General features: G+C 39.0%; 1 protein-coding gene and 1 pseudogene across 1 annotated transcript; both read right to left on the bottom strand.

Annotated features, from left to right (window-relative positions):
• Positions 1-11,454: 11,454 nt before the first annotated feature.
• Positions 11,455-47,509, bottom strand: LOC104610073 (AT hook motif DNA-binding family protein). Its single transcript, XM_010276540.3, has 6 exons — positions 46,992-47,509; positions 42,149-42,201; positions 37,859-37,990; positions 12,472-12,633; positions 12,071-12,362; positions 11,455-11,966 (listed from the first exon to the last, which is right to left on the bottom strand). Exons 1-6 carry the CDS (start codon positions 47,431-47,433, stop codon positions 11,902-11,904), a joined length of 1,146 nt encoding a protein of 381 aa, XP_010274842.1. The 5' UTR covers positions 47,434-47,509; the 3' UTR covers positions 11,455-11,901.
• Positions 47,510-69,881: 22,372 nt separating this feature from the next.
• On the bottom strand, positions 69,882-71,543 carry LOC104610100 (serine/threonine-protein kinase BLUS1 pseudogene; annotated as a pseudogene).
• Between the last annotated feature and the right edge of the window lie 546 nt (positions 71,544-72,089).

The raw sequence follows: 72,089 nt of genomic DNA on the forward strand, positions 1-72,089 counted from the left end.
TTGAGATTTGGTTGTAGCTAGAGTATGCATCCATGAAACTCAACAATTCGAACCCTGAGGTCGCATCTACCAGGTGGTCAATTCTACAAAGTGAAAAGCTATCCTTTGGGCAGACTCTATTGAGGTCTGTGTAGTCAACGCACATGCACCACTTGCCATTAGCCTTCTTGACGAGCACTAGGTTTGCAATCCAGCTTGGATATTGGACCTCTTTAATGAAGTCTGCTACGAGGAGCTTCCGTACCTCCTCATCTACTATCTTCCATCTTTCTTGGTCGAGGTTTCTTTTCCTCTACCGGACTAGTCTGACTAGGGGGTCAACATTTAACTTATGAGTTATAATAGAAGGGTCTATGCCAGACATTTTTACTGTTGACCAAGCAAAAACATTTAAATTTTCAATTAAAAAACTTACTAGAGTGGAGTGCAATGGTTTGGTAAGGTGAGTCCCGATCTGCACTGTCTTCTTGGGCTCGGTGTTTGAGACCGGCACTAGGACAGTGTCTTCCATGGAGTGAGCTCGCTCATCAATATTTTCTGGGGGTGGCTCCAGGTCGATGTCGATAGCTTGTTTTCCCTTGCCTTTTATTTCAGTGCGTCCACATGGCATTTATGAGACATGAGTTGATCGCCTCACATGGCTCCTACTCCACTAGATGTTGGAAAATGAAGTAAGGTGAAATCCATCATATGGATGGCTAAACCATACAAGATGGTTGGGCGAAATTTCAAAAATTTTCTTTCAACCTTCTAGGAATTGTATTCCCTGTTTTAGAAAAATTGCATTTTTCAAGGATCGTTCTTTAATCAAAACCGGACCAGATTTAAAACCAAAAGGAGGGAAAAGTATACCTAATACGGATTACACAAATGTAGCTCCCAAAGTGGGAGTTCACATCCAAACTGAATCCCAAAACCAGCTTCCACTGAAGATGACGCAACTTTGAATGAAGCTGGTTCAGCAACGCAGCTTTCAGCAAAACTGCAATCCAACTGTATGGATCGAACAAGGGAGGTGACCAAGATTTTTCTCTACAATTTTCTTGCAAAATATAGAGAAGGAACTGATCAAAATCAGTCCAAGAAGGGGAGATCAAATTAGGGTTTCTGGCGGCAAGAGTAGAGAGAGAACTAAAAGTAGAGAGTGATCTGGAGTAGTCTGCCTCCTCTCTTTTTATAAGCCTCAAGGAGCACTACTCCTAATCGAATTAGGAGGTTCCTAATCCAAATCTTTATTTGGATTTGAACTCTATTAATGGATAAGACTTATCCTCTTATGAGGATGGGTGCTCCAGACCCATATCCAAACCCATATTCACCCAAGTCACATGACAGCTTAAGCAATCATGTGACAGCTTGATTAATCTCATTAATCATGGGATTTAGGCCCGTTAAGCAAGTGGATCACATCCAAAGGTAGTTGCTGGCTCATTTAATTTTAATTTGTATGGTGTAGGACCCCAACAATGATCTAACATAAATTCACACTAGTTCGGCCCAACCTCTGTGAAAAGGCCTGGCCGAATTTACTATCAAATGTAGTGAACCCCTGAGCCCATCAGTATGGGCTCTTAATGGGCCCAACATTTACAATTAAAAGATCCCTAAGTCCAGTCATCCTATGAAGGCCCAAGGATAATGGATTTAAGTAAGATATAGCCCATCAGGTAAACAGCCCTTAATGGTCTCTTACGCTTAACCTCACAGCCCACAATGATCAAACATTGCCCGACAGGGAAGGACCTCTCTCCTGACTGCAAGGTACAGTGTTGCACTCTCTACTGGGATGGGTGCCAGGAATTAAAACTTTTTCTCAACACTTTTCTTAAAACATAATATATAAATATCATAAAAATATACTTTGCAAAACAAATCTCAAATGCGGTTGAAATCAACGGCCGGCTATTTTGGTTTCCATCAGAGAGAGTGCAGTCCCGATCATTCACTTTGTCTGACAAAGGGGCTGATACTATCACTATGATCACCCACTAAAGTGAATTCTCAGACTGCCCCAACATACCCAGGTTTTAACCCCCAAAGGATCTCACTGATTGGCATATAAAAGACTGCCCGATCCGACACTCAGTGCAATACCATAATCAAGTCTAGGGGTTATGTGTAACTTTCTAGTTTTGCCCATCAGTCTCCAAGGTCTAGGGCATAACTGGAAATTGGTCTGAGTTCAATGCTTCAAACAAGCACACACTACATGTGCTTCGGGTCTAACCCTAGCAACTAAGACAGGCTACCCCAACCTTTATGGCAGCACATTAGTGTCAGCCTTAGCAAGATAAACTCTCCAAGTCTATCCAACGGCTGAGAACATTCTAAACTAACATGAGTCTCATAAGTGTCCAGTTTAAGGGGGTAATTACACAAAAACACACCACTCGTAACATGAAACAATTATGTACTTTTATTCATTTACAATAAATGTATATGTACATCAATCTTATTGGAGCTAAGGGCAAACACTCTCTAATAGAAACTTCATCACCAAATGGTAGGTCGACACAACCACTCGGAGGGCATGCAAGATAGGTCGGCCCAAAATGGCATTATACAGTGAGAGGGTCGCGATCACTAGGACATCGTGATCGAATTGCACCGAGTTTGCTGCTGAGCCTGCCACCACTAGAACCCTCACCCAGCCTAGGGGTCGAACTACCTCTCCACTGAGCAAACCAAGGGGATGTCGGCCGACTGTAAGCCTTTCTTGCTAATCTCCATCCGTTCAAATGCGTCCAGGAAGATAATGTAGGCTGAGATGCCTAAGTCGACCAGAATTCGTTTTACTTCAAAGTCATTTATTGTTAGTTTAACCACAAGGGCATCATCATGCAAGTATTGGATCACGCAAGCATCATCCTCTATAAAATAAATTACTTCTTCTCTTCAGTGGATTATCACCATCGTGCTCGAGATTCCAAACTGAACTTTTGTCTGCCGAGGTGGTGCATCCTGCTACTATCAACTCACTTGTGATCATATTGATGACACCACGGACGATCCGCTTTGCTGGTGCTTGGTCTGTGGGAGGCCGATCTCTATCTTGATGCCTGCTTGGTTGTGCCACATCTCTGGGTTGTTCGGCAAGTCGGCCTCTGTCTTCTCTCTTAATGAATTATTTCAGGTAACCTCGGTGGATCAACTCCTCGATCTCGTCCTTGAGGTTACGAGAGTTCTCAGTCGTGGCCTATATCACAGTGGAAGTGGCAATATTTATTTAGGTTTCTGTTGGCGGGGTTGCCTCTCATCCTAGGTGGCCACCTCACATATTCGATCATCTTTATTTGCATCAGAATTTCCCATGTTTTGGCATTGAGGGTTGTATTTCCTATTCTATACAAGCGGAGTTCGAGAACGTTGTCCTAAAGACTAACTGCCTTTCCGTGGAGACCTACTTCTCCATGGTGACCCACTACGTTGGTTTTGGGGCAACTTACTTTTCCGCCATTGCTTACTACTTCCTTATTCTTCTTCAGTCCTTTTTCGCTTTTCGTTTAACTCTAACCGGGATCCGAGCGCCTCTTCGGCTTTCGTAAACTTGGCTGCTTGGTTAAGGAACTCCTCCATAGAGGCTGGAGGATTCAACTCAACTTCCCAGCGCAAGTCTGGATGCCGAACACTGTTGACCACTATAGTGAGCTGGATAGGTGGGTCAAGGTTAGGAACTTGTAGCCACTCCAATATGTACCTTTTGATGTAACCCCAAAGTTTGTCGTCTGGCTTCTGAACGACATTTAGTAAACAAGTCGCCGATTTCGGGCACCTCCTACTTGTTGCGAAGTGCGTGGTGAATAGGTCAACGAATTGGTTCTAGCTTCCTATGGAGCCTACAGCCAATCCCGAGTACCACATCTAAGTTGTGCCTCAGAAAGTCATCGGGAAGGCCATGCACAGGCTTGCGTCATTTGCCCTGTGTAATTGCATTAGAGCTTGGAAACTGTCTAGGTGATCGACGGGGTCTGTTGTTCCATCATATGATTCTAGACTCAAGGCCTTGAAGTTTTTAGGTCGTGAGGTCGTAAGGATCTCAACAGCCAGCGGCGAGGTGTAGGATACAGGTTGTGCTGGCGAGGTACCAGTCTGGTTAACCTCCTCGTGTCTCTTCTCCACCTCACTTGCGGTCGAGGCGAGTTGACTCTTCCATGAAGTGCAACATGTGTGTCTGCAACGCCTCCTTCAGGACCCTTCGGTCCCAATGGGTGTTGTAGCTCGACTCAGCTCTTCTACTGGGATCCGGTTCAAGTTTTGTTCAGGAATCTGATTCTGGTTCTAGTCAGGAACCTGGTTCATGTTCGGTCTGACATTCTGATTCTGTTGTTGTTGTTGTTGTTGTTGTTGTTGTTGTTGTTGTTGTGTTCGCTACTACTGTGGCGGTTGTCGCTGCTATTGTGGTTGTTGTTGTTGTTGTTGTTGTGGTTGCGGCTGTTGTATCCCTACTCGGGTAGCAAATCGTTCCTCCCATGTTCTCATCTGTAAGTTCATTTCTTGGACATACTGCAGCAACTCATGGAATTGGTGCGCACATCAATCCCAGCAAGAGCCACCATGGGCTCAACTAGAGGGAGAGGCATGTTCACCTGATGTAGTGGAAAAGTCAGGTTTGGCACAGTTGGAACACCTAGTAGGGTCAGGGGCACTTTGAGCTGTCTGATGGTCATTGAGGGGACCTCTAGGAGTAGTACAACCTAGTCCTGCCCCCTAGTGACCTAGTTATTGTTGTTGTTGTTGGCAAGTTGGTTGCTTGAAGAAGCCATTGATATTGTCGTGATAGTGATGAAGAGAGGTGAGAGCTTAGCTTTTGTTGTGGTTCCCATAGACGGCGCCAATTGATGATGCGCGATTTGACAGCTCCCTGCTGGCAGGTAACTTGAATGCCGAACTGGAGAATTCCTTCCTGGTGAGTGACTCAAATGCTGAGTTGAGTAATGTAGAGCTAAGAGTTAGCTCGGATGTCGAGCTAGTTAATTGGCGAATTGTGTAGTTCTCTAGGGAGACCTACAAGGAAACAATACTAGAGTGCTTGGGTTGCTTTTACCCGAGGTGGGCACTCCGATGCTTAAGTCAACGATTTGGAAGTTTTAGAGGGAATTAGAATGCTAGAAGGCCAAAGCATGCGAGAGCTGAATCGCACCTACCTTCTCTCAGGAAAGTGATGCCTTTATATAGGTGTAAGGGGTTGGGTGCCTCTTGTAATGGGTCCGAGATTCCTGGAGAGCTGCTCCCACTATGTTTGGAGAGAATATCTTTGTTAGTTACGTGATCTACGCGAAGGGTTAAGGTCCATTTGATCAACTCTGATGTGGATGATGCGGGTAAGCGAGCTTAACGGTTGAGCACTATTATTCTTAGAGAATTTGGTCTTGATAACGGGCTTAAAGAGTAAGTCGGCAAGCACGTCTCATAGGTTGCTACCTGTACCCAAGTCAGCTCGACCGGTCCTCGAAGGAGGTTGCTCCTTACACTAAGGTCCCTTAGGTCGGCTAGGCTGAGGTACTATAGATCAACCCTGGACGAGGTGCTTCTAGTTGCTCTGCCAAGGTGATTTGCCTACTCAGTATTGAAGTATCATCTATTTGTTTAGAGATGCCACGTGTCGTGATGTCATTCGGAGGACCAAATTACCCTTCATAAGTTCCCAAGGTGAACCGCATCATCGCCAAACATAGAACTAAGACCGGCAAGAAAAAATGGGATTTTGTGGATGTTTTGCTCTCCCGTCAAGGTTTCGATAGATTATCACACGCCGATATGGTCACCGTTCTTTGAATAAGTTAACATGCACTCTCCCAATTTAGTTCATTATTTTTTTATTATATTCTTTCCCTGAATGAAAGAAAAAAAAATGTAACAATTACTATGTAAAATTGTTTGCTTAAAATGAAGAAATTAAATAATATTTTTCCATTCCTTTGGTACAGGAGATAATCTTCTTTTTTTTATCTACAACAATAAACTTTAGTAATGAATAAAATTTGTGAAACTTTAATTACAAAGGGGGAGGTAAACTATCTTAACTCCCCAACAACAAAAGAACAAAGAAAGAAGCTAAAAATTAGCCCAAAACAGAGATTCCTTAAGCGCCCCTTGCTTGGCTAACTCATCAGCCATTGAGTTAGCACTAGTACAGGAGATAATCTTCAAAGGAACAGACACGGTAGCGATTTTGGTAGAGTGGATACTGGCAAGGATGTGCTCCATCCTGACATTCAAGGGGCGTTCTTTCTTTAGATTTTGAGAGGGGGGAAAGTTGGTCAATGAGATTTTGTTTCCCATTGACTAAGAATCCCATGTTCTTTTTTCAGATTTATGTGGGGACCAAGGAAAGCTTGTTTTCTTAGGTACCACTTACCCGGGTAAGTGATACCCATCTCCTAGGTGGGTAAATAACTTTCCCACCTAGAGGGAAAGTTGTCAACACTTGAATGGGACAAAAACGCCCCTTTTAATTATGAATTTTTATAGTTAAAATGGTCATTGTCTTATTTACATGAGAAATAAAAGAACATGGGTAAATGCACTTATCCGGGTAAATGTTTCCCAAGAAAAGGGGGAATCCTCCATTTTCCTTTGTTATTCACTCAAAATGAAACCCCTCACTCATCCTGTTTATAAGTGGCTACAGAACCTTCGAGTTACTTGAGGTCTTCACCTGTGGAAAAATAAAAAGAAAAAGGGAATTTTCTGGGTTTGAAAGTGGAGAATAATAAGAAAGAAGCGTAAAAGAGCAAAAGAGAGTACTCACAAAAGAGATGGAAGATGCTCTCCTTCATTCTAATTCGGAGGTACCATTGGAGACGATGACGCTGGACCCAATAATTGCAATTACAGAATTGCAGAAATGGAGGGGGTGGTTAGAGATCCAATACAAACCAGAGAAAATTATATGATAGGTGAAGGGTATTTTTGTCTTTTTATATGATACTTAACACCGACTAACAGTTTTGGACCAACTTGACATTTTTTTAAAGTTTGAATACTAACTTGACATTATCCCAAATTTAAGGGTACTAAAGTGGAATTTATAATTTTGGTCTGGTACTAACTTGACAGGCTTGGATATCTAAATTTACCCATTTCCCATCCAATATTGGTCGGGTCATTGTATGGGAGTTTACCATTCCTCAAAACAAGGGGAAAATCCTTAATTCTCCCTTGGGGTTTTTAGCAGATACTTTAAACATCCCCTATTGAGTAATTAATACCAAGAACGCTCGAGGTTTTCAATGTATGAGTCTAAATACCAAAAATCTGTACCCTAAGGTTATGTTTGGTTTGAAGGAAAATGCAGGAAAAGGAAAGGAAACATTTACAAACTTTGTATAGGTTCCCTTTCCTTCAAACCAAAGCATAGCCTAATTGTGGGTGAATCACCTTGACGTGGCCAAATTAATGGCTTTATGACTTATCAAAACCATTCATGTTGAAACTCATCCCTTAAATACAGTGTTTTCAAAATCAGGCCAGATTACACAATCGGACTGGAAAAACTAGGAATCAGTCACCTGATGAGTTCCATTTCACCCAAAACTGCTTTTTGGCTAAAAACCATTGATCTGGTCAGCAAACTGCTGGCCAAAAATCATTCGACCCGGGAACCAGACCCAGAACAGTTCCATGTCCGATCCCATTTTAAAAAGGTTGCCTAAATATATACTTCCAAGCTAAATGATAGGCGATATACTTGCAAGACACACTCTCACTTTCTTTTTGATTGATTTAGAAGGTAAACCTTTTAGTCAACATTTACATATACTAAAAGTAAGCCAAAATGGGCAATTTGGTCCGCCCCCAGCTCTTCTAGCTATTCCAACTTGTAAAATGTCATTTGACTCATTTCTATGTATGAATAAACCATTTTAGGGTTTTTTTCTCTTCATTTTATCACTTATTAGAGTTATTCCCGAGTTCTTCAAATGTCACTAAAAATAAATATATTTTCTGACATTTTGAATTAAAATATCAAACTTATGACTGAAAATTAGGTGCATCTAACCCGAGCCCAACCCAAACCAAGATTTTTCATCGGTTGGGCTCAAGTTTTCAGGCTCTAGGATGGCCTAGGCCAAAAAAAAAGTAAAAAGGAGTCCTCACCTAAACTCTTAAACTCTAAATTTACAAAGACATATTGGACTGGTCCAGGTGGGCTTTTCTCAGTCCAGGCCGACCACAGCCTGAGTTACATCGACCCCTAAGCGAGACCAAATCAGTGATGCGTGATGCGTGCTGCATTACTTGCTGACATTTCTCTAAAGATAAAGCTTTGTTGTAATTCTTTAGGCCTAGTTTCATTTTTCTACCACAGCTTTATTCGGTTCGTTAGCATGTAAAGTAGTATACTTCCAGAAACGAAAAGAAAAGAAAAAGAAAGGAATATCTTTTCCAAGGGATACTAATCACATCCAATTGGAACAATTAATTGCAATTCCCAAAAGTAGTCAATTTAAGAAGATTAATTTCTGGGTTTAAGTTCCAAGAAATCTTCTATACCAAAAGCTCTTATATATATATATATATATATATATATATATATATAGATATTGTTTATTAGTTATTTTTTGTTATTAATTAATTGAGGTATAAAGCGATTCAACAAAGCATATGCAAATTCCATGCCAAAATTCCCTTATCTAAATCTGGGTTTCAAATAACTAATTGAACCAGAATAGCAATCTAATTAGCTATTCAATGGAAAGAGCAAGCATATGAGAATAACCAAAAGGATATGCATAAGGCTCCATGCTTCTTTTCTTCTGGGTTTCCAATAATTAATTGAACCAGAATGACAATCTAATTAGTAATTAGCTATTCAATGGAAAGAACCAGCATATGAGAATAACCACAGGGATATGCATAAGGCTCCATGTTTTTCTTGTAATAAGATAGTACTCTGCAGTTTTCTAAAAAAACCAGGCTAAAGCTTTTATGTACAGCATAAGCAAGTAAAGAGAAAGAAAAATGGCTGCGAAAGGATGCATGACAAGAAATGCAATGGCAATCCTGTTTCTGGTTCTCTTCTTTAGCTCAAGTCTAGGTAAGCAGCTTAATCTTGTTCTATTATATTAATATTACAGGGCTGCTGCTAGTGCTAAAACCTGCTCACCCATGCAGTTGAGGAAGCAAAAGGAGAACAAATCTGTGTTGGGAGCTGTTGGGTCATCTGGAACTGTGGCTCTGCCTGCCATAGGTTTGGGCTTCCTAAAGGTGGAAACTGCTTTCATTTTGGGCATTCCTTCAAATGTTGCTGTGACAAATGAGCCAACATTAATCATCTCAAGGAACCGTTTGTATCTTTCCATGAAGGAAAAAAGAATAAAGAGATAGAGAAGTTTCTACTTTCTAATGAAAATAATTTGTGTAAAATTGTGATATTTATAAGGAACAACTTTGTTAGTTGGCGTTGGGGTTGTTTTGTAAAGTAAAAATCAGGCGGTTAGCCCAATCCGGTCCAAGTCTTATCAGTGTTTGAGGGTGGTCCAAGTCTTATCAGTGTTTGAAGGTGGACCAGATCGATGGTTGAACACTTGAACCACTTGTAGCATGGATTTTCTAAGAAAAATCGGTTCAGTTCGCAGTGAAATATTATCTTTTATGTCAATTCATGGGACACGTTCCGAGTGCTATGCTGCTATTTCCTTCAGGCAATTTTCTTTTCTTTTTTTTTCTTTTTTTTTTCTTTTGAAAAAGACCACTGATTGTCAATCACTTTATTATAAATTGTCTTTATTGACTGTGTGCTTGATCAAACTTGTCCAATAGGGCTGAAACTTGGGTAATCCTTGGGCTTCAATTATTGGCATCTAGGCTGGGCCTAGGCCTCAAAAGAAAGACCACTGATTGTCTTTATCGATTTGGTTGTCGTACCTCATGACAGTGTTTTACCTATTTTTGTTTCAAATTTTAGCTTAGTTTGTTTGATTTCAATTCAAATGAAGTAAATTAAGACATGAAGCAGAATAAAGTAAAATCCAAAACAAAATTAAACAAGAATTTGCATTTTTTACTTTTGATCTAGTGCAAATAAATTTGTACTGCAACCAAGCACAGCCAAATGTTCATACAACATTTCAAGAATGGTGAAACAACCATTTCAAGAACACCTTTGTTGTTGGGTTTCTAGTTGAAGAACACAAAAAAAAAAATGTAAAACACTGTCATGAGGTTTTTGTTAAGGGTGGAACTTGAGTGGGCTCAGGTTGATCATTTATTAAAATTTGAAGGGGTCCTGGCAATGTAAATAGCTTTTGTGAATCGAAACTACATGTTTGTTGTTACTCGTATCGCCCAAAATAAACCCATGAACGTAATAACACCTAAAAGGGGCAGACTTGGGGCTAAGGACACAAGGACAGTGATTACAGCTATGGATAGATCAACACCAACCATTAGATAGTTCAATGAAGGATATTTTCTACCACAAGGCATCATGACCAATTTGTATATTGCAAAGGATGGATCTGTTTGGCAACCACAAAAACAGGGTTGTTATAAATTTAATACAGATGGAGGGTGTCTGTCTAAATCAATTGGAAGGAACTTCAGGTTTTGTTGTCAAGGATTCAAATTCAGGCTTGATTGCAACCGTTGGATTATCACAGGATGGTAGCTTTTAAAAGCAAAACTGATTGCTTTGATTTGAAGATTGCAGTGGCACCACTATAAAATAACCCTTGGACATTAATGTATAACCTTGTAGACGGACAAGGGCATTATTGGTACTTAGATTATATTTTGGATGATGTTAGGAATCTTTATAATAATTCTGGGGGAGTTCTGCAACTTGAAATTCTTTTTTCATTTGTTTTAGAAATCGCCGCATCAGCAAAAACACTTTTTTAAACTGTGTTTTTGTTTTGAAAATTAATAACAAGTCGGTTTTATTTTTATTTCAAAAAGCATTAGATGTTTTGAGAATTGAGATCCATCAAAATAATATTTTTAAAACAAAAACAAACTTTGCAGTAAAGAACTTGCATCATTCATGGAACATGATATTAAATATCCGTATGAAAACTTGTCCTATAAACCAGGAATTCAAGAACACTTTTCTTCTGGTTTCAGTTTTGGAAACAAAAAATAAAATACATACATACATGACCAAGAACATGTTTTCTCTGTCATTGTTTTCAAAACAGCTGATTTTGTTTTGCTTTTGAAACTTGCAACAAGAAAAACAATTCACATTGGAGAACACGCCTCTTTTAGTATGAAGACTTTGTAATAAGATTGTTAATAATGTTCATAAAGTAAAGACTCGTGGATTCTGGAATGGTGGGTTTCTGAACTGGGCTTTGGTATGCATTTTTTTTCTTCTGTTTAATATAGTGATTTTGATTTATCAAAAAAAATAAAGGCCAAGTTCGTCCCATTGTGTTATCTTTACTTGGATACTTTTTGTGTTGTCTGTGGAGAGAGAGAGAGAGGATCCAATCCAACAAATTGTCAAACTAGAAAACAAGCACGCACTGAGGACTCACCCATTCAATATACAGGAAACTTGGAATGCTGCGACCACATTTATCTTTATAAACTGTAATAAACTTGTAGATTGGATGCTGGACTAAATAAGAATACCATGAGCATGAGGTCTAATAAAAGAAGGCGACAATGCACATCCACCTAATAAGAACCCGGGACACAGAATGCACAAGCTACATCAGATTTCATTTCAGAATGGGAATTCTGAAGGCAACACTACCCATACGTGAAGCAATAAAACGATCATATTGAGAAGAAAGAGAAGACTGCCGGTATCCTGTACACGAGTGTTGTCGCCCTCTTAGAATGACACAAAAGGTTGTACATCCACTGCTCTCACAAGGGCCCAACCTGAACTGCTACCTTCTCCGATGAAACTACCATCCAATCATTACCTCCATGACAACAAATGAATTTTTATTCTCCAATTTGTTCATCATCTCCATCTTCTGGAGATTGGCATGCTCCACCATCTGTTCTTCCTGCAAACAAAACCCAAGAGAAGGTATCCAAGATATGGATCAGTGTAGATTTGATCCCAGCTTGTTGACCAAGAGAGCCTCTGTATCCAAGGGAGGGCGCACACCTGTCAATTCAATATCAGCACTGCTTCTAGCATCTGGGCCACTCCAATCAGTTGACCGTGATGACATTACATGCATTCCTCGAGGTTGTATCATGAAATGACCCATACCCATATTTTGATGCTCATCATTTACCCTAGTGATTCTGCCAGATGGGTCTGGTCCTGAGCGAAAGCCTATGCTAGAAATTGCTGTCCCAACTAGTGGTGATGACAACTTGCTAGCAGAAACATCAACATTTATACCAGCACTAGCATCCTTCTTGGTGTCAAGCACAAAGGATCCCAAGATTACCTGCGGAGATTGGTGACATCAGTTTTACATTCCTTTTCTTCTTCACCCTCTTTTAGCAAGTGGAGGAACATTCCAACAGCAAATAAAAACACATTTTGAACCATGATACCTGCACTGGTCCCGCAGCCTTTAGGGGACCCCCTACTCCACCTCCAACAATGCGACCATCTGTACCAGACAGACATACACTGAGTCCACCAGTTCTTGAGGACGCTCCCCCAATTTCACTGTGCAGAAAAGACCCAGAAAGAGAAAGGATCTCAAAACGTCCCTGAAATACAACAGATTAAATTTTGATGTATAATGGAAGAAAAGTAGAGGCAGAATTCTATGTATCTTCCCTTGCAGAATCATGGGTAAGGACTAGTAGTAACCTTCCAGTAGGTTACTAACAAATTGATTAGAATATATTTCCAGCACTGTGCACTCTGAGATTTTATGATTTTGATTTTGCACATTTTCTTGATGACAAAATCAGAGTACTAAAATGTCTTCACCAAATTTGAATGTGGAAAGAAATAATGTCGGTATAGATGTAAATTTGGGTAAAACAGAAGTAAACACTGCCATGTCCCATATGAATTATTTATCCTAGCATAAGAGAAAAAGAAACTAATCAATGGTTGAATGGTTATTTAATGACAAGCATACAAGTCTGATGATTAGATAATGATAAAAATTAGCAGGTGCTCTTTTTGGATTAGATCTTGTAATGGTATTGCAGGAAATCTAACTAACAATAGTATGGAAATGGAATTATCAAAAGTCCAGTAAATCAATACTACCTGGCATCTACCACCTAGGATAATAGTTGCATAATTTTGTCATGAAACCACTACCACAAAAAAAATGAAGGCAAAGAGAAGTAGAACAAGCAAATTAGAATTCTCAAAAGATATATAGGCACAATAAATGCATATAAATAGGACTTGGAATTCAAACATATGCATTTTGCTCATATTCTGGAAACCTGATTGCTGAGATAGAAAAGACATTTATCTCTGTACTTAAGTAAGGTGGTTTTCAGGCAAGTGTTGAAAATAAAGTGTGGTTCGGTTGACAACGTTGGGCCCCATTTTGGTGGTTGAAAATTGGTGTTTTGAAACATGCAATCCATTTCAAGCATTCAAGGTGTTTTCTAGTCTGTAGTGCGGCTGTGTTCTAAACCATGCGACCCAAAAGAATATGATCTATGGTCTGTGGGGTGGTTGAAAAAATCATGAACATGATAATTATGTATCAAGCCAAGGTTTAAAGCATTGATACACCTGATACACACGAATATGTGTATTGGGTGTTTCAATACTATAAAACATTATTTTTTTACTCTGATACTTATATGGGGGGCGGGAGGGCGGTGTCGGTTTTAAGGGTATGTCCATCACCATAAAGCAGCCTAAAAATTAGAACTACAGAAATTAAAACTCTTTATACCCCAAACTAACCATTTCTGATACCTTGAATCACAACCATCCATAATAAGAGACGTCTTAAAGAGGATGTTACCCATAGAACTAGGTCAGGGTGGTTGAAGTGGAGAAGTATATCTGGTGTAATCTGTAATGTGTGACCAGCATATACCAATAAAACTAAAAGAAAACTCTTATGACAGTTATTAGACCAGCATTGCTATAGAGCTAGGCAATCAAGAAACAAAATGTTCAGAAAACTAAGTATATATGAGATGATGATGTCAAAATGGATAAATGGCAAGAATAGAAAGGAGGAAATCAGAAATAAGTGCATTACAGTGGACTTGGGAGTAGACTGAAATGGTTTGACTGCACCGGCAAGGAGTGAATTGGTATAAGTAGAAGCCTCGACAAAAACAACAGGAAGACCAAAAGTAATGTGATCTAAAGTGGTAAAAAAACCAGAGTGAATGGCAGGACAGGATTTGTGAAAAAAAAAAATTCTTATGGAATTTAACCATCTAAGAACACTATACATCTTTTCTGCCATCTTATCTGTTTGGACTTCAAGTACCTTATATATTTTTTTGAAAAGGAATACTTATATTATGTTAAAACCTGGGGCAAGATAGGTACATTATACTACAATAATCAAAAGATACCACTTATCAAAAAAATAATCATCACAAGACACCTAGAGTTCACATCTTCTGTGACCACTGTTGTAGCACTCCCTTGCAACACTTCATAAAATATGGACATACCAGCATTTGCAATTAATTCAAGACATCACGCCAATTGATTTTTCATTTCAAACGCTGGTATGTCTGTATTATTTCATTGGGGGTTGCATGCGACCACAGTCACTGTGCAAAAAGGAAACATCAAACTAGCTTCCCATCAAGCCAATGAAGAAAATTTTTGTCTCTCATCTTCCCAAGGACTTCTTTAACCATACAACTATTTTCAAACAGCCAATTATTTCTCTCATACCAAATGACCCAATATACCACAAAAAGAAGTTCCATAATATACAACTCATTGAATATCAAGCCTAACCAGGCACTATAGATTTTGTGGACTGGCTCAAATTCATCCAAACAATCATGCAAAGTACTGCCATATACACAAAACCAATAGATGTACTAGTAGGAGATAAGGTACTGATACTTAATAATTCTTTTACAAAAAAACAAATGTTCGACATCATTCATCTCCTACAATAAGATGACAAACCATAAGGATCTGTGAGAAAATTCTGTCCACAAGAAAGCAACTCTGGATGGGAAGTTCACATTGATCTGCAACACATAAATGTCTATTTATTGGTGATACAGAAAAGGACTAGTACAAGCCCATAGCTCTCCAAGTAGAAAGGACAAAGGGGCCACCATCCCAAGATTGACTATATCAATATGGTACAAAGAAATACTACAATGAACACTTAACCCAAGATGGGACATTTGCATTTGAAATAAACATCCATGGTAGCTGGACATTTGCAAGAGAGGAGGAAGAAAGTCAAAGAAGGGATAAGGAAAAGAGATCATCGTGTCTCTCTCCAGTCCCTCCAATAGTGTTTTTATTAGAACCACTAATAAAAGTAAGGAGATTACAGCTGCTTAATAAACAATAGAGTTAACAAGCCCATTAACATAAAACAAAATAAAAGAAAGGCAATAAGATCTAACTGCTAGCATCATGCCCAACTTGCTTACATACTGCTGTAATTAAGTTTGATTGTAAATGCAAAACATAAAAACGAATAGTTGAGAAAAGCCTGTGATATGCATACACAGGAGGGGAGGTAACAGCCCCTGTCTGCAAAAATGGATATCCCCCCCCCCCCCCAGTCAGAGAAGGACTAAATGTCAGACAAGATGAAGAAATTGAAATAGCAACCTAGGCAGCAATACCTTGAAAACCATGGAAATAATTAACTCCCAAGTTCTAACATCTTCAGAGTCTCCATTTCTGCTTCTCCTTCAGCTATGACAATGTGTAAGTGGAAGATGACTCAAAGGTTGTAATTGGCTGGATTCAAAATGGTGGTAAAGCCCATGCCTGCTTTGTTTTACTGAGGAAAATCAGATCTCTAGCCCATAGGATGATCACTTTGTTCAGATGGGTTAGAAGATCTACAGGTGAATTGGCAGAATCATTACTGGGCTGACTTGTATTGGGGTATACCCTACCTATGTAGTTTTAAATTGCAAATACTTAGGGTGGCTTGGCCAGCTTTCCTCAGCTTATACTCCCTATTTCAGATGATTATTCCTGTATTCAAATGGTATGTAAAACAAAATGAAATGACCCTAAAAGAAACCCTAGGTCAATTTTTCCTTCTATCTAATTCTTAATCCCACCTAAAATTAATTTGGCATGCCAGAGAAACGTTGCAGCTTTCCACGTGTGGATGATCTTTTCATTTCATTCAAATGACACAAGGAAGAGGAGCTTTATTTAAGACAACTCAAGGTGCAGGTATTTTGAAATTCTACGGTCTGTAACTAATAGGACTGATTGAGATTCTCATTTCTCAATTGCTATTTCCCAGTTCCCACAAAATAGATCCACACACAAGAAAATGGTGTTGCAGAATAGAAATTTTGCACATATTTTGAGATTGCTCCTTTTGGCTTGTTTCTTCCACCCCAACACTAGGCAGTGCCAACTTGGGCTAGGTAAGATTGGGTTGAAGCCAACCCTTGCCCAATCCAGAAGTCTTAAACCTTCAACCCTAACCCTAGTCCAACCACAATCTTCAACCCAAAGTGATTGACCCTAACCCAACCCAATCCTTTTTCTCCAACCTAGACCAACCTGATTTGTAAGAAGAAGAAAAGGAATAAAAAGAAAACCACTTCTAGTTGTTGTGGAATATTTGAGATCTCTCACTCATTGAGAGACAATAAAGCACCATTATATAGTGGTCTTGGTTTGAAATCTTACAGCCATGTTACTAGTAAGCCATTTAAATCTTTTCACTGCTTCCCTGTAGGTCCAAATCACTGTATCCGGTTCCTTCAACCACCCAACTATCAGCATAGAGTCCCCTTCAATCTGCAATCTGTCAAAGTTCAAGTCTTTAGCAATCTGTACCCCCTGAAACACTGATTGGAACTCAGCATTAATAGACTCCCCTACTCCTGCTCGACCTGAATATAAGGCAATAACATAGCCATCTGAATTTCTGAAGACTCCTCCATTCCACAAGGCCCTAGATTACCTAGTCTACTTCCATCAAAGTTGAGTTTTAATTCCTTCTTCCAGAGGTACCCAAACTGAAAGAGCCCTTTCCTTGTTGGCTGAGCTCTGTTGAGGATTTTGTGCAGATTTTTTGTTTATCATTTGTTTAGATAGTAAGTGGGGACCACAGCACTCTTGTCAGGACCCTTTGGAGTGATGTTTTTAAGTTTTTAATGCAATTTTATGTGTTAGGAGGCTTATAAGGGCATATTAGTCATTGTACTTTTTTTACTTAAAGTATTAATACCAATGGGAGAGGGCAGCCAGATCTGATTTGCTCTTTCTTTCTCAAATTCTTCTCTTCTCTTTCACTTCTTCCACAAGAAACTCTTCTTTTCTTTGCAGATTTTTGATTCAGCAGATTTCTACTTGGTACCAGAGAAAGACTAGGGTTTCTTGGAGTTCGTCCATGCAGTCCTAGATCAGCCAATTGCATGAGGAGAAAATGGGCTGATCGATCTACTTCAGACTGCCCAGTTCTTGGATTTTTTTGGTGGGTTTCAGTCATCAAGAGGGTGATATGTGTTTTGGCATCAAAATCAGGAAGAACTGGAGCGCGAGGAAGAGTCCTAGCCAAGTTGGACTCTTCATTTTTGACCTGATACTAGGCGATCAGACATTTCTGGACTTCTCTAGGTTTTCTATAGGGGGTGGTTCAGTTTCTGGCAGAATAGTTGTCAAGGCAACACCTAGGCGATAAGGCACCCTTGGAGGCTCGCCTTGCCCAGTCGCCAAGCAGTTTTGTATACTATCTTATAAAATACTTTTATATTGTTATTTTTTTGAGATTATAATTACAAAATAGATATTATTAAACAAAAATGTTCATTTTTTGTGTTTATAAACTAATTTCTTTTTATTATTTTCTTATTTGTTAGGGTTTAATCAACACAAACATTGCTAACTGCTGCATTGAACCCTCAAAGACTTCAAAATCTGAACCAACACAAATAGGGGTTCAGCCCCTATATTTTTTGAATTTTCTTTTCTTTCTTTTTCTTCTCATAAATATGTTGATTTTCTAGACTTACACATGAAGTTTATAATTTTCTTATGAAAACTATGGATAGTTATTAAGGAAAGATGGTTATAGAACCTAGGGAACTACCCTAGGATATGTGGTCTTTGCTTAAAAAAATCCATCGCCTATCGCCTTGGCGCCTTGAAAACTATGTCTGGCAATTTTAGAGTCCTCTAGAGAGATCGATTCACTTTTTCTCTTTGGTGAGAGAAGGTGGGAGGAGAGAAATTTCTCTCCGAGTAGGTTTTTCTTCCTTCAAAAACTCCTCCTACCCTTGTGTGTGAGATCAATCTATTTTTAGAACCTTTCTACCTGATTACTTCTTGTTTATGACGTGATTGAAGTCTGAATGGAAGGCTGGAGTACTGAGCACTTGATCAGAAGTCCACAAGTGACCTGGGTTTATTTGGTGGAAGTACCAATGACTCTTTTGGGTTTGGGAATATTACCACAATAAAATTGGATGGTACAAATTAATTAGAATGGGCACAATCAGCTAAGATTGCTATTGGTGCTCGTGGGAAATTGGGGTACATCACTAGGGAGGAGAAGAAACTTGATACACCCGATGGGTACAGGAGAATTACATGGTGATGTCTTGGCTATGTAAAATCCCAAGTTACCTCACATCAATAAAATTTTTTTGTGGGCTAATACTGCAAAGGAGATTTGGAATGGAGTAATTGAGACCTATTCCCAAAAACATAATGTATCTAGAGCCTACCGGTTAAGAAATCATGTGATTAATACAAAACCAGGAGATAGACTACTTGCTATGTATTTCTCCATGCTGAAAACACTTTGGCATGAAATAAATCACTTAAAGATTGTGGTTTGGGAGAGTACGAAGGATGAAGCAACCTATCAAAAGTTATTGTAGGAAAGGGTGGTACGTGTCATTTGAGCAGACATCTGCTCACACATGAGCGAGAGGAAGATGAAGGGAGAGAAACAACTCAAACACAGATTGGAAGGGGGACTAGTTTTGGTACTTTTAGATATTCACAAGAAAAAATGAGACAAGAACTTGCTAAGTATATTGTACATGCAGAAGAACCATTTATGTTAGCTGAAGATCCAAAGCTAGAAAAATGGTTGCGTAATTCTGTAAACCCACAATATAAAAAAGTTTTTAGCAATACTATAAGAACTGATGCTTTAAAAATTTTTCATTCATATAAACAAAATTTAATTTCTTTGTTAGCAAATCTTAATTCTAAAGTAGCAATTACTTCGGATGTTTGGACATCCAAATTTAATATTAGTTATATTTGTGTTACCGGCCATTTCATTGATGAAAATTGGCTTTTGAATAAAAGAATTTTTAGTTTTACTAGGCTTGAATGGCCACATAGTGGTCCAGCTATTGCTGCAAGTATTTTAAATACTTTGCATGCTTATGGTAAGTATAATTGTTTTCTATTAGTTTTCTATTAGTTTTGATAATGCTAGCAATAATGATTCTGCAATAAATATTTTCAAATCTCAATTAAAATCATTCTTAAATGGTAAATTATTTCATATTAGATGTGCATGTCACATCTTAAATTTATGTATTCAAGATGCCTTGAATATTATTTCAAAAATTAGAAATTGTATTACATATATAAAAAGTTCAGGGGCAAAAAAACAAGAATTTAAATATTTATGCCAAAATTATGGTTTAAAATATAAACATTTTATAGTAGATGTAAAGTATAGGTGGAATTCTACCTATGCTATGTTAGAAAGTTGTATATCTCATAAACAAATTCTTTCTGATTTTTATAATTTAAAAATGCCTAATGATATGATATTTAAGGAAGACTGGGAAATGGCAGTCTGTATAAGAGATTTTTTAAAACATTTTTATGATGCAACAAATGAATTATCTAGAATTTATTATCCAACTAGTTGTAATTTACCGTATCAATTAATAGTAATTAGTGATTGTTTTGCCAAATATAGAAATAATCCACATTTTCAATGTATTGTTGAAATTATGGAAAATAAATTTAAAAGATATTGGGAGAACATTTCTCCCCTTTATTGTTTAGCTACAATATTAGACCCTAGGATTAGGAAGATGGTTTAGATATTTTACTTGAAACATATTACGAAAATATGAATATTGATATAGGAAATAAAAAAGAAGAAATTATTAATTTATTATTTGAAATGTACAGTTTGTATAAATCTAAAGTTGTTGTTCATCTTCTTCTTCTTCTTCTCCTTCTGACTTTGAGCCCAATAGTAGAAGAGAAAAGCTTTTTTATTTAATAAGTAGAAGGCAGAAATCTGCTAGTTCTACAAGTTCATTTACTGAACTTAATTTTTATTTGCAAGCAAATTTTTCTAATTTAGGTGAAGTATCAAATAATTTTTATATTTTAGCCTGGTGGAGTGAACACTCAAAAAATTATCCGGTTCTCGCCGCCATGGCACGTGATCTACTAACCCCTCCGGTGTCTACAGTTCCATCGGAGTCTTGTTTTAGTGCAGGTACCAAGGAGTTGGATGACAAAAGAAGCTACATGAACTATGAGAGCATAGAGATGTGCATCTGCTTCAAGGATTGGCTAGATGCAGAAGATAGAATACAAAACAAGGGAGGGCATGATACAACACCGGACATCTCACCCGAAGCAGATGATGAAAGTCAAGAATGATGATTCATGAATTTGACTACTTGTAGAATTTTTCATTTTTTCAAATTATTGTAAAATTTTTAAATTTTATTTAATTTATTTGATATATTTTTTTTAATTTTTTAACAATGTAATTTTGTATTTTCAATTTGTAACCATATTGTATTTTTTATAATTTATTAATTTATTCCATTTTTATATTTCATTCATCCAAGTATGCAATTATCCAATCATTGTATTTGTAATTCACTAATTTGTATCATTCAAATTTAAATGAAATAAAATTCCTATTTTTCTTCCAATTTGTTATTCCATCATTCTTATTTCAATTTGGTTAAGTATTTTTTTTTCATTTATGTATTAAATAACTTAGATTTCTCATTTCTTAATTTTTTAAATAGTTCCTAATTCCCAAAGTTCATAGGAAAGTTAAATATTCTAGTTTTACAATTTTACTTAGAAAAGTGCAGCCCGATTTGGCCTAGGCCCAAGGCCCGCCCTGTGGCCCAGCCCGACATGGTCCAAGCCCACAGCACGGCCTGCAGCCCAACCAGGCCCAGGCCCATGTGCCAGCACGGCACGGCACGGGCCCACTTGGGGCTGGGTTGTGGGCCGTGCCAGGTTGACCCCCAAAATTTCCACCGGGGAGGACGGCACGGCCCATGGCAGCTGGCAGGCCGACATGGCACGGCCTGCCTTTAGGGCGGGCCTCCCACGGGCCATGCTGTGCTGGCCCGGCATGGCCCACTTTACACTTCTAGACTCAGCCAATTCTAGTTCTTCAAGCGGGCAAGAAAGTGCAGGAAACCTAAGAGACAGTCACACTACTTTGCTCATACAAGTAGGCCAATCATTGGATTGGACTCAGATCGAATTCATCTAAATCTGAGTTCAATTCGACATGTTGGATGCATCCGACTCTGATCCAAAATCCAATCAGATTATGTGCAGGGAATCCAAGTTCGAAGCCGATCGGATTTTCGGATTTCGGATTTTAATCCGACTCAGACTGAAGCTACCTATTTCAATAGTTGAATGGTCAAAATTGCTGAATGTAATATCATTAAAACAAAATCTATAATCAGTAATTTTTGCTCAAAAGTTTTGAAACAATTCTATAATCTATAAATTTTATTTCAAAAATTTTGAAATAATCTATAATTTATTCAGAACAAAATGAAAACCTATGGTCAAGAAAAAAACAATACATGAGAACTCTATGGTCAAGAAAACCTAGGTGAGGAAAGAACGACAACGGTGAAAAAAGAACAAAGACGACGACTTGGTTGTTGCAAAGAGTGAATTGAGAGAGGAGAGAACAACAGCAACTTGGCAAATGGCAAGGCAAGTTAGGTGACAACAAGAGAGGAGAAGTGAGAAGAAAATGTCGATTGTTGAATTGTCCAGTGAGAGTTTAGGATTTTAAGGCTGGCCAACTGGGGGTTTGAGGAACAGATTTCCTTATTTACCCCTAAGAAATTTTATCTATTCCATTAATGTATAAAAGTATAAAATATATTTATATTTATAAATATATCATACTCCGATTTTTATCGGATCGGATGGAGGTGAATCCGAGTTCAATCCGACTTTTAATCGGATTCTACTTTTGCCATCCAAATCCAATCCCATATGACATTTACCTCATCCGAATCCAAGATTATTGGATCGAGTATCGGATCGGGTTGCGAGTTTATGGGTATCGTTGACAGGCCTACATACAAGTAGCTCATATGCAATTGCAAATTATGCATCCACCTCAGGTAAGGAGGGGCCTCCCTGGATTATAGATTCAGGAGCATCTGAGCACATGACCAATATGTCTACCCTTTTTGGTTCTTACCAGTTGTGTTCTAGTAGATATGGAATCTCTACAGCAGATGGTTCTCACATTCCCATTGTTGAGAAAGGAACAATTAGGGTGACTAATGGCATTACTTTGTCCTTTGTCTTACATGTTCCCAGACTTCATACTAATCTTCTTTCTATGAGTAGTTTGGCAAAAATTTTGAGTTGTTCAATGACTTTCCTTCATGGTAATTGTGTTTTACAGGATCCGGAGTTAAAGAGAACAATTGAGAGTGGTCATGAAGTGAATAGAGTCTACCTTCTAAATCAGATTCCAAGACATCAGAGCCACCATATTAGTAGCAGTAGTAGTGGGTAAGAGTTAGTGAGTCAAATTAGGTTGTGGAATAATTGGTTGGCTCAACTTTTTTCAGTTCATTGAGATGCTTGTTTCCAAAGTTGTTTGAGTCTGTTCAGTTATCTAGTCTTTAGTGTGAAAGTTGTCAATTGGGAAAGTAGTAGACATTCTTTTAAACCAAGTAATAAAAGTTATTTTGCTTTTGATATTGTTAACTCTGATGCATGGGGACCTTATCATATTTCTTCCATGGGTGGATACCGTTATTTTCTTTTGTTTGTGGATGACTACACTCAGTATTCATGGATATATTTGATAAGATCACGTGACGAGGTACCTATTTTGGTGCGATAGTTCTACCAGATGGTTTTTTTTTTCAATAACTAGAAACTTTTATTAAAGATGTGAAGATTTTAAATACAAGATTTTCATATCAAACGATGCTAGAGAATATTTTGAGAAAGATTTGGCCACATATATTTTGGAGCATGGGGTAATTCATCATAGTCATGCTTATACGCGGCAATAGAATGGGGTAACAAAGAGGAAAAATACACATTTGGAGATGGCAAAAAGCCTTATGGTATGTGCTTCAGTTCCTGTTCGTTTTAGGGGATGCAGTTGCCTCTGATCCCATTGATAATGCATTTGTACCTAACACTAATGTTACAGCTGATCTTGGTCTTCCCATTGCACTCCGCAAGGGAAAGAGTAAGTGTACAGCCCATTGCATTTCACACCATCTTTCCTACAATGCCCTATCACCTTCTTATTATGCCTTCCTTTCTTCCCTAGATTTTGTGTCTATACCCAAAAATGTCAATTAGGCTCTATCGAAACTTGAGTGGAGAACGACTGTGGTAGAAGAAATGGAGGCTTTGATTAAGAATCAGACATGGGAGATAGTTGATCTTCCTGCAAAAAAGGATACAGCTGGATGTAGGTGGGCATTCATTGTGAAGTATAGGGCAGCCGCTCTTCTAACTTGATGTTAAAAATGAATTTTTTAATGATGATTTGCAGGAGGTATATATGGACCTTCCAATCGGTTTCTATTAGAATGTTGGTGAGGGAAAAGCTTGCAGGCTAAAAAAAGTAATTATATGGTTTGCAACAGTCACCTAGGGCATGGTTTGACAGGTTTAGGGGGGCATTGATCCATTTTGGATACACACAAACCCAGTCAGATCACACTCTCTTTGTGATGAGGAAAGAAGCACTTGGGGGAGAGGGAGATACTTGAATGTGCAAATATTTCGCAATGTGCAGCATCTAATTGGCCCATAAACTACCTTGGCCTGCCTTTGGGAGATAATCCTTAGAAAGGAGGGTTTCAGACTCTGGTTGTGGAGAGATTTGAAAAGAGACTTGCCTCTTGGAAGAAAAATTACATTTCCTTTGGAGGGAGAATCACCCTAATAAGATCTGTCTTAGTAACTTGTTTGTTTATTATTTGTTGGTTTTCAAAATTCTAGCAGGGGTGGCTAGTAAGTTGGAAAAACTAATGAGACTTCCTTTGGGAGACAAGGGAGGAGAAAAGGGGTCAAAGGGTTGGGTGGGAAGTTGTTTGCAGGAGCAAGAGGCATGGAGGTCTTGGCATTGGGAATATAAGAGAAATTTGGCACTACTAGAGAAATGGTTGTGGAGATTCTCACTATCAAAAGAAAAGTTGTGGACTAGGATAGTGGGCAATATTCACAGGCTTGCTAAGAATGAATGGGACTCTGGGATTCTGGCTAGGACTACAAGGGCATCACCCTAGAAAGCAATCCAATCTATTCTTCCTCTATTCTCTCCATGGATCAGGTATTACTTACACTCAAACAATGTTTGGGTTGGGGATAGTCCTTTAAAAGACCAATTTTTAGCTCTCTTTGCTATCTCTACCTTTAAGAATAAACCAGTATCCTCTTTCCTTGTACCCTCTAATTCGGCTTCTGGTTTTTGTTGGAACTTGGATTCAAAATTGGAGAGTACTTTGTCTCTATTATCCATCCTTGAGGGGGTTTTTTGGAACCAACAAAGGTAGATAGTAGAATTTGGACCCTCTCTCCTTCGGGTTCCTTTATTGTTTCTTCTTTCTTTAAAGCCCTAGCACAACCAGTGGTTACTTTTGGTTTGTCTTTCCCTGTCAAAGAGGTGTGGTGTGAACCTATTCCTCCGAAGGTTGGGAGTTTCAACTAGGAAGCCTTTCTGAAAAGAATTAACACATGTGATTTGCTTTAAAGAAAAAAACCCAATAGATGTTTGTCTCCTCACCGATGTGTCCTCTGTAAAGCTGATGGTGAGTCTAGTGTTCACTTACTAATCTCCTATCAATTTGCAAAATATATTTGGGAATGGTTTGCTTCTTTGTTTGGGTGCAGGTGGAATTCTCCAATGAATGTGCAAAGCTTTGTTTACTTCCCTCCGATCGGCCAACAAAAAGGGTGGGGATTATGTGGAGATGCGTTAGGGCAACCATATACTAGACTATTTGGGAGGAAAGAAATTTAAGGATTTTCTCAGAAAAGGAAAGAAGCATGGAAGCAATTCTACAGGTGACTCACGTAAGGGTAATTCAAAGACTGAAAATTCTGGATATGTTTGCAGATTTCTCAGTGGATGATTTGCTAAGAAAGTGGAAGGAAATTGCAAATTCAGCTTCAATTAGGAAGCAATATGGGCAATCCAAAGCCCTCCAGAATATGGGGAGTACTAAGGGATGAAAAAGGGTTTATAATAGCCTTGTACTCTGGCCCAATTGGAGTGGGAGACTCCCTGAACGCAGATATACTAGCAGCTATGGAAGGAGTACAAAGGGCTAAAGATCTGAATGTTAATAAACTAATCATAGAAGGAGACTCTGAAACTATAGTGAATTAGTAAAATGAAGATACCTCTAGGCTTTGGAACTACAACAATGAGAAGAGGAAATTTAAATGGTTTACTAAGGACATGGAAGTTCAATGCAAATGGGTAAAGAAAAGTGCAAATTCATTTGCAGATGGCTTAGCGAGGCAAGGGGTAAATAGGAGTTCTGTGTTTTGGGCTTAGTTGTAACTCTTTTTTTTCTTGGGTGTATGTTTGATTGTCTTGGGGAGTTAAGAAATTTTAGCTCCTCTCCTTTGTAATATTATTCTCTTTTAATGAATCTTAATGTGTTATTGAAAAAAACTTACAGAGATCCTTAGTTTAGGAAGAATTTTGGTTGAATGGAGTTCGTGAGTGATCATTAGATTTTTCTGAGCTTGTGTTGGAGAAGGGCTCCACTGACTGGAGAGAGGAACAATGGAGTTCGTGCAGGCAGGTCAGTGGAGAAGATCCTTGAAGATAGAAGCAAAAAATCTCATGTTCGAAGAGATGAGAATCAAGGGGAAGGTAAGCCTGAAGGTAAGGGAAGCGAAAAAGGGTATAGTATTGCTGGAAGGATTAGAAGTGATCGAGTGGCTAAGAGAGTTCATAGCTGGAGCCTGTTCAAAAGGTAAGCAGATAAACTGGCAGGATTTTAGTACATTAGAAGGGAGAAGATATGTTGTTGAATGTAAGAGGAATAGAAAAGGTTTCTTCATACCTTTGGCTGAACTTTTTGATAAGGGACGAAGGCAACTGGTGTGTCTACCAGCAGGAAAACAGAACCAAGGTTGGGGGGAAGTTGACTGGTTGCTCAAAGAGTTCTTAGTCCAAAGAGTAGCAAATGATAAAAAAGCCTCCATAAGGGAGGAGAAGGCATATCTCAGCAACAGCAGGGTAGAACAAGGGCCAGTGGTCATGGCAAAAACAAAAGGCCAATGCAGAATGGTGGGAGGTCTAGAGAGAGAGGAGTGGGATAGTAAGTTTGTGATACAAGCTAAGGAAAAGGTTAATGATTGGAAGAGGATAGCTGATTTACTGGCAACCAGGTTGAAGCTGAAGAGTGTCTTCATAGTAACCCCCTTTGATAGCTGTAAAGCCATCCTAGATCCATTAGAGAATGATTTGAAAATATTAGCTATCAATGTTCAGGCTGACTTCGGATCATTCACAGTCTTTAAATGGAATCCAACATCCAACTCCAAGGATTTTTTTGTCGAAGATGGTGTGGTGGTGCATGTAATAGGCTTGCCATTTCATCTATGGAAACAAGAAATAGCAGAGTCTATAACTGTATTGTGTGGAGGAATCCTGAAAGGAGCTTTCTGGGGTGATCTTTACTCAGTAGCAATCCTGTTAAGTGGTGTGAAGCCAGAAGACATTCCACGAAAGATAGAGGTACGAACAGAGGGGAGCTTTGTCTCTGTGTGGTTAGCTTCCTCCATTGAAGCAGGGCTGTGGAAGGAGGCTCGTATGGTAGGAGGGGAGAAGAAGGAGGAAGAAGAAGCACTACGTGGACCTGTGAGATTGGGTAATTCAAATGAGAAGGAATGTTTCACTAAAAAGGGCCAACAAGTTCTGGGAAGCCAAAAAGTTTTGGGGCAGTTGGAAGGTCAAACCTGGAGAAAGCAAGATAAGGATATGACAAATGGCAGATCCTTTGCGCAGGTGGTGTCAGGGGAAACAGACAAAAACTTACCATTGGCGAAAGGGAGAGGGCTGAACAAGCAACCTCAGACAGAGAAGGTTGCTGGCTCGACCAATAAACAGGGGGGCGTGACTTTTTAAGAGGTCACGTGGGACGAAAAGAATTAGAAAATGGGCCCAATCGAGTGGGTCCCTTTTGTGGTGGGCTGGAGAAGGCAACTCAAGTAAAGGTCTCAAAGTTGGGTTCCTATAATCTTGAGCCCAAGGCCCATTACAAGACAGTTGGGCCGAGGGACACTTTAAGTAAGCACGTGACTGGGAGGAGGGATGAGCTGATAGACGAGACTAAGTGTCTATCTTCTTCTACCCCGACTCCCTCCTTTCGATCGAACAGATCAGGTGCAAAATCTCAAGACTCTCAGTCTCGAGGCTCTCTACAATGGGTTCCATCCAACCTGGCGAACCGTCTTTCACCAGATAGGCGCAACCCGAGATACATGAAGCCTAGTGATTTGAACAGAACAGGGTCTGAAGATTGGTTGTGTGAACAAAACAGCAGTTACGATTCTGATAGAGACGAAACGTTAAGTTTGGGAAGTCTGCCTCCGAAAAGAAATAATGAGTTACTTGAAATAGAAAGTTTGCATACAGAGCTGTTGTTTTTAGAGGAAGAGACTGAAGAGGTAGGTGGCGGGAAGACTAGAAATGGTGAAGAAAATGGTTCTAAAGTTGTGAAAACTCCTCCTCCCTTCGTCGAGGGAGCTGACCCTGAGTCTAATGAATTACAGGATGTTGGTGGAGAGGGACAAGAATCGGCCATGAGGATGGATGTGGGTATTCCAGTGTCGGAAACACAGAAAGGTTTTCCAAGTGGGTAGGTCGTCAGAAAGTGATTCTTTCACTATGTCTACTTCACAACCTTGTCCAAAAAAGGGAAAGGCCTTAAAACCATTTGCCGCTTGTCAGCACTTCAATTCCAGTGTTTCTAGTCCTACCCCCGTCCTACCAGGTATGGGTGTCAATTCTTTTATAGGTACTGACTTGTTTGCTATGCCTGTAACAGATATCCCAGCTTCCCATCCAGGAGGTTCTGATGCAAGAGAGAGGGTGATAGTGGAAGAAGGAGAGAGGGTGTTGGAAGGAAGTAGTAAGGGGGAGGCAGACAAAATTTGGGAGATGATTTGTACAATGATGGAAGAAAAAAAAAAGGAAAGACTCTTAGAAAGATGTTGTAGCCAAAATAAGTGTGAGCAAGGTCAAATTCTTCCTCAGACATTGGCTGGAAAGGATGGAGAAAAGAAAAAGGATGATTGTTATATTAAGAAGGTGGGGAAAAAAGGAACAAATAAGAAAAAAAGATCTAAAGTGGAAAGGCTAATTTCAAACATTGAGGGGGATTTAGAATTTAGTGGTAGAGGGGATAGGAGGAAGGAACTAAAATGAGGAGACTATGGCCTTTTCATGGGTTTTTTGCTATGTTGTCTCGATGAAAATTATTAGCTGGAATGTAAGAGGGTTAGGGAGTGCAAGAAAGAGAAGGGTGACCAAAGACCTACTCCGGAGGGAAAAACCCGATATTGTGCTGTTACAAGAATCCAAAATGATGGAATTAGATGGGAGATGGGTGAGGAGTTTTTGGAGATCTAGAGGTTTAGGTTGGAGCTTGTCTCCTTCTTGGGGAGCCTCAGGGGGGATTGTAACACTGTGGAGGGAGGATGTGGTGGAAGTAGTGGAAGAATTGATAGGCAGATTCTCAGTTTCCATTAAGTGTAAGAATGTAGAGAATGGGTGTGTATGGGTCTTAACCAATGTTTATGGCCTTAATTCCTATAGAGAGAGGAATGAGATGTGGAAGGAACTATATGCAATAAAGGGGCTATGGGATGGTCCTTGGTGCCTGGGCGGGGACTTTAATGTCATTAGATTTTCTGATGAAACCAGTAATCCCCAACAGGTAATTTCAAAAAGCATGAGAAAATTTAATGGTTTTATTGAAGAATGTGAATTGAAGGAAATACCTCTGCTGCAAGCCAGTTACACTTGGTCCAACCTTCAGGAAACCCCTTTGTGTTTGAAGCTGGACGAATTCTTATTTAACCTTGCCTGGGAGAATAGTTTAGAAAACTTGGTTGCTAAAGCGTTACCCAGGGTCACCTCCGATCACTGTCCTATCCAAATAGGTACTGAGTCATTTTCTATAGGACCCAAACCTTTTAGATTCGAAAATATGTGGCTCACCCATCCAGATTTTGTGAAAAAAGTGAAGGAATGGTGGGGTGAGGAGGAGAGGGGGGTAAGATGGAAGGGGATCAAGTTCCATAAGAAATTAAAAAGCCTGAGAGCCAAAATAAAAGAGTGGAATAGAGATCAGTTTGGTAGAATTGAGGAGCAAAAACTGTGCTTAATTTCTCGCATAGAGAACTTGGATGTAAAGGAATCTCAAAATGGGCTGACCGAGGAGGACAGAGTGTTAAGGAGACAATCGAAAAAGGATTTGGAAGAAGTGTTATTGAGGGAAGAAATCAGTTGGAGACAAAAATCTAGACACAAGTGGATTAAGGAAGGCGATGGGAACACTAGATTCTTCCATGATTTGGCAAATGGGAGACGAAGAAAGAATCTTGTGACCAAGCTAGAGATAGGAGAGGAGGTAATTACCAACCAGGATGACAGCCAGAAAATTTGTGGACCACTTCAAATCGATTTATAAAAGACCTTTGAGTGAGAGAGCAGTCATAGAAAGGGTGGATTGGCCAAGAGTTGAGGATGAAGTGGCAAGGTGGCTGAAAAGGGATTTCGAGGAAGAAGAGATTAAGAAAGTTGTTTTTCTAATGGATAGATCCAAGGCTCCAGGTCCAGATGGTTTTACGATGGGCTTTTATCAAGACTGTTGGGAGGTGGTGAAAGAGGATTAGTTGAAGTTTTTAAGGAATTTGCAGACAATCACACTATAAGCCCTCAAATTAATGCCACCTTTTTAGCCCTGATACCTAAGAAGATTGATGCCAACCGCCCAAAAGATTTTAGGCCTATTAGTTTGGTGACAAGCATCTATAAAATTCTGGCTAAAGTGCTCTCATTGAGGATCAAAATAGTCCTCCCCCCTATCATTAGTGAAACACAGGGGGCTTTCATTCAAGGGCGACAAATAACAGATCAGATCTTAATTGCGAATGAGTGTGTGGAGGAAATGAAAAGGTCTAGTAAGAGAGGATTCATTTGTAAATTGGATCTTGAAAAGGCCTATGATTTGGTGGACTGGAAGTTTCTATTAGAGGTTATGCAAAATTGTGGGTTTGGGGACAAGTGTAATTGAATCTTTGAGTGTGTTAGTACTTGTCACTACTCTATTCTGGTAAATGGTATGGTGAGGGACTTTTCCAGCTTGCAGGGGTGTCAGGCAAGGGGATCCACTCTCACCCTTCCTTTTTACCTTAGTAGCTGATGTGATTAGTAGGATCATTACTAAGGCTGACAGAGAAGATGCCATTAGGGGTTGGAGAATAGGCAGACACCAAGTTCCCGTCACCCACCTTCAGTTTGCAGATGACCTAATGATCTTTTGTGAAGGAGGTCTTAGCAAAAAGGTAGCAAACCTAAAGGAGCTAATAAAAGGTTTTGAAAGTATCTCTAACTTTAGAATAAATCTAGAAAAGAGCTGCATAGTGGGTATAAATTTGGAAGTAGGGGAGGTCGAGGCTATTGCAGAGTGTCTTGAATGTTCCACTTTTGTTTGGCCTATGTCATATTTAGGGCTTCCTTTAGAGGCAAATCCTAGGGAGAGTAGATTTTGGACCCCAGTGATAGAAAAGTTTGAGAAGAGATTAGCCTCATGGAAGAGGAATTATATCTCTTTAGGAGGGAGAATTACCCTAATAAGAGCTACCTTGGCTAACTTACCTACCTATTATTTGTCTGTTTTTAGGATACCAGTTAGGGAAGCTAGGAAACTGGAGAAGTTGATGAGAGATTTCTTATGGAGCCAGGACAAGAAAAAAATGATCACTTGGTTAATTGGGAAATTGTGTGCAAAAGTAAAGAAGAGGGGGGTTTGGAACTTGGGAGGGTAACTAGAAAAAATCAAACCCTGTTAGGGAAATGGTTATGGCAATGGCCTTTGGAAAGAGAGATTGTGGCATGAGGTGGTGGGAAGCATTCATGGGAGGTCAGAGAATGGATGGGATGCTGGTGTATCGAGGCAAGCTAACCTAGCAGCACCTTGGAAGGCTATTCACAACACCCTTCCTCAATTCCTCAATTATATCAGGTATGAAGTTTGTTCTGGCAACTCTGTCCTTTTTTGGGAGGATATTTGGGTAGGAGACACACCGTTAAAGGATTTGTTCCCTTCGCTTTTGCTATTTCTTTGTACAAAAAAGATGTGGTCTCAAAATTTGTCCCACCTTTGGGAACACCCTTAGATCCTACTTGGGATTTTGGGTTTCGTAGAGGTCTTAGGGATGATGAAATTGATTCTCTTTCTGCTTTGCTTGGTTGTCTTAATCAGGTTTGTTTGGATCCCTCCAAGCCAGATAAGAGAGTTTGGACTCCTAGACCCAATGGAACCTTCACTTGTGCTTCTTTCTTCAAGTCCATCTCTCAACTTTCTACTCACCAACCCTTTTCGTCAAAAGAAATTTGGTGTAGGCCAGTTCCCCCAAAAATTATGGCATTTTGTTGGGAAGTATTCCATGGGAAAGTTAACACTTTAGATAACCTATAAAAGAGAAGACCTTTCCTCTGTATTTCTCCTAATTGGTGTATCCTCTGTAGAGCTCACGGTGAGGATTGTTACCATTTATTAATATCTTGTCCCTTTTCTGCAGACCTTTGGGCTTGGCTACTTTCGTTGTTTGGGGGTAGTTGGAGTCTACCAGCAGAAGTTCACATGCTCTTCAACCATTCTACCTTTTATTGGCCTACAAAAATAGGGAGAATTATGTGGAGATGTGCTCGTGCTGCTTTGATTTGGACTCTTTGGGAAGAAAGAAATCTTAGAATCTTTCAAGAAAAGGAAAGGAGCAGCCAGGATTTGAAAGACTATGTGTTAAATAGGGCAATACATTGGCTAAAGACCTTGGAAATCTTTCATCAATTCTCCTTTAATGACCTCTGGAGAAATTGGTCATCAGTAGCGAGGTGTTCATCTCTAAAGGACAAATCAATTACAAGCTAGTCTCCTCCATCCGAAGGCTCACTAAAGTTGAACTTTGATGGAAGTAGCATGGGTAATCCAGGTTTATCCGGAATGGGGGGTGCTTTGAGAAATGCGAAGGGAGAGATTTTGTTGCTTTACTCAGGTCCCTTGGGATTTGGGAACTCCATCAGGGCAGAACTCTTAGCTGTTGTACAAGGGGTGCAATTTGCAAACCAGCTGGGGGTACAACAACTAATAATTGAGGACTCCAAAGTGGTGGTGGGTTGGTTGAAAAATTCTAAAGAGGCTATGTGGAGATACAAGAATGAAATGAAGAAATTTAGTTGGTTGACAAGGAATATGTTGATCACTGTACAGTGGGTGGGGAGATCAGCAAATACTTTGTCAGATATGTTAGCTAAGCAAGGGGTAAATAGGGAAGAATTATTTTGGGCTCAGTTGTGATTCTTGTTTTTCTTTCCTAGTTTACTTGTAAAATTCAAGGAGGGGCTACAGCTCGCGCCTCTCGCTGGGATGATGTATGAACTCACTCTAAATTTGTTTCTGAATCAATAAATTTATTATTATTCATCAAAAAAATCTTCAAGTATTGATCAAAATAAAATAAAAAAAAAAAGAGGAGAGAAGCACTTGTGTCAATACAAATTGTGTATGTAGATGATATGGTTGTTATAGGAAATGATATGAGGAAGATTGATGCACTCAAGAAGTCACTAGAGCCAAGGTTCAAAATATTGATACGGCTGATACACCGGTAGGGGCGTCCGCATATCAACCTGTACCAAAGTTGATTTCTCCATTTTTTTTAGTTTTTTTAAACCTGGTTCAGAGGGGTCAGTTTAAGGCCTATCTACCCCCTAAACTAGGTTAAACCACGAAACACCCCCTATAGGGGTGTATCGGGAAGCCCCCGATACTATACGTATGGCCCAATATGTATCGAAATTTCAAACTTTAGCTGCAATAGGAATTTGAGATAGATGATCTAGGTGAACTAAAATATTTTTTGGAGATTGAGGTTACAAGATCCAAGCATGGGATATTCATCTCTCAAAGGAAGTATGTGTTGGACCTACTGCAAGAAATTGGGAAACTAGGAGTTAAACCAACTAATACTCCTATTCACTCAAACCACATGATTAATAATTTGGATGGTGAGTTGGTTAAGAATGTTGGGAGATATCAAAGGATGGTAGGTTGGCTACTATATTTATGTATGACACGCCTAGACACTTCCTATGTTGTTAGTTTTGTGAGCCAATATATGCATGCTCCTTGGGTTTAGCACTGGGAAGCCATTGATAAGATACTTGCATACTTAAAGAAGCATCCAGGCAGAGGAATTCTATTCTCAAATCATGGGAATTTGAAATTGGAGTCCTATACAGATGCAGACTGGGTAGGTTGTCTAGATGACAGGAGATCCACATCAGGGGTATACACCTTTGTGCCATTTACTCCCAACTTGAAGGGGAGTGTTAAAGATTTTGAGCAGAATTCGTTAGTTGTTTTTGTTTATTATTTGTTTAGATAAGTAGAAACCACAGCACTCTTGTTGGAACCCTTTGGAGTGATGTTTTTAAGTTTTTTGTGCAGTTTTATGTGTAATCCACCCTATAGAGGCATATTAGTCATCGTACATATTTTTTACTTAAAGTATAAATACCAATGGGAGAGGAAGGCCAGATCTGATTTGCTCTCTCTTTCTTTCTCAACTTCTTCTCTTCTCTTTCTTTCTCAACTTCTTCTCTTCTCTTTCTTTCTCAACTTCTTCTCTTCTCTTTCTCTTCCACAAGAAACTCTTCTTTTCTTTGCAGATTTCTACTCTTTGGTACAGCAATCGAATTCCACCTCATATCATCAAAGGAAAGGTGGAAAAATATGTCCAAAGTTTTAGCCCAATATAAAGCCCTATTTAAAATACAATCCCAAACTACCTCCACATCTCTTTCTCATTGAAGATTCTAGAATTTCTCTCCTCCCAAACCATCCAAACTAAAGCAGCACTACCATGTCTCCACAAGATTCTACTCCTCTACTTAGAATAAACAAAGGTCACATGGTTAAATAAACCACTAATCTACAAAGGCATATTCCACCTACACCCAAACAAAACAAAAAGCCTTTCCAAATAAATGCCTGCAACAAAATGACAAAAGGTTAGAAGGTAGTAACAGCTCACCATTAGCTTTGCAAAGTAAAAACCAGTTTGGGAGATGCAAAGAAAGGGTCTTCTTTTTTGAAGGTTATCCAAAGCATTTACCTTCCCAAGAAAGACTTTCCAACAAAAAAGTTCAAACCTTGGGTGTGACGGATCTAGACCAAATTTCTTTAGAAGGGAAGGGTTGAGAGGTAGGAATAGAAAACAAGAGAAAAAGGAAGCAAATGAGAAGATACCCCTAGGGTGAGGAGTCCAAACCCAACTGTCTAGTTATAAATGATCTAAAAAAAAATAGAACCCAAAGATTTTAACAGCAAGGCAACCCAATCAAGCTCATATCTCTCAAATCTCTTCTAAAGCCCAAATCCCAACTAATAACAGTCAATGGGGAGAAGGAAACAAACCTTTGAATATGTTCTTTTTGAATGAAGGGAATACAAGGACAGAAAGTGGTCTTTAAGAGCAGAGTTGCCAATGCAAGCATCTTCCTAGCAAATTATTTTATCTCCAGCAAACGTATCATATCTGATAAGGCTTTAAAACTGAGGAAGAATTCCAAGTACAACCTTCCAAGGAGAAGCCAATGTAACCCGCTAAGATACACTAGCATCCCAAATTCCCAACCATTGCCAATCTGCCTATGTACACTTTCAACTACCAAATGCCATTATCTATCCCTCTCCAATAGCCACCTCCACAACCATTTACCCAACAAAGCTATATTTATCTTCCCTATATTACCTAGTGATTTAAAAGACGTGACTAGGCCTACAGGCAAGGCGCATTTTAGGGTATGCATCTCACCTAGGTCCTAGGCACGGCCCTTTCAAAAGGCGCATGCCTGGTGCGCCTAGGCATGCGCCTCAGCCCAGGTGTGTGCCTTTTGAAAATTCCACGCTTTTCTAATGTTGTTCATTCATTCATCCTAATAAAATAACTTTTTAAAAAGCAATTAAAATTATAAAATCATTATTTTTGTGTGAGAACTAAGAATTTAAGACCCTAACATGGACTTGTTTGGGCTTGCCTTGAGGGGCGTGGTACAAAGGTGGCTCGTAGAATCAGGAATGTAATATGTTTTACATCACATTAGCTACTTTAAGTAATGCAATTGAGGAAAAAAAGAGATTGTGGGTTTTACATGCTTGAAAATGTTTTGTGATTGATTTTATTTTTAAATTTTCATTTGAATACGCTTTACATGTTATGTTTATGTATTTTAATTTTAGATAATAGGTTCTTTAAAACATTTATTTTAGAATTTGAGTTTATATTTTTATTGCGTTTTTTTTTTTGAATTTTTTGGCATTTTCTGACATTTTTTTATTTTTTGCATTATTTTTGTATTTTTTGCGCCTTGCTTCGAAAAGGCACATGCCCCGCTTGCACCTCAGGTGCAAAATGGCCCCTGCATCTTGTGCTTTTAAAACACTAATATTACCTATGCCCAACCCCCCCCCCCAAATCCATTTAACCAAATGATCCTTCCTCACTTCACTAGGCTCCCACAAGAAATCCCTCATAATTAGACCTATTCGTGGGCTAAGTAGCCCGACAGGCTAGCCCAATGTGGCATGTTCTTTATCGGGCTTGGACATGGTTTTTGGCCCACAAGCTCAGGCTCAAGTTCTAAGAACCAGGCCTAACTACTTTTCAATCCAAGCTCGAGATTTCTCAATATATATATATATATATTGGAGGAAAGCATGCAAGAATTGACTCTTAAATGGGTTTTCCCCAGAAAAATATAATGCTTAGTTTTCCTTACTCAAGTTGATGCTTTTTACCTACTATCCAATCTTTGGGCTTGGGCTCAAGCTTCGGGCTTTTTATAAGGGCCAAGCTCAGGCATAGACTCAAGATCTAGGCCCGATGGTCGGGCCAGACTTGAGCTTAGGCATAGACATACTATGTTGATAAGAGGTAGAGCCCAGCCCAAACCTGGCCTGTGAACAGGTCTACTCATAATCCTCTCTAATTTCAGAACCTCCCTTTGCGGAATCCTAAAATTGAAAGGTAGTAACTTGGGAAGTTTGCTAAGGTGGATTTTATCAAGGTTATCCCCCCCCCCAAGAGATGTAATATCTCTTCCAACCTGCCAATCTCTTTGCACACCTTTCTACAATTGGGCTCCAAAACCTACTTTCTCAAGGGTTATCTCCTAAAGGCAAACATAAGTATTTCATTGGCTAAGAAGTTGTGAAGCAACCTAGAGATTCAGCTATTGAATTCAACTCATCTCTTAAATTTATCCCAGCCACGCAACTCTTCTCAAAATTAATCTTCAACTTTGAAAGGTGTTCAAATAATTTATCATCAGCAAATTGCAGATACGTTACAGTCGTTACTATTGTATCATACTTTCAACCCTCCATCCTCTAAAAATGTCCACCCTGTCAGCTCTCAAAAAATACCTTTTTGTGTTTTATATCAATATACATAACCTTTTAAAAAAATGATTAAGCAAATCTCCAACCATAATTTTGCAATAAAATTTGTTTGAACTGTTATCAATAAAAAAGTGGCCTGCCACTCATAGAACAAGTCAAAGTAATTTTACCTACCCATTAAAAAAAAAATGTCATTTTTCATATCCTTCCTTTTGAAGAAATTAAGAGCCATTTGCCATGCCTGTCCTAGATATATCATTTTTTATTGGGCTTCCCAAACATATCATCACCACTGAAGAGGAATACTATTTCCCAAATCAGACTAGATTTTTATGTGTATAGAAATTGCCACATTATTCTGTATTCTTCAGAACATATTACCTGGTATAGTGACAAGCAGACTTCCAAGTTAAACATACAATTGTACATCAAATTCCCTTGACTTGGAATTCAACAGCTACATAGCCTCCTATACCTTTGTTCAAACAACATATTTTACCAATTCCACAAGCCATCTGACAGCAATAACAAGTTTCCACATGCATTTTGAAAGGGAAAACTCACTTTTTTGGGAGGTGAGTGGATAAGCTGAAGTAAACACAAAATAACCTGACATTATTAACTTAAAATTCACTTACAATGCATTTAAACATCTTGTTTAGTTTGTAAACAGGAAGCTGTTGAATGTCCTGAACAGACTTCCATGAGCGCATAAGCAGGGACAAGAACCAACAAGCAGATTCAACTAAAGAGAAATGAAAACACAAAATCCGAAGGCTACAAATACATTATCCAAAGTTACTCCATGTAAATGATCTTGCAGCAAAGTAAAAACCTTCCACACATAGTTTACCTCATATGTCACATTGCCCCCCAATGTAGCTGGCTGGCGGAGAGATGCATTAGAAATTGAACCAGATGCCGAAAGAATGCAGATGGCACGCCTGTGTTGTTGCATGAATGACATGATCTTCTGGGCCACGTCCTAATGAATGAATCCATGTGTTAGGAAGTTTTATATAAAGACATAACTAACTCCATTGTCTGACCTGTGGAAATACCCATTATTGGCAAGTAAAAATGTCAAAATAAGATCAAAAACAAACATGGTGACATGACAGGATGAGAAGTAACATCTAAGGTATTTATTGATTCAACAAAGGAATTTAAGTAGACTGGGACCAAATAATGTGAAAAAACTGAAAACATTCAAATAAGTTTCAAGAATCTTTTGTTCATCCTGTATGCATATATGATGAAGTCTCAGAACTTTAGACATGGAAGTCAAACAATGGAGTTGCTACCCAACATGGTCAGTTACAGCAATTGCGAAAAAATTGACCATCCTCAAAAGACATTTTGAAACCTTGGTCACTATCACTTAATTTGGCTTAGCATGCTCGAGATGCCAAACAAAACGAAAAGCAGAAAAGAAAAAAGAAAAGGTACTTATGGCTTTTTTTATCAATAACAAGTCAGCAGAACTTTTATTAATGAGAATAAGTCATGGTTAGCTTGACTTAGCTAACAAGATCAAAATTACAGTAACAAAACCAAATAGAAAGCTCCATTCTATCACAAGAAGGTCAGCCTTGGAGTTTGCACTCCTAGCAATCTATTTAATCAGCCTTTCAAACTAGATGGCAGAGATCTTGCCTCCCCACTGCAGTGGGAATAAATCCAGGGAACTGACCTATCACCCCACAGCCAGCCAACTACAACCGTAGAATCCCTTTCTACTTCAAGCTCCAAATATCTCAATGACAGCCAATCCTATCCCCTCGTATGAAAAAGAAAAATTGAGCATGAATGGGATTACCGTATCTTGGAGGGAGAATCACCTTAATCAGGTCTACTCTAGCTAACCTTCCTGTATATTTTTTGTCAGTCTTTAGGATCCCGGTTAAGGTGGCCAATAGGTTGGAAAAACTAATGAGGGGTTTCCTGTGGGAGCCAGGGGAGGAGAAGAAGGACCATAGGGTTAAGTGGGAGGTGGTCTGTAGGGGTAAAAAGGAGGGAAGTTTGGGAATTGGGAACATTAGGACTAGGAACCTAGCATTACTAGGGAAATGGCTGTGGAGATTCTCATTGGAGAAAGAAAGACTGTGGGTTAAGATAGTGGGAAGTATACATGGGCTAGCAGATAATGGATGGGATTCAGGAATTCTAGCTAGAACTACAACTTCTCATTGGAAAGCTATTCAAGCCATCTTGCCCTTGTTCTCTCCATGGATCAGGTATGACTTGCACTCAAGTAACCTCATTAAGTTTTGGGAACATGTTTGGGTTGGGGATTCCTCTGTGAAAGATCAATTTCCAGGCCTTTTCACTATTTCTACCCTCAAAAATGAACCAGTCTCCTCCTTTCTTGTTCCTTCTAATTCACCTTCTAGGTTTGGATGGAATTTAAGTCTAAGAAGAGATGTCAGAGACACAGAGTTAGCCTGCACTTTAGCCTTACTATCCATTCTTGAAGGGGTCTTCATTGAGCCTTCTAAGACAAATAGCAGAATTTGGACACTCACTCCCTCGGGTTCCTACACTTGTGCCTCCTTCAAAGCACCGTTACCCTCTCCTCCTGTTGGATCATCTTTCCCTGTTAAAGAAGTGTGGTGTCGACCTATACCTCCAAAGGTTCGGAGTTTTTGTTGGGAAGCTTTTCTGGAAAGAGTTAATACAGAGGATCTATTCCAAAGTAAAAGACCCAACAGTTGCTTGTCTCCTCACTGGTGTGATCTTTGTAAATCCGATGGTGAGTCTGGATACCATTTACTAATTTCTTGTCAGTTTGTTAAAGTTATTTGGGTATGGTTTACTTCTCTGTTAGGGTGCAGGTGGATTCCCCCTTTGAATGTGCCAAGCTTATTTACTTCCATGCCTAATTGGCCAACTAAAAGGGCTAAGACCATGTGGAGGTGTGGTAGAGTTGCGGTATGTTAGACTGTTTGGGAAGAGAGGAACTCAAGGATATTCTCAAATAAAGAGAGAAGTGTGGAAGAAATCATGGAGATTATCCACATTAGGATGGTACATTGGTTGAGAACATTGGAATTATTCAAAGTGTTCTCAGTTGATGAGCTGATAAGGAATTGGAAGGAGATTGCAGATCCAGGCTCAAGTAGAAAGATTTTAAACTCTTGTTGGACTCCTCCACCTCATGGGTTTATCAAACTGAACTTTGATGGTAGCAGCATAGGAAACGCAGGGCCTTCCAGAGTAGGGGGAGTGATAAGGGATGAAACAAGGAATTTGTTAGCCATGTACTCTGGTCCGATTGGGGTGGGAGACTCCTTGAGGGCTAAGATTTTAGGAGCTATTGAAGGGATACAAAGGGTCAAGGAAATGAATATCAAAAAGTTGATTATAGAAGGTGATTCTGAAACTGTGGTGAATTGGCTAAAAGAGGACAGTTCTATGCTTTGGAAATACAGCAATGAAAAAAGGAAGTTCAAGTGGCTCACCAAGGACATGGAAATTCATTGTACATGGATAAAGAGAAGTGCAAACGCATTGGCAGATGGTCTAGCTGGGCAAGGGGTAAACAGAAACACTATATTTTGGGCTGTTTTGTAATTGCTACATGGTCAGGATGTTCCTTGGGTAGCTGGGAGTTAAGACTTTTTAGTTCCTTCCCTTGTAACTCTGGTTTTCTATATCATTAATAAAATTTCATTGTTATTGATCAAAAAAAAAATGGGATTACCATATCCAATAGGACCAGTCTATATTCTTAAGATCTCACCTTAAGAGTTTCTAAAAATTCCTCCAGTTTCCTGAGTTTCTAGGATTACCGAGATTGCACATGTCAATGTTGAGCTCGACTTTAAGCCTATTGCCTGTGGTTACCAACCTTGATGGACTGTAACTTCAGATATGGATGAGGAAGGTTGCTGTCATCCCCTCAATATATCATCCAAGCTAGTGCACCACTCACATTGAAATTAGATGATTAGATCGATCACCTGCCCACAGGTTGTGCTTTTTCTTCAAATATTCTGAAGTTGCTTTTTTTCCCGTATTGTCCAAAGAGTAGCTTTTCTCTTGTACATGATCTTACTCTTCTCCTTGGGTGGGGTGGAGAATTTGGATCTTAAACAAGCTTTCAACATCCACCTGAGGTAACCACCTCACACCAAATAAAGAGGAAATGCTCCCAAATTCTAGAGACAAAAGGGCAACAGATTAGTAAATGGAAGTTAGTTTTACTATTCATCTTACAAAGGATACATCCATGAGGAGAAAGGGGCTAAGCGGGCCTTCTTCTCTAAAGCACCTCACAAGTATTAATTTCAATAGAAACATATGTAGAAAAAAGCCCTTATTTTGGGTGGGGCTGGGCCGCTGGGCCTGACCAAATTTCCTTAAAAGGAAACACCTTGAGGAAGGGAGGGAGGGAGGCAAAGAGGGTTGAAGGAGGCACAAGAGAAGAATCCACTAGAACCAAAGACCCAAATAGATTATATTTCAAAAGAAAGAACCAAAAGCCTAAATCCTTTTGTTAGGTTCTCTATCAAGGAGAGATACAACATCAAGGTACTTCATTAATCTAACAACCTCTTCTAATCAATGGTCCTCACTTTTAATCTTAATAAGACTCCTGCACATGCATCAGATTCTGATTGCCATGTCCATTCCATGCAATAATGGAGCTATCCTTGTGTTCTTTTCCAGCCATTAAAGGATTCTTTTTTTTAATGTCATTTCCAGCCATTAAAGGTTGCACTTTTCAATGAGGAAGGAAAAGTGGAACAATTGGAAACATGCAAGGACAAAGTAGACAATTTGACATTGTATGTCAGGTCACCATTAAAATATGTCAAAAATCAGAATATTCGACTATTAACAGAGGTTAGCATTGTCAATCATTCACCAGGAAACATAAGATTTTTTTTTCTTATCGGTGAAAAGATAAGAAATATAAAATATTAGTGAATTATTCACATTCTGTAAGAAGATAAATATCTTCTTTTAAGGATTTTGATGTCATAAAACCATAAGTAGTTCTCAAGATTCAGAGTTGACCACTATGTCCATCTATTTTAAGGATTTTGATGTCATAGAACCATAATTAGCTCTCAAGATTCAGAATTAACTGCATATGTATAGACCAATATTGCATTAAGGAATGAGTAAGAGTGCATACTTCTCCAGCAGCTACAGTAATGACATGCGGAGTAAAACCTTGCCCTGCATTCCCTGCATCAATAGATAAAATATGAGCAGAACATATACGTAAATTACATACCTAAAACTTATAAGAAACTAATGGAGTCACAAAGTTTAAAAGCATTAATATAACACAATACCAAAATGAAATCATTCACACAACAAGATATCAGAAAACAAAATCAAAGTAGAAAAAACATTTAGAAACAATGACATTAAGGACTATACAACATCAACTTTGTACCTAAGTAAAACATTCAAAAGAACCTAGAAGTAGCTCCAAATAGGTGATAAAATGAGAGAAAGTAGACTAAGATGGTTTGATCATGTGCATATAAGATCAACAACAGCACTCGTAAGAAGAAGTGATCTATTGCAAGTTGGAGACCTGGAGGGCTAGAAGGGCTAGGGGTAGACCAAAAAGGACATGGGTTGAAGTAGTTAGAAATGACTTAAGTGCCCATAATTTAACAATGGATCTGGCGTTAACAGGATGGAAATGGTGAAACAGGATTCATGTTGCCATCCCCATATGATGACCTAAGTATAGCATTCAACTAGAGAGATGTCAAAAGATCATGATTGTGCTTGCCCATTTTCTCATCTGGTCTTTATTTATGGCTTTGGCATGCAAAGTAATGCCTAGAAAAAGTGTTCATAAAGGATTTCAATTGGTTTATGTAATAAAAGCATAGAGACAAGTGATGACCCAAGGGCAAGCCAGCTGTGGATCATCATCAATTTTTTTGATGATTTACTGTTAAAAAATTATTAATAGATCAGCAAATAACAAGTACATGCATGCCATAGCTAGGATAGCAATTACTACCCTACTACTTCAAAGCATACTAGTTAGAAACAGGCCCAAAACAATTGATTTCTAGTGGCTCCTCGCTTAGCCAGAGTGTCAGCCATCCCATTAGCTGTTCTTGGCACTCAATGCATCTTTGGTTTTAGGCTCCTAATCAGTTGCTTGAGTTGTTTCGTTTCATTTCTGTAGCCCCATACTGCTTTCTCCATATTTTCCAGCCAGTCAATGATAGTCATGGAGTCCCCTTCCACAATCAAATTATTGATATTCATCTCCCTAGCCTGACAGAGCCCTTGGAGTACAGCAAGTAATTCAGCCTTCATAGAGTCTCCTACACTAAGTGATCTTAAGAATAAGGCAATAACATCTCCATTTTGGTTTCTAAAAACACCTCACATTCCCAATGGATTCATGGACCTGGATCATCATCATTATCATCTAATCCTTATCCCAAATATATGGGGTCAACTAGACAAACTAGTTGTGGGTCAGTTGGCAAAAGGTGCTGCCAATAAAGATTAAAGAAGCCAAAATTATCTCTCGGGAGCAGAATACCCTTCCATCTCAAATACAAACATACATGCTCATTATTAGACACAGAAACAAGGTATAACAAATGTTCCATGGAATTATCTAATTATAAGATATCCTATTGACAGACATTACTTCATAATACATAAAACAACTTCAGAGGTATTATAAAAAAAATTAAATATAGCACCACTGTACAAATATTACCAAACAATGCTCAAGAGTGGCCAAGCATATATGTCTGAAATGCTGCTTTTTCAAAACGAAAAAAAAAAAATCCTGATTTTCTAATTCCATATCATATTCCCAAAAATACCAGCATGATTTGTGGTGGCAACTCATCATAAAATGAATAACATTCATATAGAACATTAGTGGAAGGATACAAGAATGTGTTTACCTCTGAAGACATTAAGTGGGATCCTAAGGACAATAAGTTAAATTTTAAGGGGATCTGGAAGTATATAAGCATCTACTTATGCACCCAAGCCTGGAATGAGTTACAATTCGAACTCTTTCATCATCTACACAAATTATAATCTAACAAAGCAAAGATCAGAAGATTCAATTGTGTCTAATAGAGTAATGACCAATAAATACCAGCAAACAGACTGGGTTATTCAGCCCCTTCACATCATGTGTCAAAAAACAAAATATGGCATGTTGATTTAAGAAAGATGAAGGCACAGTATATATTACTTGCACAACAAATAAAGGTCAAAGATCAATAGCTCAGGTGTTCAAGCCTGTAAATTGACACTTTTAAAGAACCTATAATATACTACCCAGATTTTTAGCAAATAATTATAAAATTTATTAAGAATAGGAAAGCAAGAAAAAAATACAGCCAATAACCAAAAACGTGCCAAAAAGCTGAAAAATAATTCAAAAAGATCAAAAGAATATAAAGTAGCTACCCAAAATAACTCTCATATATAGAAACCTCATTTTTTATTGATGTATCAACAAAGATGTTAGAAGGCCTTGATGGATACTGTTTGGGGTACCATGGTAATTCAGACACATGTAGGGTCTTCCAAGACAAAAAACGGTGACCATATTAGTTCATTCTGGACCTACTGGAATGAGTTATTCCATTACAACTACTCACTACATGGCTTTTGGCATGTCTCAGATTTACAGCCATCTAAATTAAGTGGAAGGAGATTCACAGGTGATGGTTAGGTAGATGAAGCATGGAAATGACAATGCTTAATAAGCTAAGGCTTCATTTGGTAAGAGTGCAAATGCAAATATGTACAGTGCAAATACCAATATGTACAGTTCATGAAAATGCAAACTTGGTTTGGTTTTGCATTGATAAATTCTGCATTCTTTCCAAATATACATGGTTGTGGTGGGTACAAACACAAATTTCAAGACTGGAATCTGTCCCTTTTACAATAACCAACTTATGGAAGCAAGCTTTGCTCCCATTTTGAATGCAAACATGTCAGAAAAAACAAATTTGCTGTCATTTTCATTACAAAAAATATATTCTTACCATATGCCTGCAAAACCGAACCGGAGTACAAATTTGCTTCAGTTCAGCATTTGCACTCTTATCAAATGCAACCTAATGCACTCTTGTTGCCTACAATGGTAGATTGAGGGATTAGGTAAATGTAAAAAAGGGAAGCCGAAGGAACATAATGGTTATATCAATATATGCTTATATGTATTTCTTCTTCTGTTGTTGTTGTTGTTAGTGGTGGTGGTGGTGGTGCGAATTGATGAAGTATGCTGTTCTTTTCATAATTAATAAAATCTTCATGGATATATGAATGATCAAAAGAAAGTTTGAACGCCTTGATATCCATTGAAATAAGATGTGGTGAGAAGACCTCGAGTGCAATTGATACTACATATTTTTATGGAGCTCTTGGTAGAAGGCAGTGTGATCAAATATAATTGCATGTTGTAGTTTTGTTTTTATCAGTAATTGCAGATTGTAGTTTTATTTGAAAATTAGATTTTTTTTTTTGATAAGTAAAATGAGATTGGAATTTGCTTCATGTTTTTTCTTTAAAACAGAATACTGTTTTTTCTTACATCTAGGAAGCACAGTTATGAGATCAAAGAGTTTTATGTGAAAATTAGATTGGATTTTTTTTTTTTTTGATAAGTAAAATGAGATTGGAATTTGCTTCATTTTCTTTAAAACAGAATAATCTTTTTTCTTACATATAGGAAGCACAGTTATGAGATCAAAGAGATCAATAAACAAAGGAATTATATTTGCAGTATATAGGATTTTAGAACTTGTGTCAGACAAACCACATAAAAGAAAACTATGTCCTCGACATTTGATTAATATCTTATATGTATATCTATTGGGTAAACCCGTAATTAACAACAACAACAAGAAGAAATCAAAACGTTTGTGTTGTGTAAAGAATATGTGCCTAGTTTCCAACTCATCATTAAGAAAAATGGAACATATTTCCATAAAACTAAATCAGATAGGAACTGGTCTAAATATCCACATCTATCCTATATACCAAAAACTTTCAACGATTTAAATTTCAATTTCAGAAATGGAAAAAAATAATATCAGATTTTAGTTTGAAACTTAAAGAAAATATTAAACATCTAAAATAAAAACTAAAAAGTCATTTTGTCTCTTTCGATAATTTCCCATTGTTTCTTATTCTTTCAATTTCTCCTCCATTTCAATCTCAACTTTCCTGTTTCTTCCATCTATCTATATTTACTGACTGATATCCTATTTCATACCAAAAAATTATAGGAGTTTTACATCTGATGTAAATTTCGTTCTATTTATCCTTTAAATCAGAACAAAACATAGAAGTCTGAACATTCTAGTGAAGTTTTAATCCTCAATTAAGTTCAAATTAAAGCTTCATAGATTCATTATTATCCTTATTTTTCTACTTATGGAATTGTTTATATAAAGGCTTCCTTTTAATGAAATTAAAGAAAAATCAATGTGCATATACTTGTACATGCATATATGCGTCTGTATGTGTAGTGTAAAAGTAGAGAAAAGAAAAAGAAGCATGGGCATCTTCCCCACTGACAAACAAAAGCCTATAATTGCCCAAAACCTCCATGAAATCAAGACTGACTTAGAAGGACCTGAGCTCAAGAATTTGGCCTTTTCTTCAATTTGATAACTGGAGTAAGACAGACCAAAAGCCGCCCAGAATTGGGCCTAACCATTCTCTAACCAAGTAGCAGAAATATTCAACACACATAGTTTATTTTCACCTACATGCCATTGTTCATGTAAACTCAAACTCATACCAATCACCCATTTCAGAAGATTAGACAGAAATGAGTAGATTATTGACACAGATGTACAATGAAAAACACTAAAACATATAATGCATACAGAAGACACACCATGCATCTTTACTTGATACATGCAAGCAAAACAACTAATCAAGATTATAACCAATTCCATGGAATTGGGTAAAAATCAAGGAACAGCAATAAAAGGGTTTCTGCAACTCACCAAGCGCAGCCAACTGGGCTTTCTTAGAAGACAACGAAGAAGAACCCGACGACTGCTCCTTCTTTGACAGAAGAAACGACGAAGGTGAAGTAACTTTCTTTGCAGAAGACACAGAGGATGAGGCCGTGGCATTCGCAGGTGCCTCGGACGTACCGTACTTCCTCGGTCTACCTCTCTTCCGGCGAACTGTCTCGGGTGGAGCGGAAGCAGCAAGGGGGGCTCTTCCGGTCACCGAATGTGGAGGGAAAACGAAGGGAGTCCCACCCTCAGACGACGAGTAGTGGCCGGACGACGCGTTTGGGTGATGTGGGTTGGCAAATATTCCGTTGGTGGAGGCGGAAGTCGGGGTGCTTGTGGTGGTCGTGGCGCTGTGGTGGTGGGGAAGATGCTGCTGCTGGTGATGGAGGTAGTATGAGCTCAGGCCGCTTTCGTTCCCCTCCATGAGAGAGAGAGAGAGAGAGAGAGTAAGGAGAGATGTAGGATTTGGATACTCGATTGTGTGTTTTTCATTTCCTTTCTGTTTTGGATTTTTTTGGTGATGGTTGAGAATAGTATATCAGCGCTCACATGTGTACAGAAAAATCGAATGATCGATCCAGACCGTTCCACTGTGGACCCACCTAACTAATCTCGTGATTAGATGGTTAATGGGATGGTTAAAGATCACACCATCATTAAAATAATTCCAATTCTCAAGTAGGGTCCACAGCAAGACCCACTAAAGGATGGCAAAGATTTACTTGATGCTCGTAGCAATATATTCAGTACAATATTATTAATTTATTACGGGAATATCACATGTTGCTTTGAAATATGTGATTTTCACTTTTTTAGAAAGACCCCCTTGTTTTATGGGGTGAGTGACAATGACCCCTATACTTTAATTTACAACAAAGGCCGCCCTAAATTTTAGCCATTAGACAAAGACCCCTTTCCGTTAGTATTCCGTCAGTTATCTTTGAAAAAGATTCTCACCTTACTATTTAAAGTTTTATAAATATCCAAACTACCCTTCTCTAATTTATTTTACCTTTTTCTTTAATTTATAAAATCATCTTATCTTTTTAACACTCAACAACTTAGCGCTTATAAGATCCACCTCCTCTTTCTTTTGTCCTCACCGAAAACCCATCTTTCATTTTCAAAATTAAATACAACAATAAAAACAACCGGCTCACAACCTTTCCCCATCACCAACACAACCTAGAATTGCCGCAAACACTAGTCACCACCAGCTTCATTTTGCAAGAATGCCATGCCCTTTCCTAAGTCTATCTTGAGTCACTACTTGGAATATCGGGTAACTGTACTGATCCCTCCCCACGAAAATCCATTTTTTGATGACTTGTCTTTTTATAGCCACTGCTCTGGTTAGAAATACAACCAGTATGAGCCCCATAAAGCCTCCATCCATCCCCTGATTAAATGAATTACAAAAAAAGGGAAAATATGGTTTTTCTTATTCTCCCTATCCTACTCGGGTAAAGATGGCTTAGACGCTTAGTTGAAATGAAATTTGTCTTTGTTTGGATTTGGTGGAATTTCTCATGTTTGGACAAGTTGTAGTGATGATTATCAAAAGTTCTTTCAGGTGGAAGAAAAAAGACTCAAAAACAAGGAAAACGTTGGAAGATAGAATTTGAGAACTCGATCAAAATCTCTAGGGTGGTATGAACTATGTTGTGCTAATTTCGGGAGTCCCTCTCGATTTTGTTCGATTAATTAATCATTTTTTTTTCTTTTATAATTTTTCATACAATGTAGCGAGGGTCCAAAAAAATTAACAGGAACTTAGCAAATAATCTATTTAAGATTGAAGATTAAACGGGGATTGATTATTCTGAAAGGGATGGTAGAATCCATCTGATGATGGACGCCAAAACAGTTGCAGAATGGGTGGGCGAATTTCAAAAATTTTCTACCTACCTTTCAACTGGAAATCACATTCCCTAATTTTAGAATCAAGATTCAAGGATCCTACTTGAAGCAGAACCGAATCAGATCTGAACCAAAAGTGAAGGGAGTAATTATACCTGATCCAGAGAAAAAGATTTCTCCCAAAGTTGGTGTTCATGCCCAAAGAAGAAACCAAGATATGCTCCTACTGAAAATGACACAGCAACTGTGGAACAGAACCAGCAGGTGCGTCCTATACACTGAATCCTTCATAAGAATCCTTTGGATGATAATGAGCACCAAACCGAATCAGCCTTTCAACAAAGACTGATATCAAGAACTATTCTTGATCTTTCTCTGACAGAGAAAACGAACTGTGACAGATGGATGGCGGCTGCAACTGGAGGAAACTAGAGAAATAGATGGCGAACTGCTTTTCTTTTCTCTAGGGTTTCTGAGATCCTATCTCACAAAACTGCAGAGTGTGTTATGTCTCCCTAGAGTTCGAATTCATGTAATTCGATTAGGGTTTCCTCCAATTGCTTCATGATTAAGAAAGGATTTTCTGATCATATCGAGAGTTGCCCCCTTATCCAAATCAGTATTTGGATTAGGACTCTTCTTAATCCTATCTATAGATTAGATAAGCTTTTGGGCCTATCCTAATCTCAAATTCGCCCCTTATTAATGACTGATCAAATCAGCCCAGTTCGAAATGGGCTTTAGGCCCAATAAGGTTATGTGCTCAAAAGTCTTCCAAACTTCTGCCCAGTTGGGCTTCTTTATATGACGTGGGACCCAAGCATTGATCTACACACCAGCCACATGGGTTCGGCCCAGCCTCTGTTACAAGGCCTGGCCGAATTCACTAGAGAGCCCAATAAACCCCCTGAACCCATCATATGGACCCAATGGGCCCAACACTTACACTAAGTGGTCCTTGGGCCAAACCATCTTATAAAAACCCAAGGACTGTGGGCAGGTGCAATATTAGCCCATCAGGTGTTATGACAAATAGCCTTACACTTAACCTCTCAGCCCACTGTTAGACAGTTTTGTATGCCCTTAGCTTCAATCAGAATAATGTACTTTATGACTATTGTAAATGAATTAAAATACATATTTGATTCATGTTCTCTTGGTATGTTTCTGTGTAATACCCTTAAACTGGACACTTAATGAGACTCGTGTTAGTTTACAATGTTCACAGCCAGTGGGTCGGTCTGGGAGACCTATCCTGATAAGGCTGATACTGTTGTGCCACCAAGTCGGTTGGGGTGGCCTGTCTCAGCTGCCAGGGTGAGACCCTAGGTGCATACAGTGTAGGATTAATTGAATCTTTGAACTAGACCAGATTTCCAGTACTGCCCTGGACCTTGGAGATTGATGGGCAAAACTGGAAAGTTACACCCGACCCCTAGATTCGATTATGATACTGCACTAGGTGTCGGATTGGGCTGTCTTTGATGTACCAATCAGTGAGATCCTTAGCGGGGGTCAAAACCTGGGTATGTTGGGACAGTCTGAGAATTCATCTGAGTGGGTGATCATAGTGACAGGATCAGCCCCTTTGTCGGACAAAGGTAATGATCGGGGATGCACTCTCACTGATGGAATCCAAGACTGCCGGCAACCGATTTCAATCGTTGAGATTTGTTTTGCAAAGTATATTTTATATGAGATATAAAAGTATATATATTATGGTTTCTAAAAGGTTTGCAAAAGGTTTTAATTCCCAGGATCCATATAAGTAGAGAGTGCGACACTGTTCATTGCAGCCAAGGGAGAGGTCATCTCTTGTCGGGCAGTGTATGATCATTACGGGTTGAGAGATTAAGTGTAAGACCATTGAGGATAATACCTGATGGGTTAATCTTGCATCTGCCCACAGTCCCTAGGTGTTACAAAGTGGCTTGGCCCAATGACCACTTAGGGTAAGTGTTGGGCCCATAGAGCCCATTTGATGCGTTTCAGGGGGTGCACTGTCCATAACAGTGTATTCAGCCAGGCCATGTAACAAAGGCTGGGCCGAACCCATATGGCTGATGTGTAGATCAATGCTTGGGTCCCACGCCATACAAGGAAGCCCAACTGGGCAGTAGTTAGGAAGGTTAAGCGAGCACATAAGCTTAATGGGTCTAAAGCCCATTTCGAACTGGGCTATTTAATTAGATAAATATGGGGGTGAATTCTGAGATGGATTAGCAGATAGGATAGGGTCTTGACCCTATCCACTCAGAGAGTCCAGATCTGAATGTGATTCAGATTTAGAAACCTCCTAATGAGATTAGGAGAAAGCTAATCTAATTTGCAGATAAGATAGGGGTTAATCCTTATCACCTAAAGAGATGTTTTGATCCAAATAAGATTTGGATCAGCAACTCCTAATTGGATTAGGAGCTGATCCTTTGGGGTTACAATTAAGGAGGGGGCGGCAACTAAAATAATAGAGATTATTCACATTCTCTTGTGTGCTGAAAAACACAGAAGAAAGAATTAAGCAACCCTGCAGAATTCTTTCTTGCCGCCTCTTTGTTCTTGCCGCCCTGTTTGCCAGTTTGATCTCCAATTGTGGGAGAAGTCATGATTCGATCTTAACATCAATTCTTTGAGAAAGAATAGATAGGAAGTTGTGCTCACATGCCATCCTGTTGTTTTTTGCGAATGACAGAATTCTTAGAGAAGAATACTGCTGATTCTGCTCCATCCTGCACTACGTCATCTTCAGTGGAAGCAGTCTTTGGATCCTTCCTTGGGCGTGAACACCTTCGTTGGGAGATATTACTTCTCCGTATCAGGTATAATCTTTTCCTATTACTTTTGGTTCAGATCTGCTTCAGTTTATGGTTCAAGATTGATCCTTGAAAATATGATTTTCTAAATAGGGAATGCGATTCCCAGTTGAAGGGAGAGAAAAATTTTTGAAATTCGCCCCTTTATTCTGCAAGATTTGGGCGTCCATACGATGGATCTCTCATCCCATCAGTGGTATCAGAGCCAAGGTTCAAATCTTGAACCAATTTGTTTCATATCTGAACCTGCGCAAATGGGCAGAAGGCGTTCTACCCGATTTGCGCAGATATGGGTTTCGGGAAATTTGTTCCCAAAATTAATGGGCGAATAATCCGAAATTAATTTTATATAAATCTGATTATTGTTTAGAATTATTCTTTATGATTTTCTTGATTTGTGGGCTGTTCATACAAGAGGAGATCGAAATCTTGATTTGCGCAGGGAACTTACGATTTTGCTTATTATAGGTTATTTTGTTACATTTGGTCTGTAAAATAATTTTTTTTTTATTTTTTAGACTGAATGTATAAGTATTCGATCTGTTGTAATTATTAATAGAAATTAGGATTTCTATTTATTTTATTTTGGATCGAAGATGGCGGCGCAGAAAAGGAGAACTCGCAGAGGAAGAGATTTCGCAGATGGGAGAATTGCTATCTGCGATTTGCAGTTTGTGAAACTGCAACCTGTGATCTAATCTCTGTTTTGTAGGAAGGATTGTGCGAATAGCCCTGTTTGACTGATTCTTGTTTTTCTTTTATAAGTATTTAATTTTAGATTATTTTCTTGAATTAAAGATTTAATTAAAGATCAAACCCTAGACCCATTCGAACCAAGATTGGTTCAAATTGTTTGGACCGAATCTAGGGTTTAATCAAGGCTGAAAGTCAGCCCTAATTTTCCCACCAATGGTCCTGAGGATTGATGTTTAATTAAATGGTTAATTCGGCTCAACCTGTAAAGGCCCAGTTTTAAATAGTTAAAACTGCTAAAAGCCCACTTAACTCTTAAAGCTATATGGGCCGAACCATTTAACCCTAATTCAGCCCATATACCTAGATAATATTAATGGTTAATATTATGGATTTAAAATGGGCTTCAAATGGGCTTTATAGATAATTAATTGATTGGATCAATTTATTCATGCATGAAATGTTTGGATGTGTGATGTGCTACGTACCATGCTCAATCGACAGTGGCTCTTGCGCACACCATGGCTGAATGCACATCATTGCCATGGTGTTCCTTTTGGTCATTGGATGACCTCCCTCAGTGGTGGGCCCCACACCTCATGGAGAGGTTACGTGCGGAACCCTAGTCGATTTAGGCCCACCGAAATCTGGCTTTATGAAAGTCAGTAGGAGCCACTTTGGTTTGACCTAGATCAAACTAGGGCGTAATTGACTGTTCCCTCTAGCTAATATGAGGGCATATGATAGGGAGATTCATATGATGAACTCTCTAAAGGCCTTTCATCATTAGCATGAGGATGGGTCCTTCAGTAATGAGGAAACACACCAGAAAATGGGCTATCCATTTGCTGTTGGGCTTGTCTAAGTGTTTCATAAGATGATAGGGGCATCATAGACCGATGTGGGAGGGGCTTCACCAGAAAATGGGAACTCTCTCACGGTACCTTGGCGTTCACGAATATGATGGGTAAGCACCCACTGGATAGAAAGGTTTACTTGAAAACGGCTCTGAACCTTGTCTGATAGAGGCCAAAGGGAAAACTCATATGATGAGTGGATATGATTCTTCACAAAAAGGTGGTGGGGTTATGCAGCTGAAACAGTTGGCTCCATGCACCCTATGTGATTTCCCACATTTCCAGAGACAACTCGCAGTCTCCATCACTGAGAAAGGAAGGAAATCTCTGAGATGAATAAATGGAAATGGAACGTAGATTAAAATCCATATCTATGTAATGAACATGAATCAAATTAGGTTGTGGAATGACGCTTGCTCTTTCATTATAAAATGGCAAACGGACAATTTGCAAAGCTGCTTGATGACAACAAGCTGAAGGGCCCAAACTATGCCGACTGGTACAAGAACCTTATGTTGGTCTTAACTTCTGAAAAGTTGGATAAGGTAGCCAAGAATCCTACCCCGGATCGTCCGGGAGATAGGGCTTCTGAGGCTCGGAGAAGAGAATACCAAGAATGGGAGGAGAAAAACTCCCTTGCCCACTACTATATCATTGCCTCTTTGGACAATCCAATTCAGAGGCAGTTCGATCATATCGAACTTGCTAAGGACGTATTGGACAGTCTGAAGACAATGTACGAAGAGCAGAATCGTTCTACTCGGCAGAAGGTCTTGAAACAGTTCATGACCGCGCAGATGTCCAAGGGCCAACAAGTTCACGACCATTGTCTCCGGATGATGGGCTATATCAACGAACTGGAGGCTCTTGGATTCGGGCTGGATCTGGTAATATAGATTGATGTTATTCTCAACTCTCTGCCTCAATTCTTTAATCCATTCATCATAAACTACAACATGATCAAGCTGAACGTCAGCTTGCAGGAACTCAGCAATATGTTGTAGAGGGCCGAAGAATTGATTAAAAAGGATGAGCCCATTGCCATGCTTGTTGAAACTGGCAAATTGGGCAAGAAAGGAAGGCAAAGAGAAAGCCTCAAAAGAAGAAGGACAAGGCATCAGATGCCTGTCATTTTTGCAAGAAGACCGGCCATTGGAAAAGGAACTATCCTGCCTATTTGGAATCCAAGAAAGGTAATCTCGAAACTTGTGTTATAGAAACCAACTTATTGGTAGTTTCTGCGTCCTGGTGTATTGACTCCGGGGCTTCAACTCATGCGTGTAACTCACTGCAGAGGTTCAAGGTAAGCAGAAAGCTGAGTGAAGGAGAAGTCACGCTCTACTTGGGGACTACTGCAACTGTTGCAACCGCGGCCATGGGAACCGTGGAGTTATTTTTTAGAGAATGAACAATTGTAGTAAAAGATTGTCTTTATGTACAAAATTTAAGGAGAAATTTGATTTCTGTCTCAAAACTGTGTGTAGATGGTTATTCTGTCTGATTTAGTAATACGATTACTATTAAAAGAAATAACAGATTCATCGCATACGGGGAACTGGAGAACGGTCTCTATGTTCTACATCCTTCTCTAGAAACTAACATAACCGAAATTACGTTGGCTGAAATCTCCAATAAGAGAGCCCGTGATACAGTTAATCCCACGTGTCTGTGGCATTACCGACTTGGCCACATCGGTGTTGACCGAATCACAAGGCTAGTAAATGATGGTCTTTTGGATTTTCTAACTGTAGAAGATCTTCCCACTTGTGAGCCTTGCCTGCAAGGCAAGATTACGAAACGACTATTTAACGGTAAGCCTGAAAGATGTACAGGCACACTTGACCTTATACATACTGATGTATGTGGTCCCCTGAGTGTTAGGACACGGAATCAACACGTGTACTTCATCACCTTCACCGATGATTTTTCACGATATGGTTGTGTGTACCTAATGAGACACAAGTCTGAATCTTTTGAAAAGTTCAAAGAGTTTAGACAAGAGGTTGAGAAACAGTTAGGGAGAGAAATTAAAGCCCTTTGATCAGATCGAGGTGGCGAGTATCTCTTTGACGAATTCAGTGACTACTTGAAGGACAATGGGATAGTATCACAGTTAGCTTCTCCTGATACACCACAACTTAACGGTGTTTCAGAGAGGAGGAATAGGACCTTATTGGATATGGTCCGGTCACTTCTCATACACTTAGAATTACCCACATCCTTTTGGGGTTACGCATTAGAGACTGCGATTTACGTGTTGAATCGGGTTCCAACCAAATCGGTTCCGAACACTCCATATGAACTTTGGACCAGAAAGAAACCAAGTGTCAAACACTTGAAGATTTGGGGTTGTCCAGCACATGTTAAAAGAACAAGTGCAGACAAGTTGGAATCCAAAGCCAGTCGTTGCCTATTTGTAGGCTACCCAAAAGGCTCTATGGGTTACCTATTCTATGACCCAAGTGAGCAGAAGGTGTTCTACAGCCGAAATGCACAGTTCTTGGAAACCGATTATATCCTAGACACCCATCGTCAGGAAATAGTTCTTGATGAGGAGGGCTCAGGAGCAGTGGGAGATGTCCCACAAGTTCCAGGTAGTGACCAACCTAGAAGATCCACTCGAGTATCTAGGCCACCAGTCCGTTATGGTTATGACCAGGATAGTTACCTGGTGGAAACCTTGACTAGTGAGGAGGATCCCGTGACTTACACGGAAGCTATGTTAGACATAGATTCTTAGAAGTGGGTGAAGGCCATGAGAGCAGAGATGAACTCAATGGAGACCAATGGAGTCTGGACTCTGGTAGATCCGCCCTCCGGGGTAAAAGCAATCGGTTGCAAATGGATTTACAAGAGGAAGAAAGGCCTCGATGGTAGGGTTGAGACCTTCAAAGCTCGTCTAGTGGCGAATGGGTACACTCAGAAAGAGGGCATCGACTATGAGGAAACCTTTTCGCCTGTGGCCATGCTTAAATCCATTAGGATCCTGCTAGCTGTAGCATCATACCATGATTATGAGATTTGGCAGATGGATGTCAAAACTGCATTCCTGAATGGAGATCTTACTGAAGATATCTATATGTAGCAGCCGCAAGGCTTCATTGCTGTAGGTCAGGAAAACATGGTATGTTAACTTAACAGATCCATTTATGGACTTAAGCAAGCTTCTAGAAGTTGGAACATCCGTTTTGACTCTGTTGTCAAATCGTTTGACTTCGAGCAAAATCCGGATGAACCCTATGTCTACAGGAAGTATAGTGGAGATAAGGTTACCTTCTTGGTTCTGTGTGTAGATGACATTCTACTCATTGGGAATGATGTAGGAATATTAAGTACAGTGAAAGTATGGCTTTCACAGCAATTCTCCATGAAAGATCTTGGAGAAGCCTCCTATATACTAGGTGTTCGACTCTATAGAGATAGATCGAAGCTGATAATAGGATTATCCCAATCTGCTTACATTGACAAAATAGTCAAAAGATACAGCATGGAGAACTCCAAGAAAGGAAATGTTCCTTTCAGGCACGGAGTCACTCTCTCCAAGAAGATGTCTCCTAAGACCTCTGAGGAGATTGAGGGCATGAAAGACGTTCCCTATGCCTCAGCCGTAGAGAGCATCATGTATGCCATGCTGTACACTCGTCCTGACATTGCTCTGGCAGTGAGTGTGGTAAGCAGATTCCAAGCCAACTCAAGGCGGGAGCACTGGACTGTTGTGAAAAAACATACTTAAGTACCTACGAAGGACAAAAGAGTTTTGTCTAATATTCAACGGTAGCTCACTACAGATCCAAGGGTATACAGATGTCGATTTCCAGTCGGATCTAGATGATAGAAAGTCTACATCTAGATATGTTTTCACGATAGGATCGTGTGCTATTTCCTGAATGTCAGCAAACAAGGGTCCTGAGTAGCAAATTAACAGTCCACAACCCAATCCGAGCGCATTGTCGTAAGTGAGGCTGCCTTATGAATGAAGGTGTTCATTCATGAATTTGGAATTCAGCACATCACCCATTCCACTGTTGTATGACAACACTGGACCTACGGGATGATGATGTTAAGAGGTAGCATCAGCGGAGAATGTGGTAGACCCATTGACTAAGCCACTATCACAGAAAGTGTTTGAGAAACACGTGGAAAGCATGAGACTCTGGCTTGTACCTGATTGGACCTAAGTGCAAGTGGGAGCTGTTAGACAGTTTTGTATGCCCTTAGCTTCAATCAGAATGATGTACTTTATGAGTTTATTGTAAATGAATAAAAGTACATATTTGATTCATGTTCCCTTGGTATGTTTCTGTGTAATACCCTTAAATTGGACACTTAATGAGACTCGTGTTAGTTTAGAATGTTCACAACCAGTGGGTCGGTCTGGGGAGACCTATCCTGATAAGGCTGACACTGTTGTGCCACCGAGTCGGTTGGGGTGGCCTGTCTCAGCTGCTAGGATGAGACCCTAGGTGCATACAGTGTAGGATTAATTGAATCTTTGAACTGTACCAGATTTCCAGTATTGCCCTGGACCTTGGAGATTGATGGGAAAAACTGGAAAGTTACACCCGACCCCTAGATTCGATTATGATACTGCACTAGGTGTCGGATTGGGCTGTCTTTGATGTACCAATCAGTGAGATCCTTAGCGGGGGTCAAAACCTGGGTATGTTGAGACAGTTTGAGAATTCATCTGAGTGGGTGATCATAGTGACAGGATCAACCCCTTTGTCGGACAAAGGTAATGATCAGGGATGCAATCTCACTGATGGAAACCAAGACTGTCGGCAACCGATTTCAATCGTTGAGATTTGTTTTGCAAAGTATATTTTATATGAGATATAAAAGTATATATATTATGGTTTCTAAAAGGTTTGCAAAAGGTTTTAATTCCCGAGATCCATATAAGTAGGGAGTGCGACACTGTTCCTTGCAGCCAAGGGAGAGGTCATCTCTTGTCGGGCAGTGGATGAACATTACGGGCTGAGAGGTTAAGTGTAAGACCATTGAGGATAATACCTGATGGGTTAATCTTGCATCTACCCACAGTCCTTGGGTGTTACAAGGTGGCTTGGCCCAGGGACTACTTAGGGTAAGTGTTGGGCTCATAGAGCCCATTTGATGGGTTTCAGGGGGTGCACTATCCATAACAGTGTATTCGGCCAGGCCTTGTAACAAAGGCTGGGCCGAACCCATGTGGCTGATGTATAGATCAATGTTTGGGTCCCACGCCATACAAGGAAGCCCAACTGGGTAGCAGTTAGGAAGGTTAAGTGAGCACATAAGCTTAATGGGTCTAAAGCCCATTTCGAACTGGGCTATTTAATTAGTTAAATATGGGGGTGAATTCTGAGATGGATTAGCAGATAGGATAGGGTCAAGACCCTATCCACTCAGAGAGTCCAGATCTGAATGTGATTCAGATCTAGAAACCTCCTAATGAGATTAGGAGAAAGCTAATCTAATCTGCAGATAAGATAGGGGTTAATCCTTATCACCTAAAGAGATGTTTTGATCCAAATAAGATTTGGATCAACAACTCCTAATTGGATTAGGAGCTGATCCTTTGGGGTTACAATTAAGGAGGGGGCGGCAACTAATATAATAGAGATTATTCACATTCTCTTGTGTGCTGAAAAACATAGAAAAAAGAATTAAGCAACCCTATAGAATTCTTTCTTGCCGCCCTGTTTGCCAGTTCGATCTCCAATTGTGAGAGAAGTCAAGATTCGATCTTGACATCAATTCTTTGAGAAAGAATAGATAGGAAGTTGTGCTCACGTGCCATCCTGTTATTTCTTGCAAATGACAGAATTCTTGGAGAAGAATACTACTGATTCTGCTCCATCCTACACTGTCCCATCTTCAGTGGGAGCAGTTTTTGGATCCTTCCTTAGGCGTGAACACATTCATTGGGAGATATTATTTCTCCGTATCAGGTATAATCTTTTCGTATTACTTTTGGTTCAGTTTATGGTTCAAGATTGATCTTTGAAAATATGATTTTCTAAATAGGGAATGCGATTCCCAGTTGAAGGGAGAGAAAAATTTTTGAAATTCGCCCCTTTATTCCGCAAGATTTGAGCGTCCATACGATGGACCTCTCATCCCATCATAATGATCAAGCACTGCCCGACAAGAGAGGACCTCTCCCTCGGTTGCAAGGAACAGTGCTGCACTCTCTACTTATATGGATCTCGGGAATTAAAACATTTGCAAACAATTTTGAAACCATACTAAATATATATCATATATATAAATTTTGCAAAGCAAAATTCCAACGATTGAAATCAACTGCCGGCAGTTTGGTTTCCATCAGAGAGAGTGCATCCCCGATCATTACCTTTGTCCGACAAAGGGGCTGATCCCATCACTATGATCATCCACTCAGATGAATTCTCAGACTGTCCCAACATACCCAGGTTTTGACCCCCGCTAAGGATCTCAATGATTGGCATATCAAAGATAGCCCAATCCGACACCTAGTGCAGTACCATAATCGGGTTTAGGGGTCAGGTGTAACTTTCCAGTTTTGCCCATCAATCTCCAAGGTCCAGGGCAATACTAAAAATCTGGTTTGGTTCAAGGGTTCAATTAATCCTACACTGCATGTGCCTTGGGTCTCACCTAGCGGCTGAGACAAGCCACTCCAATAGTTTGCAGCACACCAGTGTCAACCTTGACAGGATAAATCTCCCCAGACTTATCCAACGGCTGTGTACATTTAAAAGTAACACAAGTCTCATTAAGTGTCCAGTTTTAGGGTCTTACACAGAAGTATACCACACAAAATAAATCAAACATGTATTTCATTTATTTATATTAAATATCAAAAGTACATCAAAACTGATTGGAGCTAAGGGCATACAAAAACTGTCCAACATATTCACTATTGGAATTGTGTTCTTTTTTTCTAACATTTTCCTAATCATCTTGATATTCTCAATAATTAGAGTTTTTTCACTTGGGGATTCATGGCATTCAGAAAATTTTCTTTTGGTCAGATGTCCGTGGTTGAAGGATTTGAATTCTTATAAGGAAACATGAATCAGTGATGACCAGTCAGTGTTTAACTTCAAAAAACTATCATAACATGTCCTACAACAAACTCTGTTATTATATTATTCCTAGGAATATCAGTGTCTTCCACAATCACACTCTAATCACTGTCTTCATAGCTTTTGATCGATTAACTACAAATACCCATTATTTAATAGTGGAAGTTTTATTGCTTATATTTTGATATTCGCACACCAATCTTAAATATTATGATCTCTCCACGTAAGGACATACCATATAATGTCATATACCCACAACGTCACAGTTGTCTTTACTAAATAGACCAGCTCTCTCGTTTTGGGTCGTCGTCGATTGCATCATAGCAATTGGACCGCCTTGGGTCTCTCCGAGCACCCATTTTTTGCAAAATTGCATTGTGGTAGCATCTTTGGGTAAAATGGTTTTATCTACAATATCATCAGAGATCGGGAACACGTCCCCATATCTGATCCACTTCTTTTCTGGTGACAATCAAGGTATTTTGGGGGTAGTTAGGTTTTAAGAGAAAATGACAATAGAAAGAAAATAGAGAAAGTTTAAAGAGGTATTTTTGGTAATTTAATGCTTTCTTCATCCGACTTAACGGCTAAGGAGGTCTTTGTCTAACAACTAAAGTTCAGAGGTCTTTATTGCAAATTAAAGTATAGGAGGGTCTTTGTCACTAACCCTATAATATAGGGAGAGTCTTTGTAATTTACCCTTTTGTTATTTTGCTTTGCCCATATTTTTTGTCCTATGCGCTACGGAAATTTTACGTCATCAAAGATGACTTATAAGGCCAAGGAGGGTCTTCACATACTGTTGGATTGGAACTTCTAACTTTGAGATTGATAGGGTACAAAGTTGGACATAATTTAGGTACAGTTTGGCAAGTTTTTTTTAAAGGTTTTCTTGAAGCTCTTAGAACCGAAAGATATAGTAGGCTTTTACATAAAGATCTTAATAGTTAACAGACGTTTTTTCACACAAAGATGAGACAAAAAATTGAAAAACTTCAATTGGAGTTTCTCAAATTTTGTCCAAAATGGACTTCTTATATCTTTTCAAGGAGCCTAAATTTCCTACAAATTTTTCCTATCCACTCTCTACCCGCCATGAATTGGAGCCACACATCTCTTAATTCATAATAGAGATGTGTGACTCCAATTCAAGACGGGTGGAGAGTGAGTAGGAAAAGTAAGAAATCCTGAGTGCTTTTCAAGACATAATCTTTCAACAGCTAAATTGCCGACAACTCGCGTGGAAAGATGCACCAGACAGGGCCTTAATAATCATATTTAGAGAGGTGAGATTTTACAAAGGTTGGATAATCATTTTCCATTTCTTTGTAAGATAGAATTTTTTATAGGAAAGTTTTACACTTTTACTTTATTCCTAAGACGCGGGAAAAAATAGGAAAAAGGAGATGGGTACGATGGAGGTATGTGGGGGCCATTAGTCAACAAATGGTATGTGATCATGGATGCACAAGCATACAAGTACGTGTATAGGAATGGAATGGTTCTGTTTATTAAATCTTGGACCGGCCAACTTGGGCCCAATTTGAACAAATTGCCAATGAGAAGAGAATAATTAAAAGGAGGAAAAGGAAGAGAAAGGGGGAAATGGGTTTTATATTAATTTTAAGGATGTGACTTGGGTGGGCTTGGGTCAAAGATTTGTCAAATTTTGGATGCATCCAGTCTGAGGATTGGGGCCATTTAGACTTCAGAAAATCAATACCCGAATTGCACCCTAATTTTATTGAAAAAAAAATACTTTTCAAACAAAGTCATATGTGCAAAAGTTCAAGTTAGTGGATGAGGGGCGATGTAAAGTGTGATAAAGTGTGACTACTCGTCAAATCAAACCTAGTGTCCACCATAGTTAGCCTAGGACCCTTGATTATTCTCAACCCTGATAACATCCATGGCCCACCTTGTATTGTAGGATCAAGCACATTATATTAGATAGTTGAGAGCTCTTTTGTAAATGACCTTCTTAAGTGATTCCACAGAATTGCCAAAACAGAAAACAACTGGAGCTTCATTCTCATTCTGCTGTGTGCACAAGTCAAAGTGAAATCAGCCAACACTGCATTCTTTCTTGAGTTTCAACTTTCAACTCGTATGTTCGAGAGATCCAAAATATGAGCCCATTTGGGAGGGTTTCAACTTTGATCAAGCTGTGTTGAATAATTTATTGATTCTAAATTCAATTTATTAGCTCAATTAAAGCATGTTCTAGTTTTTGGGGTTTTTCATCAAACATTTTCTAGGCTTTCGGTATGAAACCCATTTTGCAAACTCATAAGCCATTTCACGCAAACAGACGTCACTTTGGAGTTTGGATTGCATGAAAAGTTGGCAACAAGAATTTCAAAATTCAAAAAGTAATTAAATTTGAGTCAAATTTAATTTAACAGAAAGAAAATTTTGTAAGCAGTCAAGTAGAAATACTTGCCACTTGCCAGATCATCCATCCATTTATGCCACATGGAGAAATCTTGTGAATGTGGAGAAATCTTGTGATACTAGGCCATGTGGATTGGCCTTGTTTAGTCCACATCAACCTTGCATATCATATTAATATTGGATCGTAGCCATGCTCTAGGGTGAATCTCTTTTTCATCTCTATCCTTATGTTTTTTATATGAATTCCCAAGATCTTTCTCTTTCCTTTGGCTCCTAATTTCTCTCAGTCCGGACCCCTACTCTTTCAATCAGATTGCAAGTAATAAAAGAAGCTACAGACATGTCATATGGGTAGCTAGCTAGTATTATATACTCCATGAAAAGAACACCACCAACATAAGAAATATAAAGGTGCCAGGTTTCATACTCTCATGTAATGTCTGCTATGTCGTATGTAGGATAAATGGGTTGTCCAGTGTTGAAACTTGAATGTAGCTAGAAATCTCAGCAGGTTTAGGGGAGTTCAGATGTGCACTCCACAAGGGGGCGCCCCACAACGTTCCACAGCATATCCTTACTGTGTATTAGGAACATTTTCCGATGATGACATCATCAGTTCTGATACTATTATCAAGAGATATTCTCAATACATGGCGAAGATGTTAAGGCTGCAATTTGGGCCGGGTTGGCCCAAATCCGACCCGACCCGATCCAACCCAACCCAAAGTTGGGTCGCGTTAATGTTCGGGTTAGGGTTAGGGTTGAAATTCATAAACCCGACTTTACTTCGGGTTAGGTTAGGGTTGACCCCTTAGCCAACCCAACCCAACCCGAACCCGACTCAATAGTACATGTCATATATTAATATATGTTATATGTAATATATAACATACATTGATTTGTTTAGATGCATGGTATTTGTATAGCCCCCACCACATAGTATCATGTATTTCTTTTAAGATAATCACTTCACTTAATCTTAACTAGAAAGACTAAAACCTTAATAACATTATTTTATGTTTTTTGAAAATTTTGTTCTTCATCTCCTCTATGTTGTTTGCCTACCAAGAAAGATCTATCGTAAGTCATAACTCATAATAAACTATAGTCATTTCTAACACTTGTTTTTCTGAATTTTGTACTAAAAGAACAAAAAAATAGCATCAGCAAACAAATACTAATGAAACATAGGATTAATCTATGTAGTAAAAGTTGAGTTAAGATCTAAAATTGAGAAATTCTATAAGGTTTTAAAGGATGGGAAGAAGGTTGGGTTGGGCCTGGGTTATTCGAGTTGAAGGTCAGGTTGGGTTAGGATTAAGGTTTAGAACTTAGGGTTGGCCTCAACCCGACCTAACCCAGCCCGACTTACAACCCTAAAAAATGTGCTGTGGACGCAGATGTGAATTCGGCTTGGGGTTGGCTCAACTGGAACCCAATTAAAAGACATTTCAAGCTTTCAACCCAACTGAATGAAATGGGATTACTGAACCCGATTTATCCCATCTCATCAACAGTCTCCAAATTCTTGGCTAAGGATGGCAACGGTGTGGGTTGGATAGGAGAGGGTTTTATAAATTTTAAGCATTTCATCTCTACAATCTCGTAATATGTAGAGCATAGATTCAATACTCACAAAACCATTCTCACATTGTATTCACACCCTTTTACAGTCATGCATTACTAATATTTTCATGTTTGTATATTCTTATTTATAAGGAGATATTTTCAATGTATAGCTGCAAGTGGCTGTGAACAAAGTCTAGGCACCATTTTGTGAGAACTGAATCTGATTTCCAATCTGGACCCTCCCCAATTCGTTAGACGAGAAAGATTATACATTTATGGTTAATTTTCTTATAAAATCCAAAACAACCATGAACATGAATGAAAGTATCAATATTTTGGATAAGAAAAAAATCACGTATCCAAAGTAGTTAATAATCATTGTTCTTATTTTCAATGTTTTTTGGTATCACTGTTTTCAATATTTTAAACCATTAATTTTCCATGAATCGTAATATTACTAAACCTTAACATTCTTTAAATAAGATTTATCTCCTTTTTGCAGTTAAAATGATTATATAAACATTAAGTTTTTAACTATAAAAGGCATCCAGATCCCTATATATATACACAGTAGATATAGGTCATTGAGTAGGAAAGGCATAAGAGGCCAAAGTAAGAAAAGAAATATCTAGGTATTGGAATGTCAAATCCATCACATCAAATCTATTATGGCCTCTATGCCCATTAATTATAGAATGTGGTCGAACTAACCAACCTGGTCGTGTATATATATATACACTAAAATAAAGGGTACATATATATTCTATATATGTTGCGGTTATATAAATATTATATAAAATATATTTTATAAATGTTATTTGCACTTAAATGTGATGTAAAAATGGTTAGAATTTTACTTTTTAAAACAAAATCACTAAGGCTACGTTCGGAAATGATGTAAATGAAGTGTAAATCCCGGTTCAGGGTAAATTTGCATTTTAGTTCACCTTTGTCTGTGTTTGACAATATTACATTTATGCATTGATAAATGATAGATTAATGCATATTTACATTGATAATAAGATGTAAAAGTACATCAATAAAAAAGAGGCCGCGTTTGGCAAGTCATTTCATGCGAGCTTTGGGCTGTTTAGAAATTTGGAAGCTTGAATTCTGGGCTTTTCCCGTTTGACAATAGAAAGATCTATTGGGAAAAGCTCCAGCCCATAAAAGACACTAGAAGCCCGAATTTAGGCTTTTTCAAGAAGCTTCAAATGAAGCTTTTACAGTCTTTTAGCGCCCCGTCTTCTTTGAACGTGTGGTACGATGCACACGCTTGGGAGAAAATAGGTTATCTTTTCACAAAAACTATTTGAATGTATAAGTGGGACCTACCAATGGTATGTGGGGCCCACTTTGAAAAATATATGTGGGGCCCACATTGGGTATTATGTGGGACCCACCTTGTAAAATATAAATGGGTCCCACATACATGTCCACACATGGACCCACATGCATATCCACGAATAGTATGTGGGGCCCCACATACATGTCCACCAATGGTATGTGGGGCCCACCTTGCATATCCACACATGGATCTTACTTACATGTCCACATATGGACCCACATGCATGTCCACCAATGGCATGTGGGGCCCACCTTGTAAAATGTATGTGGGCCCCACATACATGTCAACACATGGACCCCACATGCATGGCCACCAATTGTATGTTGGGCCCATCTTATAAAATGTACATGGGCCCCACATACATGTCCACCAATGGTATGTGGGTCCCACCTTAGAAAATGTATGTGAGTCCCACGTGTTAAATGAAGGTTTGTTGGCCCACAGCAAAACATTCACATTACCAAACGGTCTTCTAGCTTTTATGGTCTTTTGTGAGATCTATGTAAAATATTTCAATCAAATAGTCTTTGGTCTTTCAAGATCTATTTGCAAAATCTCACCATCTTTTAACCATCAGATCTTGTAATAGATCTTTTGGAAAAGACTTGCCAAACAAGCACAAAGTAAATTTGCATCCAATTGGGCTTTTGATAAAAAACAGCATATGCTTTATTGGAATTCATGTTTGCATCCATTACTGCTAAAAGTCTGTTTGGTAAGAAGGTGAATTTGTCAATGCAAAACTAACCCAATTTTGCAATTTATATGAACCGTTTTACACTCTACATATTTGCATTCACACTTATTTGCATCGTTTCCAAACACAGCCTAAGGTTTGTCTCTTTACACATATTATTCTTTAAAAAATGTGTGTATTAATACAATATATACATTAAAAAAATCTAAATGAACACAAATAAAAAGATGTAAAACTAGGACCAGTTCACTAATTTTCCGGTTAAATCGATTGGTCAGCCATCTGTGAACAATTTTTTATGAGTTACGGGTTTTAGCATATGACCGAACCAACCAATGTCCCAAGTCATGGTTCAACCAATCCAATCGATTGTTCCAATCTAGTTTTCTAATCAATGGTTTCCCCTTCCTTGCTAATATTGGTCTCCTAAGGTATAAGATTGTAAACATGTAGATGCTAATTACCACTTTTTTTGTTCAATACTCAAACGCGTGTAGCCATTTTCCATTTTTAAAAGATTTTATTTCCAACAAAGAAGTTTTAATTTCACAATGTCCTCAACCAATTGCAGTTGAGAGGGTTGAGGGACTGTTTGTCAGTTCCGTCTTTCAATTGACGAAGTTGAACAAAGGCCTTACTTCTTTCCATTATGCTTTCCCATTCTTCATGAGTCCAATTCTACATTAATGAAGGATAGGCCAAGGAAGAGGCTAATCAAAATGAGTATCGGGAAGTAGAATATGTTGATTTCGATGTCAAGGATGAGACTTCAGCCTTTCACCTTATGATATTTGAAAATCTGATTTTGTTTTCAAGATTCAACATAATTGAATCAAATTCAGATTATTCAAATATCATAATCAGTTGAATTCAAATATCCTATTCATACCATTCAAATAATCGAATCGAATTCGGATATAACCTGATTCGATTCAATAAATATCTGAACTTGATCAATTATTTAATTTTTATATATAATATATAAAATATTTAAATATTTTATATAATTTATATATATTATAATTAAATTATATAAATAATTTATAAAAATGAAATATATATTTTATATATTTATTAATTACCTAAAATAATTAAAGATGATTGAGAGATAAGAACTTTTGGTCTATCAAAGCTCCAATTAATTGTTCTTGGGGGAGAGATATTTTACGAGAAGGAGATTGTTCGAGTGTAACTAAGGGTCAGAGCATTAGCATTTGGGATGAGCCTTGGGTTTTGGGTTTATCTCATTTCAAGCCTAGTGGGCCATGACCGGCCTCTTCCCACTTAAATTGGGTAAGTGATTTAACTAATCATCAGAAGCATAGGTGGGAAGGAAGTAAGATGAGTCAGGCTTTCACTAATGGCTTGTTTGGACCCCTAATACCAAGGGTTGCTTTTGGTCAAGTCAGTCTACTAGATTGCTTTGCTGTTAAATGCTAGACAGGAGTCAAGACTAATTTTTGTAGATTTCAACCCTCAGAAATGGAAGAAATTATAGGCGTTGCAGTAGTCCCTCCAAAGATTAAAAGATTTTTTTTTTTTTTTTTGTAAATATTGTCACAATAGTATGACAGTTAACGAGGTTGGGCCTTTGGTGGAATGTGTTCCCTAATCTATTACGCATGCCTTGCTTTTTTGTGATGGTTTCGAATCATATTTGGATCAATAATTCTTGTTTGATTATACAATAATTCTTATGTGGCCAGTGGCTTACTTGGAAATCCCGGAATGGTTTTATCTTGAATGAGGTTCAACCTGTCCTAACTTTACAATTTTGAATACAAACAGGTTGATGATAAAGGTGAGGAGAGCTTCCCAAGTCTCTACCTCCACAGGGTGTTGTTAAAGAGAGAGACATTGAAACTATGAAAATGCCCACCGTTAAATCAGAAATATATATGAGAAAATAAGGACAGGCCCAATATAGATTTTTGAATTCCACTGCAAAGCTAAAAACATTTAAAATGTAAAAAACCACCACTTTATACACCAATGCCCTCGTAAATTTGCATCAATTATGAGCTCACACTCATCCCAATTGTATTTTCGGCTTAAAAATTCTGACCCTGGGCTGAACTGTCATTCTCCCAATTATATATTCATGAATTGTACCAAGTCTACAATTCCTCAACAAAGGGGAATTTGGCAAACAGAATCCTAGGGGTGGCAATTTTCCCTATCCCTGATGGGTACCCAGGCTCCCCGACACGACGGGGTCGGGTTGGGGATGGGGCAATCCCTGAATCCCCGATCGGGTTCGAGGACGAGGAATGTATTCCCCGTCCCCACCTGGCCCCGGTTAATATATATATATATATATATATATATATATATAATGTTATTCGTTTTTAAAATATTAATTATTAAAACTTAAAAAACAGTAAAAGTGTAAAACACTAAACTAAAACCCTCGACAAAGAGAAGAGAGAAGTCGAGAACTCTCAACTCTGTCGCTGGAAGAGCTAAACCAGTGAACCCTATCTTCGTGCGTGCCTTCGCCTTCAACTCTTCGTCGCCAAATCGCCGACTGCCGTCACTGTCGCCCGTCGCCGCCGTTAGAAGACTTAGAACCCTAGATTTGTGCCTTCTCGAGTGATAGAGAAGAGACACTCAAAGAAGAGTTTCAATCATCAGTCCTTCTAACCTTCGTCTATCATCGCTGACGGCATTTGCATGACGTCGTTGACCATCAGACTCTCTCTCTTGTCATTGACCTCAACTCTCCCAATGGTCCTCTCTCAGTCTCAATCTCTCTATTTCAACCTCTTAGTCCATCGGGGATTCGGGTCTTCGACGGGGATTTCATCCCCATTGAGGTCGGGGATGGAGAGGGGATTCCTTTCCATGCCGGGAATTGGGGACGGCGATAGAGGGTGATTTGGGGGTCGGGGTCGGGGATGGGGAATGCAATTCCCGCCCCGAACCCGCCCCTTTGCCCTTCCGACTGAATCCTAGTTGTTACTCGTCTAACTTAATTCGAAAAGTTTATTTACCTCCGCTGTTTGTCAAGGGCAAACAAGGACCATTTGAGACCAACTAACCCACTCAAATTGAGCGGACCATTTGAGGCCTAAGTCTGCCATGGATAAAAGTGGAATTTAAAAAATTGTAGCATTATAATAGCATTTTCTCTGTTTTTTTTTTCTTTTTTGTATTATGTCAGAATTTTCTGTCAATAGATTGCACATGCATTTACTTGAGAGGCAAGGGGAAGATTTTACAAAAGTCAAAACACTAATTTACCCCCTTTCTGTATTACAAGGACACAAATACCCTTCTTATATATGCATGAGTCTGCTTTTTCTTTTGCTTGGTTTTCCATCTGTACATCAACTTCACTGTAATGTATCCAGCAAAAAGAAAGAAAGCAAGAAAAAAAAAAGCTTCACTGTAATGTTACAAATCGGAAAAAAAATTCACTATAATGTTCCCATTCTACTTGAAATGAAAGAATTAAATCCTAGCAAGTGATGCATATTAGATGAATTATTTCATTTTATTTCCATGGAAATCTATGCATTGCAAACAAAAAAAGAAAACAGAAATCAGACACACAGAGCACACAAATAGGTTCCCCATTGAAGTTTTAGTTTCACTGAGATGGGTTTGCATTACTTTCATCATCATCATTTCCGCCATTGTTGTCGTTGTTGGAGCTGGGGCTGGCAGGAAAGATAATTGTCAACCTCTCTAATTGCTGTTCCAAGATACTAACCCTCTTCTTCACTCTCTCGAGTTCTCTTCTGAGCCCGTTGATTGTCATCATACAACATTCTTCGGGACTTATTGTACGAAGACCAAGTTCTGCTCCATGAATTCTACCAATTAAGGACATAACCATGTCCTGTTCGCTATCCAAACTTTGCCGAAGGTCTTCCAGTGTGCTAACCGTCGCAGACCAAGTTGCCAGCTGGTTTGGTGTTCCCTCTTGTAAAACTGTTGGATCAACACCTCCATCGATTTGAATTTGATCAATGTTGATCTTTGCACCACCCAAATCAACAATTCCTCGCATCCCTGGTTCAGCTCTATCTTGTTCTTTGGTTACCTGATCCTGCTGATCGACATCAATGGTGTTTCTGATGATCTTACTACTGTCAGCTGCTGCAATAAAATCCTGATCGTCTTCCGTCGTCTGGGTCTGAGAGGAGCTTTCTTCTTTGTCAGTTGGGAAAATAGGGTCCAGCTCTAGTACTCCCTCATTGAAATTCCATCCACTTATCCTTCTATTCTTGACAGAGTAATCAAGGGATGCTTCGTCGCTGTCATCTTCATGTACATTTACATCGGTGCTGCAAACCGGTGGAGGATGATCTACTATGATTTTCTTTAACCTCTCTTCAACTGTGGGCAACCCTTGCAATAAATTCTTGGTGAGGAAATCTGGGGTCCCGCAGTTCTTGAAGAAGGGATGCTTCAACAACATCTCTGCGGTGGGTCTCTTCGATGAATCTTGATTTAGACAATCTTTGACCATCTCTTTGAAGTTCTTTGAAAACCTACTCTTGTCTTTCGTGTTCTTCCCGTAGTCTTGAAACTTGGTGGCGAATCTCATCACCAGAGTTTTTGAGGGAGGAAGATGAGAGAGTGGAGGTCGACCATGAGCAAGCTCTAATGCCGTAATCCCAAATGTCCAAATATCAGCCTTGAAGCTATACCCAGTGTGAGAGTGTATCACCTCTGGTGCCATCCAATAAGGTGTTCCTGCCACACCATTGAATTTCATGGACGACGGACTGGGTTCGTAGATTGACGCAGAGACACCGAAGTCGGCGAGTTTAATAGACCCATCTGAAGCAACCAGAATGTTCCCAGCCTTGATGTCTCGATGGACCCGGCCTTGGTCATGGAGGTACATGAGAGCGTTGAGGGTTTCTCTCAGAACGATAGCTATGCAGGGCTCCGGCAAGCCATCAGGGAAAGACGAAGAGATGATGGATTGAAGAGAACCACCAGACATGAAGGGCATGACCACCCAGAGATGACGATCGACTGTGAACGAACAATGGGCTCTAAGGATGTTTGGGTGGGAGTGAAGGGACATGGTGTTGGCTTCCCGCCTTATATCGTCGAAGTTGGCTTTGGATCGATCAAGATCGATTGCTTTGATTGCCACGGCCGATGAGTTCGACAGGCATTCAGCCTTGTAGACAATTGCGCTTACACCAGCTTCGATCATGGCAAGTATCTTGTAGGAACTGTGATCGAGAGGATATTGATGATTCTGTCGAGGGTCCTCATCTTGTTGGTCCATGGACGACTGACGTGGGTCAGTTACGTTCTTGATAGTTTCAGACTTCAGAATTCAGGTTGATTGAGGGTGATGGTTTTCTCAGAGAAATGTTGTATGGGTTTCTTGTGGGTTTCTTGGAAGGAGATTGAGGAAGAAGATCAAAGGTCGTAGAGTGGAAAGGTTAATTAATTTCTGGTGGGTTTTCTTGTGATTAAGAAGTGAAAAATTAAAAAGCTAGAGTATTATATATATATATATATAGGTTGTTGCGGGCTTTTAACTTGTATTTCTAGAAACTAAGCACATGGAACTGCAGGAGAGGAGGAATGTCATTACACCAATACAGAGATCAAGACATGAAAGGACAATCGTTGGTATGGTAGGGGCTCAGCCGCTCAGGCCGGGGACAATGCACCAAATTTTATATAGTGGAGGGGAAACTTGGGTAAGTAATAAATGGGGGACTCCTAATATCCAATGTCACAGGCCCCTCTCTACACATGCACGAGTTTCACAATATATTATTCTATATTTTATACTAGTAGGACCGTGCGAGGCACGGAAAAA

Source organism: Nelumbo nucifera, chromosome 1 (assembly GCF_055504915.1).
Source record: "Nelumbo nucifera cultivar China Antique chromosome 1, China Antique-T2T, whole genome shotgun sequence".
NCBI lineage: Eukaryota > Viridiplantae > Streptophyta > Magnoliopsida > Proteales > Nelumbonaceae > Nelumbo > Nelumbo nucifera.

What these genes read in the sequence shown, in the direction of transcription:
- LOC104610073 (XM_010276540.3), bottom strand. Translation starts at nt 47,433, where the DNA reads ATGGAGGGGAACGAAAGCGGCCTGAGCTCATACTACCTCCATCACCAG. An exon ending in AGGCTGCGGGACCAGTGCAG is followed by an intron (nt 12,363 to 12,471) that starts GTATCATGGTTC and finishes CAATCTCCGCAG; the next exon opens with GTAATCTTGGGATCCTTTGT. An exon ending in TGCTGATATTGAATTGACAG is followed by an intron (nt 11,967 to 12,070) that starts GTGTGCGCCCTC and finishes TTTTGTTTGCAG; the next exon opens with GAAGAACAGATGGTGGAGCA.